The sequence below is a fragment of the Lactuca serriola genome, chromosome 5 (genome assembly GCF_051521515.1).
Source record: "Lactuca serriola cultivar US96UC23 chromosome 5, Lser_US96UC23_V15, whole genome shotgun sequence".
Lineage (NCBI taxonomy): Eukaryota > Viridiplantae > Streptophyta > Magnoliopsida > Asterales > Asteraceae > Lactuca > Lactuca serriola.
In genome coordinates, this window is record NC_136412.1 from 264801833 (window position 1) to 264873921 (window position 72089).

Genomic DNA, 72089 nt, shown 5'->3' on the forward strand with positions numbered 1-72089 from the left:
GTTGCTTTAAAGTTGGATAATAATGAATAAGGTATTGTGGAGAGCTTAATTCCTTAATTCATTAAGATTCTGAGAGAGAGAATGAAAGATAGAGTTTTAGCCCATTAAGTGGTTATCTTGATCTTAAGAGTAATTATGCTCTTAATAGGCTAAGACAAGTATTAAGATGCTTGTGAATATGTATGAATAGGCCAAAGAGTAAAAGATGGATCAAGATGCAGTCATTGACAAAAGGGGCTAAAATGGGACAGTTAGTGTTCACTAACTAATAAGGTGAGTTATTACTCTCATTCTTTCTTCATGATTGTTATATGTTTGATATTATATATATATATACACACATATATATATATATACATATATATATATACATATATATATATATATACACACACACACACACACACACATATATATGAAAAGTTTGAGGCATTAAGTGAATGCCCTCAAGTTTTGAGATGATGATAAAGCATGAAAATACATAGAAATCATACATCAGAGCATGTATATGTATAATTGGAGTGTATATATATATATATATATATATATATATATATATATATATATATATATATGAGATATTCATAGAGACATGTACCAGAGCATCTAATAAGTATTATTCCTTTAGGAACATTAGTATACTTCCTTCGAGAATGAGATTCACATTCCTTCGGGAACATAAGTATATTTCCTTCGGTAATGAGATTGATATTTATTCAGGAATATGAGTATATTTCCTTCGGGAACCTGAGTATATTTCCTTCAAGAATGAGATTGATATTCCTTCGGTAACATGAGTATAATTCATTTGGGAATGAGATTTACATTCCTTCAAGAACATAAATATATATCCTTTGGGAATGAGAATAAGATATGAGTATATATGCTTCGGGAATGAGATTGAGATGTGACTATATTTCCTTCAGGAATGAGAATAAGATATGAGTATGATACCTTCAGGAATAAGATATATATATATATATATATATATATATATATATATATATATATATATATATATATATATGAGTGTACTTCCTTTGGGAATGAGATTGAGATATGAGTATATTTCCTTCGGGAATGAGGTTCCGATATAAGGAGATGAGATTGAGTATGATATATATATATATATATATATATATATATATATATATATATATATATATACGGGACCTAATTGAGATGAGACATACATAATATATGATATTGAGTATAAGATGGTATATATGGAGTATACGAAAATGAGCAGGAGATGAGTTATATGGAGTATACGAGATTGAGAAAGAGATGCATAACATCCCAAAAATACTAAGTAAAATATTTTCTTTAAGTCAACCCAAAACTTCCATTAATTCACTCCAAAAACCCAATCAAAAGTATAGAATTTATAAAATAATTATCAAAGAACAAAACAGGTCATAGAATGTGGAACACTAGTTGTTGCTGTGCGATCATGTCGGGCGAATCCCTTTTGAATCGAAAGTAAATGAAAAGATTAAACTACAAAACTATTAGCATAAATCTTATTGATTTCCCCAAAATACAACATACCATACTAATAAGTGGGCCCATCCCAGAGGTATACTCCAATCCAACATACAACAATGGGCTCAACACTGGGGATTATTTCAACCTAATCAAGCAATAATGAGCCCATCCTTGGGGCGTGTTTCAACCCGAACATACATGCAAGAGTCACAAAGACAGCTAACATTCTACATAACACAATCCAATAGCACGACATTGGTACCTTTGACCTAGAAGTATAGTAAGAAGACTCTCCTCTCAGACGATAATCAACTGCAACTATTCTCACTGCCAAAAATACGGATTCTATATGCCACCTAAATAGTTATACAAAGTAAACCCCTAGCCCACATTCCAACACTAGGAGTTTGACCAAAAGTCACTCAAGTCAAAAAGTTAACGGTCAAAGTTGACTTCAGTCAACTGCCACATCGTGGCTATCCTTGACCATGTCGTGGCCCACATACAACAAAACATATGTTGATTCCCTAGTCGCCATTAATTACTCCAACTGAACTAGAGATTCAACAACCAACATCCCTAGTCGCCATTAAGTAAAAATGAGGATTATGACCAAAATCCCATGCATGGTTCAACAACCAACCATACTTCAGATTTAAACCATTAATTACTCCAACTGACCCAGAGATTCATAATGTTGCAACCTTTATGGGATCTCACCATACCAACTAACAAGAATAAGAAGAAAATGGGACAAAGCTAAAGATCTAGCAACCTAGCAACATAAAGGTGGAGTCTTGGACACTTACAAGGGTCCATAAACATGTTATAAAAAGAAATAGGAACTTGGTTGTTGATCCTTGGCTCACACCTTTCTTCTTCCTTTAAAATCTTCCAAAAGCACCAAAGTAAGATTCAAGAATGAAGGAAAATAAATTAGGGTCTCTTTAAAGCTAAGGAGGGTGGTGGAGGTGGAGGATGAGAAAACTCTATCCTCCTCATTCCTTTAAATAGGGTGAAAAACCCAGAAGGTTAGGGTTTAAGTCTACAGTAGCGGCCATGCCGTGGCCTCTACCTACCACGTCGTAGATGATCAAAAGAAGTTCGCTACAAAAAACACATCGCCACGTCGTGGTGATCATGTTGGACAAGGTGTCTAAGTCCATAACTATATTTCGTATGTACTTGACCTGACCCGGCATGGTCCATTTGGGTTGCACTTCACTGGAACAATTTGTATCGATACTCTTTTGAGAATAGTATATTTATGATTTATTAATATATTATAAGTTATAATATATTAATATGAAATCATATTGTTTAATTAGTACTGATCAAGAATTAATTTGAAATTAATTTAGTGATAAAAAAGAAACTAATTAAATATGGACTCTTATATATATATATATATATATATATAGAGAGAGAGAGAGAGAGAGAATGGACCAATGTTCATTTAGGATGGGCTAAGCTTGCATGGAAGTCCATGGAGCTTTTAACCCATGGATCCTATGGAAATTAAAGGACATGCGTATTAGGGTTTACATGGATGTAACCCTAATACACCATACTATATAAAGAGGTCTTTGGCACTTGAAATGGCACTAGTGTGTGAGATAACAAGGGTGGGCTGATTTTAAGAGTGCATTATATTCTCTCAAAGTCTTCCAAGTTGTTTTGGTGATTTGCGATTCCACTTGAGGCATTCACATTATTGGTGCTAGGCTCTTGAAGCTCTAAGCAATCAACCACAATAAAAGGTATGTCATCCTACTAGTTTTTTTTATATTACATGTACCTTATGATATGCTAGTTAGGATGAAAACCTTGGAAAATGAAATTTTGCATGTATAATAGAGAAAACATAGATCCAAGGTTTCTAGGGTTGCATGTACACCATAGGAGTGTTAGAATGCTCAAAACCCTTTAGTGGTATCAGAGCCAAAGCTTGTTTTCAATTATACTTGATGCAAATTGCTGAAAAAAGTTGAATTTCTACTCTCTATTCAGTGAACTCGCCGAGTCCATGTGAAAACTCATCCAACTCGTCGAGTTGGTTCATGCACTCGGCGAGTCGGAGGCCTTGAGTGCAGAATTTCGAGTTTTATTATTGGAATTGGACTAGGATCATTACCCTAAAATGTTTTTAGATTGTTAAACCTGTTTTTGATGTGGCAATGATTGTGCTTATCCAATTTCAATGAGAATTATCAAAGTTTCAAGTTTTATATTAAGTTCATATGATACTTGAAAATTGTTAATATGGATGTTTCTTGCTTATGAGTTTTTTTAGATCATAGGAATTATTTGCAAATTGTTTGTTATTTAATTGTTAATCTAAATGCTTCATAATGGACTCCATAACTTGTCCTCAAGTTATGGAATTCCAAAAGTCTCTTCCTTTAAAATCCTTTAAAACTCATAAGTTATAGAAATGAAAGGTTTTGAATAGTTTGAAAACTTGCCTTCAAGTTTTGGAATTTGTAAAGTCTCACACATAAATACTTTAATTCCAATCCCTAGAATTCTAAAAGTTTAAAATTCAACCCTTATACTTTATAGTATTATAAGTTAATAATATATATATATATATATATATATATATATATATATATATATATATACACACACACACACACACATAAGATCAAGTCAGTCTTACCGTTAATAGGCCTCATTCACGAAGTCGGTCTATAAGGGGGTATAAGGTTGTTGCCTATAAAATGGCAGCTTAATGGGTGTCCACTCTCAACCACCGCTTCCTTGACTGGTGGAGGGTAGTTACCCGAATGGGTAGGATAGGACACTAATTCTCATTTAGTATAATGATTATTATAAATTAACTAAATGTTTTTATAAATTCTCAGTCTTAGTTACTTTAGGAAAATGTGAATTTGGTGCTAACCCATGAAATTACACTTTGTACCTTACCAAGTCGTTAGTGGAGCGTGTGTGGTTAACCGACACACTAACATGGACTAGTAAGAGTGGTAAAGGGTAACTTAATGTTTATCATAGATTGGTGGAGCGCGTGTGGTTAACCGGCACATCGATTAGGTGATAAAATTAAGGGTACCAAGTTAATTTGCATGGTGATTCACACCTTGTTTTGTGATCCTCGCCATCCCAGTCATAAACTTGAAGGGCACAATCGAGATTTAAACATGCCATTGAAAACAATGAATCTCAAAAAAATATAGGAATTTCAATTCATTAAAACTTAATAATTTATTTCATTTTTCATGGTGGAAATTGGTGAATCATCATTCGCCTACCTTCAAATATTTTGTAGCTTGGATTACGGCATCCCTCTTCCAAGTTATAAAATATCGTGTCGGGTCCTAGCCTTAGTATTCCATTTTGGTATCTTATTAAGGACTCTTTATCTAATCTAAACTTGTCTTTTCTTCTTTTCAGATGTATTCCAACAATGCTTCTGGCTCAAAACCTACCGACTCCTTCTCTTTCATGAATCTTTGTGGGAGAGTCATCTTTGATGGTTCCAACTTTAATGTTTGCATCAGGAACATCAGGATGGTCACATGTTACGAGGACAAGGAATATGTCCTCGACAAGGAGTTGAAGGAAATTGATGAGTCTTTTGCTACTCTACAGGAGATCGCTGACTTTAGAACTCATGAGAGAGATGCCACCACGGTGGCATGTATCATGTTGGCCACAATGACAACTGAACTCCAAAAGTCCTATTAGGACTTTTACCCTTTTGAGATGCACATGGACCTGATAGATAGATACCATCAGAGTGCTCGTCAAGAGAGGTATGAAATCATCTCTTCCATGATAACAACCCGAATGAAGGATGGTGAACCCATCACGAGCCACATGCAGAAAATACAAAGGTTTGTGGACCGTTTATCGAAGTTGAATGTGATACAGTACCAAAAAGCTAACTATACTCCCACTAGCCTTGACATATACACAAGATTCATCTTCACTCCTCGAAAAGCCAAACTCTTTGACTTTCTCATTGAAACAAAGATTCCATCTGCGAGGTGCTTGTTTCAATCCATAAATGGATTTCTCAAGCTTACACACTCTATTAGGGTATTTTGTACTGACAAAACCCTCTGGCTGACACATGTAAACATCTTCAACCAAATGTCCATTAAGGAAGGCGGTTTTGACATCCATTTTCCATATTTCATAATCATGAAATGCAGCAATGGCTAACAGGATCCTAATAGAGTTAATCTTTGCTACTGGTAAAAAGGTCTCATCATAATCAACTCCCGGAGTTTGAGAAAAGCCCTTTGCAACCAGTCGCGCCTTATACGTGTGTATATGACCATCCGCGTTGGTCTTCTTCTTGAAGATCCATTTGCACCCAACTGTCTTACGACCTGGTACGTTGTCAACCAAGTTCCAAACTTGATTGTCATACATGGACTGTATCTCGTTGTCCATAGCCTCTTTCCATTTAGTAGACTTGGGGCCTGCCATGGCTTTCGCATAGTTGTTAGGTTCATCCAGACTTACCAGTGTCTCATCATTGATAAGTGTCTCACCTTCCGCAGTAATATGGAAACCATATTAGTGTTAAGGTGCATTCCTAACCCTTGTGTAACGCCTCTGAGGTATAGACTCGTCAATTGGATCAACAGGAGTTTCCTCCTCAGGTTTACTGCTAGGGTTTGAAGTTCCTTCACCACTTAACTCTTGAATTTCTTCGAGGTCAATTTTCCTCCCACTGTTTCCTTGGCTTATGAACTCTCTTTCTCGAAAGACATGCCTTCTTGCTACAAAGACCACATTCTCATTGGGTCTGTAGAAAAGGTAACCAAAGGATTTATGTGGGTAGCCGATGAAAATACACCTCTCACTTCGAGGTTTGAGTTTATTATGAGTCTCGCATCTTACGAACGCCTCGCAACCCCAAAACTTGATATGGGCTAGATTAGGAACTTTTCCAGTCCACATCTCGTGAGGTGTTTTGTCAACCTTCTTTGTTGGGACTAGATTAAGGATATGGGTGGCAGTCTCTAAGGCATACCCCCATAATGAGATTGGTAGCGAAGCTCGACTCATCATGGAACGAACCATATCCAACAACGTTCGATTACGCCTCTCAGCCACACCATTCAACTATGGTTTCCTGGGAGGTTTCAATTGTGAGACAATCCCACATTCCTTAAGATAGCCGAGGAACTCTGTACTAAGATACTCACCACCACGATCGGACCGAAGCATCTTAATGTTCTTGCCCAATTGATTCTCGACTTCTTGTTTAAACTCTTTAAACCTTTCAAAAGTCTCTAACTTATGCTTTATTAAGTAGACATATCCATATCTACTATAATCATCTGTAAAAGTCACATAATAACGATTAACATCCCTTGTGGCAGTTTTGAAGGGTCCACACACATTTGTGTGCACTAGATCCAACAAACCTTCACCCCTTGCACAAGAACCAGTAAAGGGTGACTTTGTCATTTTTCCAAGTAATCATGATTCACAACTATCATCTGACTTTACGTCAAATGACTCCAAGACTCCATCCTTTTGGAGTTGGCCTATGCGTTTCTTGCTTACATGTCCAAGACGACAATGCCATAATGATGATTTATCCAACTTATTATTATTAGAAGAATCAATACACAACACATTATTTCTTAGGTTATATACAACAGACACAACTTCATACACACCATCACAAGGTAACATTTTAAAATAAAGAACATTATTAAAGAAAGCATTTATTCCACCAACTTCATTATCAAAAGAGAAGGTAAACCCTTGTTTGTACAAAGCATGAAAGGAAATAATATTTCTTACCATTTCAGGTGAGTAATAACATTTATTCAAATCTAATGTAAACCCAATACTTAGAAACAAAGAATAAACTCCAATTTTGGTGACAGGTGAAGCTTTCCTATTCCCCATGATCAAGTTTAACCAGGTTTAACCTGTCTAGTTACATCTCCACCAAACAACCCATGTTTGCTCATTTCCATGCCATTCTCACTCATGTTCCCCATAATATGATGCCGCAAATTTGTTGTATCATCATATTGATCCAATGATTGGGATATAGTTACCTCTCCTCTCATCGTGTAACCTTCTAGAAAATAAATTCCATGTTTCAACTTAGCATTCACAACCAGAAGATCACCCGTTGAGAATCTTACCCAATTCTCCTTTCCAAAATACTTCAATCAATCATTTTCCAAAGTTCCAAGAGAGATCAAATTCTTTCGAAGATCCAGGACAAACCAACTATCCACTTTCTTAACCATACCATCGTGTATCTTGATCGACATTATGCCACTGCCCTTGATACTATGCATCCCATCATCACCCATCTTCATTGTCTCATTCCACTCAGTTGAATCAACTGTGATTCTAAGTCCTAGGATAAGATGTTCGTGAGTCCAAGATCCAAGCATTAGCAAAAGTAGTTGTACAAAAAGTCAAAACTTCACCATCATCCCCTTCATCAGAATTTTCTTGAACTGCAACAACATTGTTATTGTTGTTTGATTTAAGTCCATGATTTCCATTCTTCAATAATGTACAATCTCTTATAAAGTACCCATTTTCCTTGTAGTTAAAATATCTTATGTTGTCTTTAGATTCAAAACTTGATTTCCCTCTATTACCTCCACCTTTATATGATGTTCTTCCTCTGCCTGCGGACAAACCGAAACTGGAAAATTCTTCATCAACAAAAACCTTTCTTTTTAGTTCCAGGTACATCAAAGAATCCTTCAAATCATTGATAGTAATCATTTTCATACCATACATCATGTAATCAATGAAATTCTCATAGGAATTCGGCAGTGAACATAAGAGGATAAGTGTTTGATCATCATCTTCAATCTTTACATTCACACCTATAAATCCAATATGATCCGATTGAAGTTATCTACATGATCCTTCACTTCGGTACTTTCAAACATACTGATAGTATACAAATGTTTTCTGATACAACCCATTCGTCAGAGAATTGTTCTGTTATTTGTCACATAATTTCTCCCAATGCCCAACAATACTTGTTTGATCCATAACCACTCTCAGTACTTAATCTTTCAAACTCAATAGAATAACGATATGCGCTCTTCCCAAACTATCCACCTTCTTCTTAGTCACCATGTCTTTCAATAGTTTTTCTTTTATTTCCAATGTTGTCATGCATCCTTTTTGAATTAGAAGAGCCTTCATCGTTACTTTCCACAAAGTGAAATCATTTGAACCATTGAACTTTACCAATTCGAATTTAGGATATGCCATCTTCAATCAACAAAAAACCAATCGCATTTATAACACAACTTGTTAGGAAATATGATGAAAAGTGTCAAGAATCAGAACGGATATGATGCCACTTGCCAAACTCTGATAACCCTTGTTAGGGAGTAATATGGATAACACACGAAACCACAAGCACACAAATACATAGTATTTATGTGGTTCAGTCAAGGTGACCTATGTCCATGGGTAGGAGGAGAGTATTCTTATTCACAAAGTTATTAAATAGAGATTACAAGTACAACTAGCAGAGATTTGACCTACTCCCTAATGATACAAAAGACACAAACAAATGAATAGCATACATCCCTCTTTATAGACAAATGATCATACCTAAAACCCTAATGGGCCAAGCTCATCAATCCATAGGTCTATGAAAGGTGTCAACCAATCACAATCTTCCATGCATCCACTTTTAGAACCTTCAACCTTAAGATACATTGAATGAGCATCATATATAGAAATGATGGAGCATTCTGATCCAAGATGTCTCATCATGAATGTCATGGGACATCCTCCATCATGATGGTACACTCTCCACCAAAGTGGCACATCATGCCATTTAGGGTGTCCACCTTGAGCATCTTCAACTTTTGATCATCCTTGGACAATCTTGAGCATCTTAGTATGTCATACCCCAGGCAGGCAGTGGTAGCGTTGGGTTGTGGGACGTTTGATGGTGGTACATAATTATTCAATATATTGAATAATACATAGAAGATATAACACAATCATTACTTTAATTTATATATATATATATATATATATATATATATATATATATATATATATATATTGAATACATCATTGTTCGTGGTACAAACACACAACCATAACTTAACAAAGACTAAACAATAAGAAAGCAAATAAGATTTCTAGTCACTTCATTGATAACTTCTCCCTTCTCATTACCACTTCCATTGCTCATTTCCACTTGCATTGCTCATTTTCCTAAGAATACATGTGGTTTGAAAACGTCAAAATAATGTTGGTGAGTTCACAAGTTTTATAGTTTTATACTTAGAATAGGTTTATCTTTTAAATTTTTGACAAAACTTTATTCTTCTTAACTTTTTTTATGATATATCACCCCTTTCATACTGTCCTACAGCTTCTCTTTAAAGATTTTCTTTTTCACCCCTTTCACTTATTATTACATAATATTACTACTTCAAGGCGTTCCTCTTTAGCAAGTTTATTTTATTAAGGTTGGTTAAACATTTGTTTCAATGACTTCCTATAATCAAGCTTTCGACTAGATATTTTCCCCGCACGACGCTTCATCAGACGTTGTAAAATAGTTTAGAACGTTATGCCCACTATGGCTCGACCGTCAAGGTTATAGCTAGCAACCACAGGTCGGGGTATCAGCCTCATATAGATCTATACATATATTTCCTTCTCACTTAAGATTTAACAATTAGAAGTCATAGTTAGCTAAAAACTAATCAACTAAGCGATCAATAGTGTCATTCTCATTTAACAATTGTTTTGTTTTAACTTAGTATGCTTATCGCTCTTGTTATTCATATCTTTAGTTTTCCTTTAATATGATTCTCTTACATAATTTTACTGATATGTATGTGTGTGTGTGTGTGTATATATATATATATATATATATATCATAGTTTTTAATGTTCTTGGTAGGATATTAGGGCATCGTAACAATTAGGTACAATGCTTATCCTTAGGTTTTGGCCATCTTAACAACTAGCTACTATGTTGCTCTAGAGAATCTTGTTGGATTAGTGTCTAAGTCCATAACTATTTTGGTATGTACTTGACCTGATTGTGAGCATGGTCCTTTTGGGTTGCCTTCACCAAAGCAACTTGATAGGATGATTTGAGGAGAAAGAGATTAATTATGATTTATTAATATATTATACGAATAATATATTAAAAGAGAAATCATCTTTACTATTATATAAAACATATTCAACATTTCTTGAATCTTAAGAGGTACAAAGTAATAAACATCATGTACAATGGTGAAATACATAAGTTTCTTAAAGGAAATGGTTAAATGCATAAGTTTCTTAACATAAATGGATATTTATTTGAATTGAAAATTCCAAACATGAATTCCATAAATATATGTCTATTCATTTCCTCTATTCCCCTTGTTAAATACCATTAATTGTGGCAGTAAACGTTTTTGAATATGATTCAGTAAATAACCACTTCTCTCAAAATATTGTTTCCATATCAATGCCTCGATGATGTTTTTATTTAGGTTATTGGTGTTTGGTTTATATTTAGGAAAAAAGGAATCGAATCTTGTCCATCACTCCTCAATCGATCTGAATTGCAGTTGAAATATTCATCAGGAAGCAGAAATGCTTCTGTTGTTAATAAGGTTTCTCTTGATTCCCATTTTCTTTTTATTACTTATTTGCGTTTGTAATGAGATTGTTATTGAGATCATTTGTGGTAAAATTATAGATTTTGCATTCTACTTTCATGTGAATGTGATTATGTGTGCGTCTTTGTAATCCATTTTGCTTGTAAAACATGGTATTTTGCTTGCATCACTTATTGATTTGATTGCTATCTTCACCTTCTGTTCCTTCCGGAAAAAATAGCGATATGTGCAACGTTGAAAATACCTGAATACCCTATTCTGATTTTCCATCCATTCTCACTCCTCCACTCTGTTTCATCTATTTATTCAACATATGTTCTCTTATATAACCTTTTTATTTCATGATTGACTAATGTTGCAGGATCTTTGACTTTGATGGCTTCCATTTTGATCTTCAAGTCCAACCTAAGAACAAAAGATGACTTTGTGAGACTGTTGATTTTGAGAAATCGAAATTATTTACTTTTCATATCTATACGAAATCTCAACCTAATAACAAATGATGTATGGTGAACAAATAGAACAGATGATGAGTGTGTAATTAAGTGGCTTTTCAACTCTGTACTTTAGCCTTAAGCTTTTAGGTTGTTTTTGCAAAAATATCCTTCAAAACAGATTTTAATTATATTTCAAGGTTGCTATAAATAAATCCTCTATTTCACTTGATGTTGATTTAAAACCCTTTAGCCAAATTGTTTCTTTCTATTTTATGAATCTATTTTTTAACATGTAAATGATTTTGAAGTTTACTAGATGTTGACCTTTAGAAAGGAGCTCAAGCAACATAAGGCTTCAGAATGTACTAATGCTTGGATGGGCTATAATGGACTCATATGGAATCTAGCAGTTTTAGTGGTGTATACAAAGCACATGCGATGTCCAGGACTAAGTTAAAGTTGTAAAGGCTAGAGTTCTACTTTTCAAAATGGTGAGAAAGTTCAATTTTGAATTATAGAATCCTATTTTTTGTTTTGGTAAGGTTGTGGAGTTTAATGCATTCACCTTTAAGAAACTACTTATTACATTTATTATAAGATGCAAGCTTAGATCAAGATCAGTGATTCATACTTATGTGCCATGTGGTTTCTTGTGATTTTTCTTCAAAATATCAGTAACCTATCTCCAAAACAGGGAATATGCAAGAACCAATAGTAAAACTAAATTGACAATTTTGTGTTTTTTCTTGACAGCCAAAAGTAAAATTCTTTGGAACTCTTTGGGTATGAATATATGCATAAAGGAGAATTAGATATGCATCTTGTTGACTTGTTCATAGGTAAGTGTTCAAATTTACACAAACAAGTATGGAAGAATAATTAAATCTTTTGAATTTCTAAACAATATATATTTACTTTTTAAGTTAGATTTTTCACAAGGTGTAGTATGACTGTATGACCACTTCTATAGGACACAATGATTACAAATAGCCATGGGAGCATCTCAAGGCCTTTGTTTCTTACACACTACATAAATAATGTCATTTTCAGGAGTTGCAGGGATGTGGAATCCTTAAACATTTTGTTAGATGGGGCAATAGGAAAAGTACAATGAAATGAAATATAGACAAGTCCTTAATAAGTAAACAAGGGAATTGCTAATAAAGAACTTTTTTTTAATTTAGATTTTTTTTTTACTTTTTTTTTCTTATTAAAGCATTTTACTTTAAAAGTACAATGCTTTTGTTATGTTATCTTTTTAAAATTTTAATGTGTGTGTATGTAGATTGTAAGAGTAGTTAATGTTTACATAAGAACATGAGGGAAAAGGAATTGAATGTAGATGCAGAAAACTAATTTTTTTTTGTTATAAGTTAAATATTTGTCCCTTTTAGATGATATTTGACACCAAACACCACCACAACATCACTCCACAAGATGCCCAATACCATCACTTCAACAAGGGTATAGAGTTTCGGGCAAGAACATCCAATATATTACTAGAAAAAAGTATATGCTTCCAGTTATATCTCTATCCCCTTTAGGTAGTATTTGACACCAAACTCTACCATAATGAACCCATATTACACAAGTGGTGCATATACTTCCATCACCAACGTCAACTCTTATCAAATTTTGGAATTTTCATTACAACTTGAATATTTTGTGGCAAACATTTGGTTTTTTATAAGTTTTTATTTTTCAATCCTAATGGGTGTATTATGAATAAAAATGATGTTTTGGCTTTTTATCTAATAGTTTATATTTTTTATTTTTCTTTATTTTGTTATAGGTGTTGTGTGTTCCTTACACCTCCATTGGATCTACTACCATCCATGTATCCGCTTTTGGTTTTTCTAGATTTGCATCTTCTAAGGTACAATTAGATCTTCATGTCTTAACTTTGATTTGTGATAGAATTGTTGTGATAATTCTAATTGAATAACTGTATGTATGTATGGAGGCTTTACTTATATAGCACTCAAGGGCACAAGGATGGTGTTTAACCAGACTCAGGTGACACTCAAAGGCTCAAGGAGTCAAAGGTGGGGTCTCTGTACATAGCAAAACTTGGATATTATGAAGTCAAAAGTCTGAAAAGTTATCTGAGGTTATATGTGAGCAACATGTAGATAGGATTTGCACTATGAGTTTATTATGTTATTAGGTATTTAATAGGTTTGTATAGTTGTCCTTAGCATTTCGGTTCTTTGTGGGTGAGAAGGTGTATAAACTAAAAGCATTATTAAAAGAATAAAAAAAATCATTTCCCTATTCTTGATGCAAGAAAAAAATGAAACTACATTATGTTCCAGTTGCAAATTATAGTGTTGGAATACTTTAACTAGATCAAATATGAGTTTATAAAGTGTTAATGGAGTTTTGAGCTATATTTTTTTTTATAAATCACCCATGATCTCATTAGATTTGAGTAAATATTATTTTTAAGGTTTATTTGTGCTATTAAGTTAGGTATTATCATCATATTTTTAAGGTTTATATTAAAGACTATTATTTTGATTTTTGATTTGATTATGTTGATTATGAGTGTTTAAAATCGGATATCCGAAATTTCGGATATATAAAATTATTGGATAGTGGATATTGATATCCAAATTTGTATTCGAAATTTTAGATACAGATTCGGATATTAAATCGAATATCTAAAAGTTCTAAACTTAAAATAAATAAATAAATAAATAAAAATAATCCTCTTTTTATTAAGACATTATACACTATAAACCAATATTGTTTTCCATTTCATTTTATTGGTTAACCAATAATGTGAAATATATTAAGTTACCATAGAAAATGTTTTTAAATAACAAATATTTAAAATAAAAAAAACTGTATAAGTAAAGTCACTAAACTACATCTAACCTTCTAACTCTCACAATCTATTATATTTTGAAATAGAAAATATTTAAAAAAAATCGGATATAGGATATCGAAAATATCCATAAATATAGAAAAGTAATATTCATATTCGAATCCAAGAAATCAAATATCAGATTTTTGGATATCCGAAAGTTCTGATAATTTCAAACCAAATTTTTGGATTTTGGGATCAGAAATTTGGATATGTATAATTTTTAACACTAACGTTGATGATGTTGTAACAATGATAATACATTATTAAATTGACTTGTGTGTCTATTTAATTAAAGTCATTAAAATGGTAATTTAAGTGTTAGAATCAGATTAAGAATAGTATGATGTTGTTTTTAGGATTTTTTTTTCATGTTTTTGTATAGGTATGTGGATAATGCATGCCATTAAGTTTATGTGACACTAACTAAATCAATTAAGATTAACTAGGTGTGATAGTTTACATAATTATACATGTGTAGATGTTCATGAATCCTTCTTAAACTCTTAAGGTGAGTTCAATACCAATAAACATATGTACCTATTCTATTTTGAAGCTTTTAAAAGTTTTATGTTACTATATGCATAATCTATGTGGAATACTATATGTAATACATGTATTCATTAAGTGTTTTATAAAGATTTTTAAAATGGGAACATACTTTTTTTCACTTGAGATTTAACTATGATCATGTGCATCGGTATTAGGATGGACTAGTGACTAGTGTTGTCAGTTAAGATAACTTGGATATCCGAATTTTAGATGTTTGAGATGTATATGATGGCATTCTAGACGTTCTCACTTGCATGTGAGATTTTCAACATGTCGTGTGGTGTTTGTTATAGGATCTAGTGTACAAGAAATAAAAGATTTACTTTATTGCTAATTATACATGTGTTGGGGATTGATTGATTCAAAACAGTTTAAAGAAATAACATATCATAAGAAAATATGGTTTTAAAATTTTAATCCCCAAAAGTCACGTTCAATTAGAACTACCTATTACTAACAACTAGGCGTACCTCGCGCGTTGCGCAAAAATGTATTTAAGTGGTTAAGATAATTATGAGAAAAATACAAATATGTTGAAATTTACGTTTTTAGTCATGTTTTGGACATTAACCGAATTATCAAATAACATAAAAATTCATCAACTTATATTTTGATACTATCTGATATAGTCCATACATTATAAACTTTTCTTTTACTTTTATAATATCAAATATATATTATAAATTTGTGTATAACATTAATATAATCTACTGTTCTTATGTCCGATAATATTTTTTTGGATAAAATATGAAATAAGTTGTTTTGAATCAGTTATTAATAAACAATATTGAAATTATAACTTTGTATTACACTATTTATATTACACCAAAACATTCATGGTTTCATATATGAACTTTTAAATATTAAATATTGAAATTAAGAATGAAGTCGTACAAAATATATCATTATACATAAATGTAATCAAGAGTTTTAAAATAAGTCGATTAGTAAATATGATATTTAATTTTAATTAATCATTTTCAAGGCGTACATTTGACTTTATGTTGGTGCGCCGAGAATCTTCATCCTTAATTTGTTCCTAAAAATTTAGGTGAATATGAATATAAAATAGATATTACTAAACATTAATATAAATAATTAAAAAGGGTATGTGGATCTCCTACCACCGGTTAAAGACAACATACATCTCTAGTAGTATCGATTCCTATGTGAAATTGAAGTAGTCATTCTATGTACACCTTATTTTCTAATTACATAAACAAATATGAGTAGGAAAAATATTTTAGTTAACTAACAAATTATATAATATAAGTTTAAGAGTTAAGAGTTTCAAAACATTAACATTTTTATTAATCAATCAATTAAGTAACACCTGTTGAAAATTTTACAATCATTATTAAAAAACATTTGAAATATTAGATTTTAAATGAATTTTGGTTGAAGTGTTTTGACCTCTATTATAATATATATATATATATATATATATATATATATATATATATATATATATATATAGAGAGAGAGAGAGAGAGAGAGACAGAGAGAGACAGAGATGGAAAGTATAACATATGTATGAGTTTTAATTAATTATCTTTTTGAAACGGTACGATTACAAAACAAATGATCAATATATTAACGATTAAACCATAATATACAATGACTGTATTATAATAATCCAAAAACGAAGAAAATTTAAAAACGAATTAGTATAACAAACTTACAAATTAAAAACTCTAATATAATAGCATATCTCGAAAAGTGGTCATAAGACCTCAACCCAACTCAAAAACTTTTAAATTTGTTTTCTTTCTGAAATTTGGATATGATTTGTATACATGTCTTCCCAAAAAATTGATCATTTTTATAGTAAATTTTTCACTAATTACTAATTAAACATAATATAAGTTATAAAACTTTTAAGGGTTAAATTATCATAATTAAGAAAACTTTTGAGTTGCATTAGTTAAAAAGGAAGTTTTAAATTAGTATCCTTTGAAAAAGTTAAAAAAAAAAGGTTTCAAATACATAAAATTTAAAAGAAAAAAAATACTAGTTTTATAAATATATATGATAACAAGAATAACATAAAAAAATCATTATCTTAAATGTAGAGACGATTTGATGTTGAACATTAATTCGGGTTGGTTACCCTATTAGTGTGCATACAACACTGAAATAAGTTTTTCAATTTTTAATTACTTCGGTGATGACATATCGTTGATAAAAATAATTAGTTTTTAATTTTTTTTACTACATTGGCTACGGCATATCATCACTAAAGATGATTTGACAGGTTTTTTTTTTTTTTTTTTAATTTGATATCTTTTCGAAAAATGGCAATGTTTTATGCTATTGCGACGGCCATATTGTCGTGATGATTACTTTCAGTGATAAAACTATTGCAACCAAGTCTTTAGCGACGATTATTGTTGGTAACAAAATTTCTACCTTTAACGACTATAATAATGTATATTTACGAATCTTTCATATCCACGAGACAACTACCTCTGGATTTATCAAAATACAATCCAACACCTCAATGAAAGTGAATTATATATTGACACCAATATATCTTTTTTGTAGATCCTGTAATTCTATATAATTATAGATTTTTCATATTCACAAAACAACCAACTTTGTCTTTATAAAAATATAATTCGACAATGCAGTAGTAAGACTAATTTAAGCTAAATTTATCAAAACCGCAATTGCTAGCACTTGATGACATTGTTGCCCTTTTGCAAATTTCCATTCGTATACATCCCATTACTTTGATATTTGATATCCTATTAAGAGTCATTACGTATGGTATTCACTTGACCGGGTAATATACTCATTTAAGACTTCAACAAAGCATGTAAAAGAGTATTCATGGTGTCAAAAAGTGAACGGATCAGACTTCCCACTGTGAAAGTTGAGGGGATGAAAGTTAATGTTTTTCAGGTTTTAATGAATGTGTAATAATAGAACCTGTGGTCTATGCTTAGCCTTATTAACTTCATCAAAATTAAATAGAGCCTATTGGGTCTACATTTGCGTACAAAAAGAAAATACGAGTGCACCCACTTTGCACATACTAAATATATATTAAATGCATTTCTATTATATATTATCAGGATATCATGTTCATTGATCAATAGAGAGAGATAAAATCTATTAGATTTAAATATAATAAAAACTTTTAATAATTTTACCAATACTAAAAGTTGTTCATTCAAGGTTAGTTTTGTCGAACTCAAGTATTGGAGTATTTGGAAAATGAAAATCATTTAAATTATATACCAGGATTCACGTATATACTCGAAAGGTTGAACTAACTAATAAGAATAAATAAATCAGTTATAATTATCTTTATGTTTGTTATTATTGTCGTAAAGAAGTTAATGAAGTTATTAGTCGGAATATACCTCTAGTAGTTTTTATTATATTAGATAATGTGTAGGATAATTATTGAATAATTATGTTTTTTTTTTTTCAGTCTGTAGTTAAAATTTTCTTCGACTTTAATTTCAATTTATGTAATTATTTTCTTTATTTTTAGTTTTCACCTTCCTTCTTGTCCCTACCATCAATCATCCATTTTCGGTGTCATCGACATCCATCATCAAAAATACTTGTATGTATAACTCCTTATTCATCGTCATCAAGAAATTAATTAATTAATTAATACTATACACAAGAAAACTACATGATAGTAACATTATGCATGATCTTTTTGACTACATTGTGGAGCTCTACAACTTCTCATACTAGAAAATTAAAAATATCAAACGTAAATGGTATAAACACGTGTTAATTATTAATACATGTTTTCTCGTGTTTTGTCGGTATGTATTAAGCAATTTTTTAAACAACATAGCTCACAGTGAAACACTCACTCAACTGTACCAATAACCCATAGTGAAACTCTCACACAATTTTGCCAAGGAAACTCCTTATTGTAATATTTTTTATAATAACTTTTTTGGTACAAAGTAAATAAACTTAATCTGTCTTTTATTTAACAGAACTGTTTTAACAATCAGATAAATTAGCATCAATAAATTCATCTTGTCTTGAAATAAATTCTCACCACTTCTTGCATATAGTAGAACATAGAAACTTCTTCAATAATCAATCAAATGCTTAATTATAATTATTAATTAATAATTGCCAAATAAATATCAACGGTCCCATGTGATTGTGATGGACCCCAATTAACCCCGATTACTTTATGGGTCCGCTCGTAAAATTGTCTGCCACGTGGCAAACATCGGCCCCACATACTTGCATTTAAAAACTAGAACAAAGCATATCAAATATATTATTCTTTTCGTCTCAAACTACATTTTTTTCGTAACACATGTATATTAAGCTCTTAATAATGATTATAAGATTAAAACTATTTACATGCTTATTACCATTGTATAGTTTTATTAAGGGTTTCAGATATGTTTCAAAAATAATATTTAGTTATTTTTATTTAGATTTAGCCTATGTTGATTTTGATTTTGATTTCGATTTCCTGGGTATCTATTGTCTAGCAACAAATTAGCTATACTTGTGTTTGCAACTTTAAAACTTTGAAAGAATATAAAAGATTTGGTGAAAAACCATTGCCACATGAGGGAAAGAGCAACATTAGAGAGTTTTTATATAGAGAGTTTTTATCGACGTTTTTGATGGGTCATTGATCCAATGATATTAAAGTAGGTATTTCTATAATGTCTGATGTTTATGCTAGTTCACAAAAGAGTTGTGTGGATTCTTCAACTAATGTTACTATAAATCAAACAAATACATGCGGCAAACATGAAAATAGCATGAATTTAACTAATTTATTGAAACCAATACATAAATCAATAAATTAAAAAGTAAAAACAAATCCAATCAGTCCAAGCGTCGAAATAGAAAAATGAAAAAAGTAGGGTTTTTAGCCATTTATGTCTAAAAACAAATAATACAAAGTATGAATCAACAAACGTTTTTGTGTAATTAAATGATAAAAATACCGATTTATTGTGTATAAACATGTTCTTCAATGCTCCTTTGCTCCAAAACTTGTTTTCTTTTGTTAAGAGTTGAGATAATCAGAGATAATGACATAGGGGTATAGACTTGAAAAATGTGCATACCAAGAAAAGTGTTTGACTCGACTAAGTTTAGTTTGTCTTTGGTGTGACTCGGTCGAATCAAGTCTCCTGTGTCTTGAACTCGTGTTTTCTTACGGACTCGACATAGTCGAACCGAAGGCAAGGGGTGACTCGACCGTGTAATCCTATGTACTGGTCTAAATCTTCAAATTCGCAACTTCTTTGTTCTTCATCACATCTTCATATAATTTGAACAAATTCTAGCATCATCCTAAGAATGTTTCCTGCTTCCACCTGAAAAACCTATCAAAATGGTGTATGTGGAAATATGTCTTATGATATTGACAAGTTCTGCTTAGTTCAAAGGCTATTTTGTCTTTTCAACAATGCATGTCTAATTTGGTTGTTTTTGGTCTAAAAAGGACCCCAGGTCTAAAATGGGTGTTTTAGGTCTAAAAGGGGCGCCATAGTCTAAAATTGGTGTTTTCAGTTCTAAAAAGGCTTGTTCCTTAAATGCAAATATTCCATTCTTGACGGACCAAGTTTAGCCAAATTCGTCAAACCCTTTTCCCCTTTAATCTCAATGAAGGCAAATTTTTTTAAGATAGAGGGTTTTGATGACTTCTTGTAACAACCCACAAATCATAGAAATATAAACTTTTCAAAAAACAACCATTATCCATATTTATTTACAAGAAAAACCATTGTTTCAAAAGTAACATCATATCAGAGTGTCCCAAAAGTCAATATCATGAAAATAGGAAGATGTGCATGATCAAGCCTTCGCTTTCCCATGATCCTATTAAGTACCTGAAACAATGAACTGAAATTGTAAGCCAAAGCTTAGTGAGTTCCCCCAAAGTACCATCACACAACATAACAAACAAAAGCATGCAAATATGATCCTTCAGTCTCACTAGACTACTTCGCAGGGCCTACAACCTATCTGGATCGCTCTATGGGCCTTCGGTATGACTTGACCGCCTTGCAGGGCCTACGGCCTATCCGGACCGCCTCGGGTGTCTTGTCCTTTAGCACAAAGTAGGACCGCCTCATCCCAACCGTAATATGTCGACATATGTAACAGATAAACATAAACACAGAACCAACAAATACAAATAATCATACAGATCTACTAATCAGTCATATACTAGCATAGTATTATCCTATAACTAGGATACATAATCTAGTGGGTCGGAATTGGTGCCTTCAACCCACAAGTACAGTGACGAAAACTCACATCTCAGTCCGAAGAAGTAGTTGAATAAGTCTCTGCTCTAAATATCAGCTCTAACCATCACCTATTCATCAAATAGTGACCAATATCAAACACAACTCAAAATACCCAAAATAACCTTATGTCAAGCTATGTCAAAACAGGTCAAACTCCAAAAAGTCAAAAAGTCAAACTTGGTCAACAGTGTTGAGTACGCCTATCGTACTCAGCTTGTATGCTTAGCTTACACAGCTTGACAAAAAAAATGAGCCGGTTGACCTCGAACGCTAATCCTTAAGCTATTTCGTCCATAATCCAGATCCAATCCTAAAATAACGTCCTTAACAATAAAATTTTCAACTTTATGGTCTTGCATGGCCATTAAATGCTCAATACCAGAAACTCTAACTTCTTAACTCTTTAAGACATCCTAGCTCATGCACGGAAGGAAACTAAGGTCCAAGATTACATATTTATGGTTCCTAATAACTCCATAATGTATAAAGTTTCTAACTTTATCCATTAGAATGGTCCAACCAACCAATATCTAGTCTTTAAGTATCAAAGGGAACAAAAGTGCATCTTTTCCAACTTAATCCATTAAGTCCAAGTCTAAAGCCTTTAGATTTGAATCAATATGATGTTTAAATGGATAAAGTTTCCAAATTTATCCATAACAAGGTCACAAACTTTCAAGATCTAAACTTTATGCACTAAAGTGACCCAAAAGTCATAACACCCAAGACTAGCTAGATCTATCAAATGCATCATCAAGATTCAAACTTTATACGTTTAGAATAAAGATCAAGGTGAGAAAAGTCTTGATCTACAAGCTCCAATGCAACCAACATTCTCCAAAGAGTTCCTTCTTCTCCAATATGTACCAAGAACACTCCAAAGCACTCAAGCACACCTTCTTTTTCTCAAAAGGCTCAAACTAGGGTTAGGGTTTTCAAGGGAGGGTGTTGGAGAGGTGGAGGCTGAGAATGAAATGGTCTGGGGAAGTTAAGGAGCTTAAATAGGGCTCAAACAACGAAAATAGGGTTTAGGCATTAATTATGTACACCCAACATACTCATGGTACGCCCAGTGTACTAAAGGTTGTCCTAGTACGCCCAATGTACTTCCCCATACGCCCATCATACGCGGTTTAACCCAAAATCGTCCTAACTTCAAACAATCATAACTTCTTTGTTTCAACTCCGATTTCGACGATCTTTATATCCATGGAAATGTGTTGAGGGGCCCCATAATACTATCTAAATATCTTGGACTAAAAACTTCTCGAACAAAAATCCATATTTCATGGGCCTATGAATTTTCCCTTTTTACCCTTTGGCCCAAAACACAATTCAAGGGTTAAATCTCTTAACTATCTTTACCTCCTTCCTCAATGACTAAACTTTGCCTCTTTAAGACCCAAAGCCTTACACAATCGACTTCAGGCACATGGCCCAAAAATAGCAGGAAACATGATGTTACACTTCTTCTGCTTCTTTCTTCTTGAGCGACATTTTCTAGGGATTTTCCCTTTTATCACCAAATCATTATATCTCATTGTAATCTCTTTTATTAATCTCTATAAACACTGCAATATTTTAGTGGATTGGTTCTCAGCTTCCTCCGCCCGTGGTTTTTCTCGATTTGGGTTTTCCATGTAAATCTTTGTGTCTCTTTTTTATTTACTTTTGCTTGGGTTTTTTCATTGCATGTGATTGATTGTGGTTTGATATATTAGTCCTATTCCTTTTGAACTAATATTGTTCTCGTAATTCAGATTTATGGGTTGTTTGATGCATTTGGGCTTTTTCGTTTTTGTGCATCTTACCTTCTTTGTTTACTACAATTGGTATCAGAGCTTCCAATTTTTAATATTAGTTCATTGGGATCATTTTATCAAGTGATTGATCATGTCTTCGATGAAGTAAGATATCATGTTGTTGGATTGAAACACCATATTTCCCCTATGGCAAGTTAAGATGAAAGATGTTCTTATTTAGATGGATTTACACAAGGTGCTTCTGGGTTCTAAGAAGATGCCCGCTTTGTGGACGGAAGAAGAAAAGAGACGAAAGATTTAAAAGCTCAATCCCAGATTCGTTTGCATTTGTGAAATGATGTTTTGCAAGATGATTTGAAAGAAACTTCAGCGACTGCTTTATGGTTATAGTTGGAGCAATTGTTGATGACGAAGAGCCTACCAAACAAGTTGCATTTAAAGCAGCGGTTGTTCAATCTTAAAATGATTGAAGGAGGTTCTTTAGCTGAACATTTATCCACATTCAAAGAGTTAGTAAGTAACTTAGAGAATATGGATGTCCAGTATGAGGATGAAGATTTAGCTTTATTCTTGTTGTCGTCGTTGCCCGAATCCTACAACCATATTCCTGATACTATCATCTCTATCCGTGACAATCTTGTCTTAGATGAAGTTTTTACAGCTTTGGATTCAAAAGAGAAGATGAAGCATATGGTTGGTGGTGATTCAAGTGATGCGAAAGTCGAAGTTTTAAATTCCTAAGGAAGAACAACAAATATAGTTAAAAATTAGCAATCTTCGAACAGGACCAGATCTAAGTCTAACATCAAAGGAAAGTTTTGTAATTACTATTACAATAAGGGACATACGATTGATGAATGCTTCAAGTTGTAGAATAAAGAGAAAGCAACAACAAACGGTAAACAAGGTAGCACTTCGGGTGAAGACGATGTAGAAGAGGTCGGTTGTATTGGATAACTTCTCACAGTTTATTCAAATAAACTTGATTCCAGTGGTGAATGAATACTCGATTCTGGTTGTAATTTTCATATGTGTCACAACAGAAGTTGGTTTTACACATTTGAAAAGGTTAACCAAGGCTATGTTCTGATGGGTAACAATTCTACATGTCCAGTTGTTGGACATGGCTCAGTCAGAATCCGTATGTTTGACAGGGTTATCAGAACCATTATGGAAGTTAGATATGTTCCTGAACTCAAAAGAAACCGGTTATCTCTCATCTCCTTTGATTAAAAAAAGGATACGAGTTTGCCGGTAAAGGTGGAGTTCTCAGTGTATTCAAATATGGTTCTAACAAACTGATAGCCAAGCGTAAAACCTCAGATCTCTACTTTCTTGATGGAAAAACAATTTCAAATGATGTTGTTGTTGTTTCAAAGTCTCTTTTTGATCCATATCAGTCCCGTCTTTGGCACCTTCGACTTGGCCATATGAGTTTTCAAGGTATGTCTGAATTGAGTCGAAGAGGATTACTTGGTGAATAAAATATTGTTGATTTAGAGTTTTGTGAAGATTATGTATATGGAAAGGCAAAGCAAGTGAGATTTATGAGCAGTATTCATACAAAGAAAGGACCAATTGACTATGTACATTCATATTTATGGGGACCAACTCGATTTTCTTCGAAAGGTGGAGTTATTTATATGCTCACAATCATTGATGATTTCTCCAGGAAGGTGTGATCTTTCTTCTTGAAACATCAGGGAGACGTTTTTTCTACCTTCAAAAATTGGAAAGTACAAGTTGAAAAGAAATTAGGATTGGTGGTAAAGTGTCTTCGCACAGATAATGGACTTGAGTTTTGCTCAGGAGAGTTTAATGCCTATTGCCGAAAGGAAGGCATCACTCGACATTGTACTGTAGTCCATACACCTCAAAAAATGGTGTAGCCGAAAGGATGAATCACACCATTATGGAGAAGGTCTGGTGTATGCTTTTTAATTCCAAATTGCCAAAGTCCTTTTGGGCGGAGGCTGCCTTGACTGCTTGTTATCTCATCAACCAATCACCATCACAAGCAATAGAGAAGAAAACTCTATTTGAGTTATGGTCTGGGAAACCCATCGATTATGCAAATTTAAAACCTTTTGGATGTCCAGCTTATGCACGAGTTGACAATAGCAAGTTAGAACCAAGAGCACTTAAATGTGTTTTTCTTGGGTACAATCAGGGTGTTAAAGGGTACAAGTTGTGGTGATATGATCTAAAGAAATTCATTATCTCAAGAGATATTACTTTTGATGAGTTTGGTATGATTCAACCAGTTTTAGACTCTTCAAATGGTACAGGTGCATCAGACGCATCATTTGAAGCAAGTAAAGAGAAAGCTCAAATGGAGGTGGATCTTCCTAATTCACCTTCCACTTCTGTTCCAAGTTCAGTAGAAAATCAAGAGTCTTCCTCGTATGATGAGCCCATTATTGTTGAAGAGTCAATATCTTCACCACCACGAGCTACTAGTCCATGCATTGCAAGGGATAGACCAAGAAGAGTAGTTATACCTCCAAATATGTATATTGAAGTTGATCTTATTGCTTATGCCTTTATTTTTGCTAATGATATTGAGTCTGGAATGGAGCCTGCGAATTATGATGAGGTTGTTAAGTCTAAAGACTCAAGTGAATGGAGGATTTCATTGCAATGTGAGATAGAGTCCTTGCAAAGAAATGGTACTTGGTATTTAGATCCTATTATGAAAGGCAAAGGACCAATTCAATGCAAGTGGGTCTACAAGCGCAAGGAACATGTCAACCCCGGATGATAAACCAAGGTATAAAGCTCAGTTAGTAGCTAAAGGATATAGTCAGATTCCTGGTATTGATTACACTGACATTTATTCTCCACTTGTTAAACATACTTCTATCTATGTATTGTTGGGATTAATTGCTTCTAATGATTATGAATTAGAGCAACTTGATGTTACTACAACTTTCTTAAATGGTGTTCTTGAGGAAGAGACTTTTATGCAACGACCTGAGGGTTTTGTAGTTCCAGGAAAGAAGGACTATGTGTGTAAATTGAATAAATATCTTTATGGCCTCAAGTAGCCTCCTAGACAATGGTATAAGAGGTTTGATTAGTTCATGACCAGTCACGAATTCAAGAGGTGCACCCGTGATAGTTGCGTGTATTACAAACAGTGACAATGATTCAATGATCTACTTACTTCTATACGTGGATGGCATGTTGATCGCAGCGAAAGATATAAAGGAGATTCAGAAATTGAAAGACCAGTTGAAAGCTGATTTTGAAATGAAGGACTTAGGAGCTGCTAAAAAGATTTTTGGTATGGAAGTTGTCCGTGATAGGAAGTCTAGGGTCTTGCATCTTTCTTAGAAAAATTACATTGAGAAAGTTCTAAGACACTTCATTATGCATGAAGAAAAACTTGTCAACACACCTTTTTGTAGCTTATTTCAAGTTATCCTCCTGTTTGAGTCCTACTACTGAGACTGATGTGGCTTAAATGGTACACGTACCATACTCTAGTGTTGTCGGATCCTTGATGTATGCTATGATTTGCATGTGCCTTGATTTGGCTTATGTTGTTAGCATGGTTAGTAGATGTATGGCGAATCCGGGAAAAGAACATTGGAAAGTAGCGTTGTGGATCTTCTGTTATCTACGTGATATGTCTTCTATGTGTCTACACTTTGGTAAATCTAACATTGGGGTGCTGGAATATGTTGATCCAGATTATGGCAAAGACTTGGTTAAAAGAATATCGATTACAGGGTATGTGTTTAACTTGCATGGTTGTGTAATTAATGGGAAAGAACAGTTGCATTCTACAATTGCTTTGTCATCTACAGAGGCAGAGTATATGGCAATTACAGAAGCAATTAAGGAAGACATCTGGTTGAGGGGTTTATTTAGTGAACTCGATGATAGATTAAAGGTTACCATGGTATTATGTGACAATCAAAGTGATATTTTCTTGAGTAAAGGTCAAATGTTTCATGACCGAACAAAGCACATTGATATTCGTTTCCATTTTGTGCGAAATATCATTGAAAAAGGTGATTGTGTCGTGGACAAGATTCATATAAATTATAATCCTACTAATATGTTCACTAAGAGTCTTCCTATAGCCAAGTTCAAATTATGTTTGGACTTGGTGGGTGTTTCTGATCGAAACTGAGCCTGAATGGCTCGCTGGTGGAGGAAGTATTTTATCTTTTGGAATCAATTTTCCTCTAAATGGTGATTTCAGGTTCTTATGGAGTTTGATGAGTTGTTAGCGTTTAGTGTTCTTGGGTGATTGATGGGAAAATTGTAGTTTTCATTGTCTATTTTGAAGTCAAGGTGGACATTGTGGAAATATGTCTTCCAAAATTGACAAATTCTGCTTAGTTCAATGGCTATTTTGTATTCACCAATCCATGCCTAATTTGCTTGTTTTGGATCTAAAAATGGCACCAAGTCTAAAATGGGTGTTTATGGTCTAAAAGGGGTGCCATAGTTTAAAATAGGTGTTTTCAGGTCTAAAATTTGTTTGTTCCTGAAATGCAAATATTTCGTTCTTGAATGATCAAATTTAGCCAAATTGGCCAAACCTTCTTCCCCTTTAATCTCAATGAACTCAGATTTCTTTTAAGAGATAGGGTTTTGAAGACTTCTTCTGCTTCTTTTTTCTTGAGCGACATTTTCTGGGGCTTTTTCCTTTTATCACCAAATCATTATAGCTCATTGTAATCTCTTTGATCAAGCTCTGTAAACACTGCAATATTTTAGTAGATTGGTTCTTGGCTTCCTCCGCCTGTGGGTTTTCCCGATTTGAGTTTTCACGTAAATCTCTATGTCTCTTATTGATTTACTTTTGCTTGGTATTTTTCATTGCATGTGATTGATTGTGGTTTGATATCTTAGTCCTATTCTGCTTGAACTAATATTGTTCATGTGATTCGGATTTCTGGGTTGTTTGATGCATTAGGGCTTTTTCATTTTAGTGCATCTTACCTTCTTTTGTTTACTACTGTGTAAATAGAGAAGTGCTACAAACCGACATAAAAATCTATAACAGCCCAAATTTCTAATAATTTTTTTTTTTCATTTTAAATAACCAAAACATTTCCAAAAAATATAAAATTCCAAACACATTTGTTTTCAAAATCCATAACATCAGATAAATTATTCATAAAATCAGAGTGTCCCAAATGAAACGCCAGAGAGTGCATGTCGCACCACCAAGCCAGGCCATTTCCTTTAGATCCTGAAGTACCTGAAACAACCAACAAACTATAAGCTAATGCTTAGTGAGTTCCCCAGAGCATACCCCCCACATACACAGATAAACCATATTAGCCATAATAGTTACATAAACCACATAAGCCATGCATACAAACATATAAGGATGTCATGGAAACCCTCCAAGGTCTTACACCAAGTGCCACTCGAACCCCCACGTGGTCTTAATCCACTACTGCCATCGGAACCCCCACATGGTCTTAACTACCTGCCATGGGAACCCTCACATGGTCTTCACTAACTGCCATGGGAACCCCCACATGGTATTAGCTAACCAAAGAAATATCATGCAAGCTAAACATACAAACATACTAGGATGCCATGGAAACTCTCCAAGGTCTTACACCAAATGTCATGGCAACCCCATATGGTCTTAATCTACTGCCACGGGAACCCCCCAGGGTCTTCCATGCAAATATCCTACTAACATAACACATAATCAACTAACAATCCACATATCACATGATGGGCCGACCCTTGGTGCCTTCGACCCATTGGTATGGTGAGAAGACTCACCTCTCAAGAAATGTTGAACCGGTAAAAATCAAATCCCAAATCACAGCTCCGAACTCAATTGCGTAAATCAAATCCCAACTCACAGCTCTGAACTCAACTGTGTACAACCACCATGTGACTAACTTCATCAAAATCCCGAAATACCAAAGATACCCTTAAAGTCAAACTTAGTTAACCATGGTCAAAGTCAAGGTCAACACTCCATGTTGACCCAACACGTCGAGTACACTTGTTAACTCATTGAGTTCCTTTAGTTCTTAGAAAACCGGGAAACGCCTAGGGCTGTTCACTATTTGGATAAAACCGAATTGTCCAATTGGACAGTTTGGATTGGACTATTTGGTTCGGATATTCGGATTTTTGGATTGGTTTTCAACAAAACCGAATTATTATTTTGGATTTCAGATTGGTTTTGGTTTATAAAATAAGAACCGAATAGTCCAAAAAAACCGAATAAATATTTATTATTTATTTATTTATAATATATATCTATAGTGATTTATTAATTTTGTAATTTATTTTTTCAAATAGGTTCAAAACGTTTTACGCGATAAAAAAACATTAATATGCATTTTCTCTAAAAAAAATTCTATCTATAAAATATTTAACTATAATATATCTTTTTAGTAGTTGTTTATAAATTTCAAATCACAACTAAATAATTTGTTTTCGTTTCTTGTGTAAATTTGGATAATATTATAATTATATTTCGTTTTAAAATGTTTTGGTTTTTGAAAACCGAATTATAAAAACCAATCCAACCGAATTGTAATTGGATCGGATCGAATCGGATTTGAATTTAGTTTGTACTATTCAGATCCATGTTTTGAAAACCGAAATAAATTTGGATTCACTTGATTGGATCGAATCAAATCGATCCATCAAAACAAACACCCCTAGAAACGCCCTAGTCAACTCGATGAGTTATCCCAGTAACTCGTCGAGTTAAAACAATGTCCAGAAGATAGGGGAAACCTCGGGCCAACTTGTTGAGTTGGAAAGGCAACTCGTCGAGTTTGCACAGTCTTAAATCATTTAGCCACTTTCTAAGCGAGTCTAACACTCCAAACCATAGATCTGATCCCTTAGGACTGAGATACCACATAAAGTTGTTGAATTTACATCCATTCATGGTATTAAGGGGCTAAAACACTCAATCCTATCTTATTATGGGATTTAGGGCATGAAGGAGGGCCAAGACTAGATAAAGATGGCTACTTTAAGTCAAAATAGGCCATGAGATGTCCAGATCTGAAGTCATAGCTTCATGACATGCTCAAATCCAAGAATGACCCCAAGATAAGCTAAAAATGACCATATACTTTCATAGGAGAAGATCTAAGCAATAAAAGGCCAAGGTATCGACTTTATACCTTAAAATGGTTGCCACAACAGAGTTAACACCTGATCTACAACCTCTCCCTTCAGCTATGCACCAACCACTTCAAGCTTCTTCACATAAACACCAAAAAGGCACTCCTTAAGCTCTCACACACTCAAAATGGTAGGAAAAACATGAAATAGGGTTTCTCTGGACAAAAAGGGCAATAAGGGAGGCTAATAATGAGGCTTAAGGCCTTTAAATAAGGTGCAAACCCTGAAAATTAGGGTTTTCGTTTCCAACATCTACTCGTCGAGTTGAGTCCTTAAACCCGCGTCTAAATGAATCTCTACACGACGAGTTAGAGCCCTCAGTTCGTCGAGTTCCAACCCAAAACCCTAAAATATTGAGAAATAAATAATACTTGGACCAAGCGTTACAAATCACCTCCACTTGAACTAGACTTCATCCTCGAAGTCTTATGAGGGAAAAAGGTACGGATAATACTTCCTCGTCTCATCCTCTGGGTCCCAGGTCCATTTGGAGCCTCTTCGGTGCTGCCATTGCACCTTAACTAACCTCACTTCCTTGTTCCTTAAGGCTTTCATTTTCCGGTCTAAAATCGCTATTGTCTTCTCCACATAATTCAGGCTCTCATCAACTTGAATATCATCCAAAGAAATGATTGTGTCCTCATCAGTGACACACTTCCTAAGTTGAGACACGTGGAAGGTGTTATGGATCTGGCTAAGATCGACCGGTAGATCCAATCGATAGGCCACCTTGCCAACCCGGGTAGTAATCCTGAATGAGTCAATGAACCGGGGCCCTAACTTGCCCCTCTTCTGAAACTTGATGACTCCCCTCCATGGCGACACTTTCAGCAAAACAAAGTCCTCCACCTAAAACTCAAGATCCGATCGACACCGGTCATCATAGTTTTTCTGACGGCTTTGCGCGACCCGCAACCTGTTGCGCACTTGCTGAATCAACTTGGTAGTCTTGAACACCACCTCAGTGCTCCCCATGAATCGATTCCCTACCTTTCCCCCAACAAACATGAGTCCTACACCTCCGACCATACAACATCTCAAACAGGAGTCGGTCGATACTAGCATGATAACTATTGTTTTATGAAAACTCTGCTGGGGGATGTACATATCCCAACTCACTCCGAAATCCAATATGCATGTTTGTAGCATATCCTCAAACGTCTAGATTGTCCGCTCACTCTGGCCATCTGTGTGGGGGTGGTACATAGTGTTGAAATGTAACTGAGTTCCCAACTCTTTGTGTAACTTCCTCCAAAACCTAGATGTAAAACGGACATCCCGGTCAGAGACCACTGACACTGGCACCGTGTGCCTGACCACCACCTCTCGCACATAAATATATGCTAATTTCTTAGCAGAGATGCTCTCAGAGATCGGAATAAAATGAGCACTCTTCGTAAACCTTTCCACAATGACCCACATGGAATCCACACCCCTCGTCGTCCTCAGTAACTTCGTGATGAAGTCCATGGTGATCTCTTCCCACTTCCACATAGGAATGGGTAGCGGCTGAACCTTGTCGTGAGGTCTATGATGTTCGGCCTTGACCTTCCTGCAGGTCAAGCACCGCTCCACAAACCACGCGGCCTCCCGCTTCATGCAGGGCCACCAATAACTCAACCTCAGATCCCTATACATCTTTGTGTCCCCCAGATGAATAGAGAACTTGGACTTGTGAGCCTTTTCCAAGCTCTTCTGCCTCACACCCCCTGATGCCGACACCCACACCCGACCACATCGTGTCAAAAGTCCCCGACTATCCCGAACTAACAAGGGAATCTGACCCCGAATCTGCTCTATCTTCCAGCTCTCTTTCCTCAATCCCTCCACCTGAGCCTCCTTGATCATATCCAACAAAGGGGAAATCACTGTCATCCTCAAACAAATATCACTAATCGGAGTACTTTCCACCTTGCGGCTCAAGGCATCGGCCACCACATTGGCCTCCCTAGGTGGTACAAAATCTGGCAATTGTAATCCTTCAGTACATCCAACCACCTCCTTTGCCGCATGTGAAGGATCTGCCGATTCATCAAATAACTCAAACTTTTGTGGTTAGTAAAGATGGTGCACCAGACTCTATACAAGTAATGCCTCCAGATTTTGAGGGCAAACACAACCGTCCCCAATTCCATGTTGTGAATGGGGTAGTTTGCCTCATGTGGTTTCAGCTACCTCGAGGCGTACACGATCACATGCCCCCTCTTTATCAAAACTGACCCTAACCCCGAGATATACGCATCACAATACACCACCAAATCACTCAATCCCTCGGGTAGCGCTAAAATCGAGGCCTCACATAATCTCTGTCTCAATGTCTCGAAATCCAAGTGTTGGTCCGAGCCTCACCGAAAGGTCACATTCTTATTTTTCAAGTGAGTCAAAGGTACGACGATCTTGGAGAAATCCTGAATAAATCTTTGATAGTACCCCACAAGACCCAAGAAACTACGGATCTCAGATGCAATCTTCGGTATTTCCCACCGCATCACTGCCTTAATTTGGGCTGGATTAACAAAAATACCCTCTTGGTTGATGATGTGTCCCAAAAACTACACCTCACGCAACCACAAATCGCACTTTGAGAACTTGGCATAAAGCCTTTCCACCCTTAATGTCTCCAATACCTCCCTCAAATGCTGCCCGTGCTGCTCCTTGGTCTTAGAATAGACCAAGATATCACTGATAAAAACGATCATAGATCGATCCAACATCATCCTACACATCCTGTTCATGAGGTCCATGAACGCCGCTGGGGCATTGGTGAGCCCGAATGGCATCACCACAAACTCATAGTGACTGTACCGAGTCCTGAAAGATGTCTTCGGTATATCCTCATCCATAATCCTCATCTGATGGTACCCCGACCAAAGATCAATCTTGGAAAACCAAGATGCTCCCTGCAGCTGATCGAACAAGTCATCGATCCTCGGAAGAGGATAACGGTTTTTCATTGTTAGCTTGTTCAGCTCCCGATAATCGATGCACATCTTGTGTGACTCGTCCTTCTTCTTCACGAACAGGATCAGTGCTCCCCACAGGGAACTGCTCGGATGAATAAACCCTCGGTCTAGCAGCTCCTGAAGTTGTGTAGACAACTCCTGCATCTCGGGCGGAGCTAGCCTATATGGTGCCTTTGATGGGTTTTATCCATAAGAACATCCTATGTGCTCATGCAAACCTTAATGCTTGGATCTAGGTTTCTCTATTGTACATGCAATTTATCCAAGACTTTAAACCCTAGTTCTAGCATTCAATTAATCATATTAACATGAGAAAGGGTTTTTTAGATCTTACGTTGATTGTTATGTAGCAGTAACAATCTCAAATCCTCCTTGTAATGACTTTAGAAAGCTTAGAGTCACAATTGTCACTCCTCTAATGGTTCACAAACACCAAGAGAAAGAGGATGAAGAATAAGGAGAGAGGAGACACCCAAAAACGGCTGGAAACCCTAATCAATTAGTTCACCACGTTTTTGAGTCTCCCGGGTCCTTTAAATAGTGAAGCTATTAGGGTTATCAAACAAGGAAACCCTAATTTGACTGCTTAGGCCCTAAGCAACCCATGGACTCCTTCCTTAAAGGCCTAGGACGATTTCTAATGTGTTTCCCCATAGAATTCGTCCACCCCTCTAATATGGAGTCCATTAGCTCAATATTCAACTATCATACAATTGACAGTTCTAGTCCCTTAAGTTTAATTAATGTCTTTTAGCCACAAAATTAATTCCTAATTAACTATTGACTAATATTAATTAAACAATATGATTTCTCCTTTATTATATTATTCTCATAATATATTAATAAATCATAATTAATCCTTTATCTCCATAATTCATCCTATCAAGTTGCTTTGGTGAAGGCAACCCAAAAGGACCATGCACCATCGCGTCAAGTACATACCAAAATAGTTATGGACTTAGAAACTAATCCAACAGCCTTAACTATCAGAGCGACACCCGACATCAAATCAATGCGAAAATCTACTTGCCTCTCCAGAGACACCCCACGCAACTCTTCAGGAAAGACATCTTGAAAATCCCGTACAACCGGTACACTGTCCAAATCTATCGTGGTCTCAATCCTCGTATCCGAGATATATGCCAAAAATCCCGAACAAACCAGATAGAGCAGTCTCCTCGCCCTCGCAGCCGAACAGAGGGTTTCCCCATGCGAGACCCTCTCCTCATGAATAACCATTTCTCCCTCACTTGGGGTTCGAAGTCTCACCGGCTGGCGCTCACGGTCTATCATGGCCCCATTGGCCCCCAACCAGTCCATTCCAACGATCACCTTCATCCCTTGCAACGATATCGGAACTAGATCGACATGAAACCTCTCCTCAAAAACGTTCATGACACATTCCCGAAATACCCTTGCAGCACTCACGGTGCAGTCATCCATAATATCAACCTCAAGCGGGGAATCTAAAGTCCCCAGAGCATCCCGAAACTTCTTGATAAGCACAAGAGATACGAATGATTGGGTAGCTTCCGAATTGAAAAGAACATGAGTCGACATACCATTGACCAAGAAGGTCCCTATATAAGAGCACATACATACAAAAGCATAATAAATTAATATCGAGCGGGAAAATAAATTATGTACTATCCACGATGTATGGAGCTACTCGAGCCTCCTCTATGATCAACTGAAATGCGCGACTCTTCACCGCAGGAGCATCTGCCTTGGCAGGGCGGCCATTAGTGATCCTCATTGTGGAGGGCACAGGCGCCGCCACCGCTCCTATCCCTCCCTGCAACCTCGGACAATTAGCCTTTTAATGGTCGGTCTGGTTGCAGTGGAAACAAATCAAGCCCTTCTTGGGCAGTCCCAACTCACGTGGCGTGGCTGACCACCGGTATAACATACCGGGCCCGTCACCCGACAAACTCCACTGTGCGATCTCCCACATTTGGCACACCGGCCACGACCCTGCTGACCCCTACCAGAAGAATCGGAGGTCTTAGGCTTTTTAGCCTGACCTACAACTGTCTGAACCTGCTCTGGCTTCCGCTTAGTGCGGAACTCTAGCTCCATCTCCTGCTCCCGGGCCATCTCCACCATCTCATTCAGGGTTTTGCACCCTGAAAAGCTCACGAACTCATGGATATCATCCCTCAGCATGGAATGATACCTTATCCTCCTCATATCCTCATATGCAGCATACTGCGGAATCAATAGTGCTCGTTCCCGGAACTTGACAGTGATCTCCACCACAGTCTCGGTAGTCTATTGTAGCTCCTGAAACTCCCTCACTAACCGTTGCACCTCAATGGATGGTGCAAACTCCAAGTAAAAACGCTCGACAAACTCCTCCAATGACATCTCAACCACTCCATCTGATCCCAGCTGGTGGGTCACCTCCTCCTACCAATCCCTGGCTCGGTCCCTCAACATGCACAAAGAAAACCCTACTTTTTCCGCCTCGAGGCAAGAGCTCGTATGCTGGTCATTCTCCTGGAACGAGGGAGTTCGGGCCCCGACCTGACCCGCAGCAATCTCGGCTTAGAAAGACTTGAGCCGCTCCTCCATGATCTCCATCATCCCTTCCTTGACGGTCCCGAAAATCACTGGGGTAGCGTCAAGAATGCCCATCGTAACCTCGGCTGCGATAAGCTCGCACAACCTCTCGTCAATGGGCTCTGTAACATAGCCCGACCCAGATCCTGATCCACATGCTCCATGACGTGTCCCACCATTATGATCTGAAATACCATAAGATAGAATGATCAAGATATCAAAAAGGGGATCCTTACACATCGGTTCTCCTTAGAACTTCCACATCTAACATTAGCTCGGGGACAGGTCCTGCGTTTTCAATAGTACGGGCTCAATACTACCTTCGACACCTACCTATACCTTCCCCAAGGCTCTACCTGATAACTCTAATTCCTCCCAGAACAAAACATATCTCACAAACTACCGCATAACTCAAATCCTAGGCTATCCTAAGATTTGCTCCATCCCCATCAAACCAAAACTCAAATCAATCATAATAGGTTGCCTTATGCATGCAAATTATACACAAAACATGATCAAATAGACGTTCGAATATCAGACTCAATCCTAGGACCACAACTAGACAAGGAAAATGAAATAAGGACAAATAAATCATTCTAAGGCTATAAGATCCTAACCGTATACAATTTTTAAAGCACACACATAGCAAAATCCATCCGACTATCATATTCCAAATATCTGTATAGCATGGCTAACATATTAAGGAACCACTTACTTGAGCTCAGCCGATTACGCACATTACACTCTCCCTTTTTCAGTTTTAGGAAGTTTTAACTTTGATTTTTGAAAACAATTTTACCATTTCCTTAGTTTGAGTCCTGCACACCCGAGAGTGTGCCCGAATCCCTCAAACCAAGGCTCTTATACCAACTTGAAACAACCCTAATTTCCAATAATTTTTTTTAAATAACCAAAACATTTCCAAAAAATATAAAATTACAAACACATTTGTTTTCAAAATCCATAACATCAGATAAATTATTCATAAAATCAGAGTGTCCTAATTGAAATGCCAGAGAGTGCATGTCGCGACATCAAGCCGTGCCCTTGCCCTTAGATCCTGAAGTACTTGAAACAACCAACAAACTGTAAGCTAATGCTTAGTGAGTTCCCCGGAGCTTACCCCACATAATCCACTTACTCACATAAACCATATCAGCCATAATAGCTACATAAACCACATAAGCCATGCATACAAACATATAAGGATGCCATGGAAACCCTCCAAGGTCTTACATCGGGTGCCACTGAAACCCCCACGTGGTCTTAACCTACTGTCATGGGAACCCCCACATGTTCTTAACTACCTGCCATGGGAACCATCATATGGTCTTCACTAACTTCCATGGGAACCCCCACATGGTCTTAGCTAACCAAATAAATATCATGCAAGCTAAACATACATACTAGGATGTCATGGAAACTCTCCAAGGTCTTATACCAAATGTCATGGGAACCCCCATATGGTCTTAATCTACTGCCACGGAAACCCCCCAGGGTCTTCCATGAAAATGTCATACTAACATAACACATAATCAATTAAAAATCCACATATCACATGATGGGCCGGCCTTGGTGCCTTCGACCCATTGGTATGGTGAGAAGACTCACCTCTCAAGAAATGTTGAACCGATAAAAATCAAATCTCATCTCACAACTCTGAACTAGCTGCGTACAACCACCATGTGACTAACTTCATCAAAATCCCGAAATACCAATGATACCCTTAAAGTCAAACTTGGTCAACCATGGTCAAAGTCATGGTCAACAGTTCATGTTGACCCAAATCATCGAGTTCTTTCAGTTCTCAGAAAACCGAGAAAAGCCCTAGTCAACTCGTCGAGTTATCCCAGTAACTCGCCGAGTTTAAACATTATCTAGAAGATCGGGGAAACCCCGAGCTAACTCACTAATTTAGAAAGGCAACTCATCGAGTTTGCACAATCTTAACTCATTCATCCACTTTCTAGGCGAGTCTAACGCTCCAAACCATATATCTGATCCCATAGGGCTGATATTCCACGTAAAGTTGCTGACTTTATGATACCACTTGTCACGGGATGACTCTTTTAGACTAGTGAATACCGTGTGTCACTTAGTGCTTCTCCGACTAAGTCAGGCTAACTTCGACGATCTAGATGTGCTAAGGAACTTAGGAAGCAAGAGTTACGACAAGGGACACTTCAAGAAAGCTTCTATTATATAACTCAACTTCTTTACAAGGCAACTTCTCCATGGATCCTAAAAATGAGACATCCTTCCTATTTATAGGTACCTTACACCTCCTCAAATGGAAGTTTCTAGGTCCCGATTATTCTTGACTAATCTAGACTCATCCTATTATATACATGGTCTTTACAAGACTCTAGAATATGGTATACTTTTCTACGATGCTCTAGAAATCTCTAGGTCGCCCAGACATTATCGAAATCGCTCTTGTATGATCTAGCATGTTTTAGATCGTTCCAAAGTCTTCTGGGTCGTTCTATCTTCGTCTAGTGCCTTCTTGATTATTCCGGATCGTTCTCCTTTGTTCCACGGACATCTCTAATATTTTTAGCATCTTCCATGAGATGTCCAGATATGAAGTCATAGCTTCATGACATGCTCAAATTCAAGAATGAATCCAAGATAAGCTAAGAGTGACCATATACTTGCATAGGAGAAGATCTCAGGAATAAAAGGCCAAGGTATCGACTTTATACCTTAAATGGTTGCCACAACAGAGTAAACACCGGATCTACAGCCTCTCCCTTCAGCTATGCACCAACCACTTCAAGCTTCTTCACATAAACACCAAAAAGACACTCCTTAAGCTCTCACACACTCAAAATGGTAGGAAAAACACGAATTAGGGTTTCTATGGACAAAGGGGGCGATAACAATGAGACTTAAGGCCTTTAAATAGGGTGCAAACCCTGAAAATTAGGGTTTTCCTTTCTAGCGTCTACTCGTCGAGTTGGGGCTCCCCAACTCGTTGAGTTGAGTCCTTAAACCCGCGTCCAAATGAATCTCTACACGACGAGTTGGAGCTCCCTAATTCGTCGAGTTCCAGCCTAAAATCCTAAAATATTGAGAAATAAATAATACCTGGACCAAGCGTTACAAAATCTTAAAATAGTTAAAAATGCAAGAATTTTATTGCCTAATGTATGCAAATACACTAAATAAACCACCTAAAAGATGCATAAAATCTATCTATTAGCCACAAAATTTTGAGTTGCAATCACTAAAGTTTTAAAAAAATGGTTTATATATCTGGAAAAAAATTTATTTAACAAAATATTTGATTTTTTAAAAATAAAATCAGCTTAATTAGATACATATGGGGTTTTTCCGATTGTATTGATTATATGACAAATCATGTTGGTATGGGTGATCATAAAAACTTTTTATACATGGTTAAAGTTGTTTTTTTAATTATTTTTTTTATTAAATCATACAAATAAAAAATAAAAAACTATTTTAGGCTGTTAAAACGAAAAAATTAAATGAATAAAATAAAATATAGTTGAATTAAACAAATATTATTCAGGTTGTTAAAACAAAAAGATCAGAAAGTACAAAAAATCTCTTACACTTCTTCATCTTGTATCTTATTCTTTCTCCATTTTGGTAAGAAAATTTTGATTGTGAAAGTAAAAGTAAAATTAACTAAATCTGATTTTTATCTTATTTCATCAAATCACTATAAAAAAAAACCTTTTAATTATATTTTAAATCAGGCATAGGATTTATATTGTTAACAAATATATTTATTTTGCGTCCATATAATTCACCAACAATAATGCTTTAATGAATTTTAAAATAATTCAAATAATGTTGTAAAATAAAACCCAATCTGCCATCGGCACGTGACGGAGTTATTTGCCTAATTTTTATATACAAAATAAAACTATTATTCTAAACCCAGTATCTCAATCAATTATCGCCATAATTAATATCTGCATGAAAGTCGATCATGATTTTTTATTTTTTTATTTTTTTGCTTCAGTCGTTAATTATTACGATTCTCAGGTGTTTAGATTCATATCTCAAGCATGTTATAATATTAAAGTTCTTATTTTACTTTGGAATTTTGGATTATAATAATTTATTTAATGGACTATGTATTTATATATGACTTAAAATGTGATAAGGTTAAAAACAACTGAGTTGTAATTTTATTCTTACTAACAAAATTAAATAAATAAAGACAAAATTATTTCTTTTTTCTGGAGGATTGTGAAAAGGTTAAAAACCCTTAATTTTTTATATTTTTCCAGAAAAAACTTAAATTTAATAATTTTTTTGGAAAAATAAACTGCTAAAAAGACTAAATCTGAAAAATGAAAAAAAAAAAGTCAATGCTCTTTTAAAAAAATTATATTTAATCCGAAAAAAGTACAACATATAAAGTTTTTTTTGTTTTATTTTGTTTTTTTGTAATATTAACCAAAATGATTTTGATAAAACGAACGGTTCACCCACAATCACTCTCTTTTTATAAATCGTAAAGTTTTACAAATAATAATAATATAAGGATTAATTCCCTTGATTTATTATTGATAATATACATGTACATATATAGATACAAGATACAACAACTAGCCCTCTAATAAAAGAATTTAAAAATACAAGATTATATATTGCTAATCTTATTACTAATACCCCCGTCAAGCTGAGCGGTGGTGGTCCAACTTGTAGCTTGGTGCGAAAATGTTCAAACGTTGGTCTTGGAAGACTTTTAGTGAATATGTCGGTTAGTTGTAGATGAGTAGGAATGAACTTGGTGTGAAGTTGGCCGGAAGCAACAAGTTTACGCACAAAATGATAGTTGATGACAATGTGTGTTGCTCGTTTATGAGAGATCAAATTTTGACTTAGAAAAAAAAGCACTTTTATTGTCACATACGATAGTAGGAACCATGGGTGGCAATGCATGCAATTCTCGCAACATATGTGTGACCCAGAAAATTTCAAAAGCAGTGTTTGCTATGGCTCTATACTCGGATTCACAACTAGAGCGTGACTGGTTGGTTGCTTTTTGGCACTCCAAGAAACTAGGTTGCCCCCAAGAAAAATGGAATAACCATAGGTAAATCGTCTTGTTTCGATGCATCTTGCCCAAACGACATTAGAGTAACCAAGAATAGATGATGATGGAGGACGAGTGAAGTGTACCCTATAGGAAATGGTACCTTTAACATATCAAAGAATACACTTCACTGCTTGAAAGTGATCATTTGTTGGACAGTGCAGGAACTGACTAACTTGATTGACTACAAAGGAAAGGCCAGGTCATGTAATGGTAAGATACTGAAGTGCTTCAACAAGTGAATGATATAGTGTGGGATTCGAGAATGACGTTCCGGTGGTGACTAAGTAATTTGTATTAGAAAGAGGAGTAGAGATAGGCTTGGCATCCAATAATCCGGCTCGAGTGAGGATGTCGTGAGCATACTTGCCTTGTGTGAGAAACAAACCATCACTTATATAGGTAAGTTCAAGACCAAGGAAATAATTCAACTTCCTAAGATCCATAGTAGCAAATTCCTTATTTAAACGAGTAATGAAGGAGATAATAAGGTTTGGATGGTTACCTGTAAGTATAATGTCATCAACATATACTAGAAGGTATAATAAAGTGGTGTCTCAATGGAAAACAAATAAGAATGTATCAGCTCTGCTACAAACAAAACCGAGGCTGACGAGAAAGGTGCTAAGGCGTTGAAACCATGCACATGGAGCTTGCTTGAAACCGTATATGGATTTTTTTTACGGCAAACATGTAATGTGAATTGTTCATCAATGAAACCAGAGGGTTGCTCCATGAAGACCGTATCAGAAAGTTCACCATTTAAGAAGGCATTTTTAACATCAAGTTGGTGAAGTGGACATTGTTGTATAACGGCAAGAGATAGAACAATCCAAACAATGGAAGCTTTAACAACCAGACTAAAAGTATGAGAGTAATCGATGCCCGATATTTGGGTGAAGCCTTGAGCTACAAGATGTGCTTTGTAATGATCAATCGTGTCATTAGAATGGAATTTAGTGAGAAAATCTAGTTGGAACCAACCACATTTGTATTTTTGGGACAAGGGACAAGTTCCGAAGTGTCATTAGCACACAAAGCAACCATTTCTTCTTCCATTTCCATCAACCATTAGGGAGGTTTGACAGCAGACTTGAAGCCTTTAGAAGTCATGGTGGTGAGAAAGGCATGGAAGAGTTTTGAGGTACCCAAGAGATGTGAAAACTGCCCCATGCTTTGGCTTAAAGATTCTTGCACGAGCTTGAGTGACCATAGGGTGAGTAGAGGTGACTGGAGGGGGAGTTTGTCGAGGCGGTGATGGATGCGAAAGTGGTGGTGATGGAGGTGCATCGTCAACAATTGAGGTGACAGTGGACTGATCGATGACGTGTTGTTGTTAGTCCAATGCAGAGATGGCAGATCCGAAAATGGTATAGACACGACATGTGTCAATTGTTGAGTGAGGTTGGATGTCGGAGGAGATGGAGAATTTTTCTACCACATGTTGAGAAGGTTTTGATGGAGTGACAACTTCATTGAAAGAGGCAATGTCAAGAGTGGCAAGATCAGATCCATTATTGGAACCAGCGAAAAGAAATAGAGTCTCGCCAAATTGGGCATGTCGTGTGGTGTAGATATGTTTGGTGGAAGGATCAAGACATATATATCCTTTATAGATGGTGATTTATCCGATGAATATGCATGGTGTACTTTGAGGTGCTAGTTTGTGAGGAGCATAATCTCATAAATACGGAAAAACCCGACATGAAAATACCCAAAAAAGGTCATAGTTTGGTACCGTGGAATATAAAAGCTCAAACGGACTCTTGTACTGCAGAACTTTGGAGGGCAACCGATTTATAATAAAAACAACAAAAACAAAGGCATCCACCCATGGTGAGGTCGGGGCTTGAGCATTGAAAAGCATAGCAAGGCTAGTTTCGATGATGTGGTGATGTTTTCTTTCAACCCGACCATTTTGTTGCAGGGTATAAGAGTAAGAGACTCGATGATGTGTACCATTTGCAAGGAGAAAATAAGGAAAATGATGATTAATAAATGCAGTACCCCCATCACTTTGAAAGATCTTAACTTTTCAAGAGAATTAAGTCTGCAAAAAGATGAGAAAGTTGCTAAGGATTTGAGGGAAATCTAATTTGTTCTTCATTAGATATAACCAAGTGAACCTGGAGAAATCATCAACAAATGTTGCGTAGTAAAGGAAACCATTTGTAGATGGGATGAGAGATGGTCCCCATAAGTCACTATGAACAAGATCAAGCACATGTAAAAATCGTTTCATGTTATCATATAAAAGGTAAGCGTTTGCTTTCTGAAAGTTGACAAGAAGAACAAATGCCTGGATTGGGTAAAACACAAGTAAGAGATAAAGACCCCAATTTTTGCAATAAAGTAATAATATCAAATGAAACATGCCCTAATCTACTATTCCAAACTTCAAATTAAGCACTATTCTTTTTATTTCTTAATGCAACTAAAAAGGCTTGATTTCCTTACTCAATAATGCAAAGTCCCTATTTACATCTACCTATAACAATGATTTCCTTTTTGCAATTGATGCAAGGAGTCACAAAGGGACTGAAATCGTTCCATGGGGTCGTGGCAATAGGTTTTCTCCAGTAACAAGATCAATACAAGATTATCTATTGTTAATCTTATTGTTAATACCCCCGTCAAGCTGAGCGGTGGTGGTCTAACCTGTAGATTTGTGAGAAAATGTTCAAACGTTGGTCTTGGAAGACTTTTAGTGAATATGTCGTCTAGTTGTAAATGAGTAGGAATGAACTTGGTGTGAAGTTGGCCGGAAGCAACAAGTTCACGAACAAAATGATAGTTGATGTCCATGTGTGTTTGTAGCATCTGAATCCTTGAGGTACTTAAATTATTGAATTCTTGCATTTTGGGAGGAGTTCTCATGACGTGAGCCATGGTAGTCACGATGTGAGTGACCATTGACCATTTGACCCACATTCTTGAACCTCACGACGTGAGTATGAGGCCTCACGACGTGAGCAAGTCCTGGTGACTCAAAACCCTAATTTTCAAGTATTTAATGGAATAAGAGAGCTAGGGTTACCTATCCTCAACCTCTCTCACTTCTAGCCTCCTGAAAACCCTAGATTCAACCTCCTTGGGACCCTTGGCCATTGTTGGTGACCTTGAAGAGCTTATTTGGTGGTTTTTGGTCCATTGAAGTGCAAGAGGACTCTTATGGTGCTTCATTTTGGCAATCTAGCTTCTACATCTTGGTCTTGTTGAGCGTTTGGACCTCTGTAAGTCATAAAGCTCTTACCTTTTTGCCTCTTGCATGCTAGATCCAGATGTTGGGAGCTTTCCTTGCATGGTTAGGTGGTGTAGCATGCATGTGATCCATAAAGTTGGCAACTTTACGAATCACTGAGACATCTTTTGTATATGAGGCTTTGGATTTGAGTTTTAGTGTTGGTTTTAGACTCCAATCATGAGTCTTGATCCTATTACCATTCTTTTGAACGAGATAGTATCTAAGTCATGCATTGGACATGCATGACGGAAAATCTACGATTTTTATAGTCCTTAGGGTCGAGGAAAGTCCTCTAGAAGGTCCCACTGAATGTCTTAGAGGATTAAGAGCTTAATGCTCAAAGTTGGTCAGAACAGATCTCACGACGTGAGAAATAGGAATCTCGCGACGTGAGAGATGAGGTTGTCCTGATCTGAGGAATCTGGTTGGATGAGTTGTGACTGAGTTGACTTATTGAGTGGGGTCGGGTCAAGTCCATTCTCAGTATGTGACCAGAGAACAGGTCGCGACGTGAGGGTGAACTAATGGGAATGTGGATCGTTGACCTTAGGCGTTGACTTTTGATCAGAGTTGACATTGTTAGATAAGGTGTCTAAGTCCATAACTATTTCTGGTATGTACTTGACCCGACACGGCATGGTCCATTTGGGTTGCATGGCACCATGCATTGGATAAACTAAATGAGAGAAATAACACTTATGGTTTATTAATATATTATAAGTTCTAATATATTAATAATATTATTTAATTAGTTTGATCAAGAATTAATCTAGAATTAATTAAGTGATCAAAAGATAAGTAATTAAATATATGGGTTGATTATGTAAATCATCCATAACTTATATAGTGGGCTAAGAGGCTCCATGTATTATCAAGTTAGGTTCCACCCATAGGATGCTCCATGGAGTTAATCCATGGATCATGGAAATGAAGAGTCATGTTATATTAGGGTTTACCTAATGCAACACACTATATAAAGCTCATGTTTCTCCCAAAATTGGCTATACATGGATTCTTGAGGGATAGAGCCGATTTTAGTGTGTTCTAGATTCTCTCCAAGTTTACTCCATAACATTTGGTGTTGTGTGAAGCATTTGAGGCATCACACTTGGGGTGCTAGGCTCACAAGGTTTCAAGGAATCAAAACAACAACAAGGTATGTTATTCTATCTTTCATTTAAAGTTAAAATGTTCCCCATGTACGCTAGATAGGATCATGAACCTTGGAAATCAATTTTGCATGAATCTTAGACAAACATAGATCCAAGGTTTATTAGGGTTGCATGTACACTTAGGAAGTGTTAGAATGCTCAAAACCCATCAGACATTTTGTCAACTCTTGGTTTTGAAGGGTAGACTAAAGGTTTTCCTTGTACGATTATCTTGGTATGGTGTAGCACCGGTGTAGCTGACCGTGAGAGTAGCAGTAGTTGATTATCGATCGATAGGTGAGTTTCTTTCTCTGTACTCATGGGTCAAAGGCACCAATGTCGTCCCACTAGATTATGTTTGTAGGATGATGATTGTCTTCGTGACAATTACCTGTTATTCCTATATATGCTTTATGTCTCTGTGACTCTTATTGTTATGATTATATGCTAGCTGTGGGGGGTGAAATAGACCCGATACCAGTTGAAAGAGACCGCAGGGGTTGAAATATACCCAATATTGGTTGAAAGAAAATGAAGGGGTCGAAATATACCCAGTACCAGTTGAAAGACACCAAACGGGTTGAAATATACCCAATACTGGTTGAAAAAGACTGAAGGGGTTGAAATAGACCCAATACCTATTGAAAGAGACCGAAGGGAATGAAATAGACCCAGTTATGCTTGATTGTTATATATATATATATATATATATATATATATATATATATATATATATATATATGGTATGAGGTATTTTGGGGTAGCTCACAAAGTTGTGTGCTTATAGTTTTCAGCTTAAGTTTCAGGTACTGCAAGCTCGAAAGGTAAGGGCCCGACTTGATTGCATTGCATCCGCCCATGTTTTCCGCATTAAGTGATTTTGGGATTTATACTATGATATTATTTCACTATAATACATTTTTGGTTGTTATGACTTGATTACTAAATGCTCTAAAATGAATCAAAAATGAAATTTTTGCTTGGAATTTTGGGGATGTTACAAGTTGGTATCAAAGCCTTGGTTTGAGGGATTCGGGCATACTCTTGGGTGTGCCTGGACTCAAATTGAAGGTTTGGTAGATTTTTCAATAAAAAGAAATATTTTAATTAAGGGATTTTAATAAAATAAAGAGGTGCGATGCGTGTAATCAGTCGATCAAGTAAGTCTTCCCAAAATACTCATACATGTTATATGTTTTATGTTATGATATGAGAATTACATCTAGATTAGGTCTAAGGATCTGCTCAAGATTGCATGATAGAATGCTAGGAGAGATGCCTTTATGTGCCTATTGTATGAACTTATAGATTTGCATGCTAGTATGAGATCAATTATATGATAGGATGGTCTGTTTAGGTTGTGTTCTGATTTTAATTGCTTGATGCTCGAATGTTGCATGCTTTGTGCTTTTAGGAATTTTATTAGTACCACCTGACTAGTTGACAAATGTGTTTAGTTACATATTATTGAGATTAGATAATCTTAGAAGGATAGGTTTAACTCTATTACGCAGCTCTTGTTTGAGTCCAACCATTGTAGTATGGGACTCTTCATTCAAAGAATTATCTAGTATCGATAATATGTAATTGTATTCGTATGGTAGTTAGATGGTATTAGTGAGAGTTCCTTCTACAACTAATAGCATAAGTGGTGAGGAAAGGAACCCTAGGAAGTTCCTGGAATATGTATTGGCGAGTAGGATGCCTTATAGTATGAGGAGAGTATTAGATATGAATGAGTGACTTGGAAGAGTCGGGGTAGTCCTTGAGAAGGGTATAGATAGGTGTGGAAGGTAGTATTGGGCCCGTACTATTACACCCCCAAACCAGAACGGCGGAAACGTTCGGGAGGGGGGGGGAGGACGTCATGTACAGTATCATATCAATGGATAATAGTAAATAAGCAACAACATCATCCAATGCATTAATAATATAATTTAATACAAGTGTGTTATGTGTATAGTTTGATAGACACCAAAATATTAATCAAAATAAAAGACGAGTCTTGTGTCTGCTCTGTCTTCTCAAAACCTAGTCCAGTGAACCTATCTACTGGTGACCTGAAAATACAAGTTATTTTGATAGAGTAGATCAACATTTAAGCTGGTGGGTTCATAAGTATTTTAGTGTCAGTTGTTTTATATGTTTAATGATAGTGTTTGTTTGTAAATGTTTGTATCTCCTAGAAAATCCTATATTTTTTACTTTAACCGAAATATAGTCTTCTACCAAGACACGACTGTTCTGTATGTTTGTTCTTTCGTAAAAGTGAGTGTTTTCCCAAAGACAGACAATCATTTACCAAAAATATGTTGGATTAATGTCTAAGTCCATAACTATAATTGGTAAGACTTGACCCGACCCGGCATGGTCCATTTGGGTTGCATACCATCATGCACTTGGATAGACTATAATGAGAGAAATAAGACACTTATGGTTATTAATATATTATAAGTTCTAGTATATTAATAATAAGAATAATAAGATTATTTAATTAGTATTGATCAAGAATTAATCTAGGATTAATTAAGTGATCAAAAGAAGACTAATTAAATATATGGGTTGATTGTGTAAATCATCCATACTTGTATAGTGGGCTAATGCTCCATGGATAATCAAGTTGGGCTAAAACCCATAGGATGGTCCATGGATGCTCCATGGTGTATTTGTACCCATGGATCATGGAAATGAAAGGCCATGTCAATTAGGGTTTACATGGTGTAACCCTAACTATATAAGCATCTTATTCTTGACCAAAATCGGCACTAGAGTATGAAGTGAAAGGGCTAGCCGATTTCATGAGTTGTAGAATTCTCTCAAGTTATTCTAAGTGTTTTGGTGATTGTGATTCCATTTGAGGTGTCACACTTGGGGCACTAGGCACTCAAGCTTCATGAAGACTTTCTACATCAAGAGGTAAGTATTCTATCTTGTTACACTCATTGTTTTGTATGCTAGATTAGGATAATACCTTGGAAGTTATTATTTGCATGTATAATAGAGAAAACATAGATCCAAGGTATTTAGGGTTGCATGTACACTTAGGAGTGTTAGAATGCTCAAAACCCAACAGTGGTATCAAAGCCTAGGCTTGCTTTCTCTTATACTTGATGCAAATTGCTGAAAAATGCTGAAAAACTCGATTTTCTGGCTTTCTGGGCACTGGACTCGCCGAGTCCACTGATGAACTCGCCGAGTCCATGAGTAAAATCATCCTACTCGCCGAGTAGGTTCATGCACTCGCCGAGCAGGAGCCCCAGACAGCATATATTCGACGTTTTTGGCTAGAAATGGACTAGGAACATTACCCTAAGTTGTTTTTGAACTTATAAACAAGTTTTTGATGTGGTAATGTTCATGCTAATCCATTTTCAAAGATAATTGTCAATAGATTCATGTTTTGTATTAGTTTAAGGTTTAGACTAATTACATGAAAAAGTTTGATTTGAATTATCTTGTTCTTATGAGTTGCTTAGATTAATAGAAAAGTTAATTGAAATAGTTGTTTTCAATCCATTTTAATCTAAGAGTTGAGTATAAAATGTGTTTGTGTAACTTGCCCTCAAGTTACATGAAGAGTCACATTAAAGACTCATAAAATTCATTAAAGTTGGCAATGGTTACAAAATGAAGAGTCTTGTGTCATTGAATAATTTTTTATGACTCCATAACTTGTCCTCAAGTTATGGAAGTTCAAGAGTCACTTCATTAAAGAATAAATATGTAACCATAATTAAATCCATAAGTTATAAAATAAAGAAAAGTTAGTTCTTTTATTAGTTTAAAGTCTTCCATAACTTGTCCTCAAGTTATGGAACTTGAAGAGTTTTTGGATTAAAACTACTTTAAACACTTAAGTTATGGAATTAATTATTTTTGAATAGTTTCAAAAACTTGCCCTCAAGTTTTGGAATTTGAAAAGTTTTCACTTATGAATACTTTAATTCCAAGTTAGCCCTTAGAATTTTAAAATTTAAAATTCAACCCTTATACTTTATAATATTATAAGTTAATAATATATATATATATATATATATATATATATATATATATATATATATATGTATAAGAGTAAAGTCAGTCTTACCGCTAGTACGCCTCATTCACGAAGCTGGTCTATAAGGTGGGTATAAGGTTGTTGCCTATAAAATGGCAACTTAATGGGTGTCCACTCTCACCCACCGCTTGCTTGACCGGTGGAGGGTCGTTAGCCGAACGGGTTTGACAGGACAATAATTCTCCCTTCATTAAAAGTATTAATGATAATACTAAGTAACTAAACTCTTAATAATACCCAATCTTAGTTACTTAGGAAAAATGTGAATAAGGTGCTAACCCATGAAATTACACTTTACACTTTGTTTAAGTCGTTAGTGGAGCGTGTGTGGTTAACCGGCACACTAACTTGGACTTAACAAGGTAGGTAAAGGGTGACTTAATATTTATCATAGTATCGATGGAGCGTGTGTGGTTAACCGGCACATCGATTGAGGGGTAATTTATTAAGGGTACCAAGTGATTTGCATGGTTACTTCACACCTTGTTTTGTGATCCTCGGCATCCCAGTCACAAAACCTGAAGGGCACACTCGAGATTGAAACATGCCTTTGAAAAGTTCAATGAATCTCAAAGATCTAGGAGTTTCAAAACCAATTAAAACCTAATAATACATTTCGTTTATCTTGGTGGAAATTGGTGAATCGTCATTCACCTACCTTCAAATATTTTATAGCTTGGATTACGACATACCTCTTCTAAGTTATAAAATAGTTTGTTGGGTCCTAGCCTTAATATTTCATATTGGGTGTCATATTAAGGACTTTAAATCAACTATCTTGAATATCTCCCAAAAGATGTCTGTAATAGACACCAATGATCTTCCCAAATCTCTTGAAACAAGGTTTCCTAATGAAGATGATGTCCCATGGATATCATACTTCATTCACCTCCTCCAATTATTCTCCCTAACCCACAAGTTCTTGAAAAAGTTTAAGGTCACTCAGGCCCTATTGGCAAGGCAAGGTCTAGGTGTGGTCACGTCTTGGAGATGTAGTCACATATTGACAAGCCGGGAGAGTTGGGTGTCAAAGTCTTGAGAAAGTTGGTGGTTCAATCACTTTCTAAGTCTCATAGTGAGTTCTTTCTGAGCACCTATGAAACAGACTATGACAAGACCCTTAATGATCCTATCTATTTGCTAAGATCAACTTCCTAAAACTTTATGGACAATTACAATGATAACATTGGATATCTAGTAAAGCTCTCTCTTCCCAGTGGAAAGGGATCGGCCATAGTCAACTCGGTTGACCAAATGGTAAAGAGAAAAGCTAAGTCTGTGATAGTCCCGTGTACCATTATCAAAGGGTCCATATGTTTATATTGCCAAAGGAAGGGGCATTGGTTGCGAAGCTGCCAAATTTACCTAAGGATGTTAAAGTCAATAAGCTTGACTCTACTTTAGGTAAAGTCCACTATCTAACTCTGTTAAGTTTCTATTCTGAGATTCTTGATACATGATGTGACTGGGTCACATGGTGATGTTTTAAGAATCAAAGAAAAGTGAAGAAACTTAAAGAAAGAATATGCTGAATCTGATCGCATAGATGGATTTCTATCGCATAGTTTGAAGATCGGATTCCTGAGCTACTTCTTAGGAGTTATGAGATATTGCCTAGGAATAGATAACAACAAGTTTTCATTTGGATTGTAAGGATAAGTTTTTCCGCAAAGTTTTAAAATAAAAGAAAATTTTTGATTTTATTTATTTTAAAATATCCTTACAATGGCATTTGAGGAAAATTGTTGCTTATATGATTCCATTAATAGCAAGAGTGGAAATATGAAATTGATTCTTTCATTTGTGGTAATGTCAAAATTTACCAAATAAGGAAAGATTCTCATCACCCAAGTTTCAATTGGACCGGAACTTGGAATCATGCAAGTTGTATAGCATGATGAATGAGAACTTTCAAGTATTGGAAAATTAAGACTAATTACTTGTTCACATGGATGTGTGAGTCAAGTGAAGGTCTAAGGGATCGAGTACACATTCTTGTGCACTGGTCAAGTCCACCACAAAAGATTGGTAAAACTATTCGTCATAGTTTACTAAAGCTCAGTAAATATGATTATACTTACAAGCTTAAGTGTAACTCTGAGACATTGGAAAAAGGTTCCAATGTATGACAGAGGGAATAAGAAGAATCAAATTAGGCAGAAGGATAAAAGTTTCTCAAATCTGAAAAGATGGGAGAGTACTTTAGTATCAGTTTTGTGATCATCTTAATGATTAAGGAACCATATCAAAATTAGTTCTCTAAGGAAATCTTAGTGCATTCTTATGACTAAGAAGAGGGATCTTGAATTGTTGAAATGGTTAAATCAAGAAGATGAGTCATACTTCGTTCCAATACAAGTCTTAGAGTCATACTCCAAGATTGTAACTTGAGTGACATGTCTCAAAAGAAGGGTTAAAACACTTGTCAAATGTAAGAGTAAAAGTTTTCTACTCTTGTACATTTGAAATTGGTAAGTTGTGATGTTTTGGATAAAACAAAGACCAACTTAGGCCAATTGTGTGAAGTGTTTGTCTTGATTAGAATCCACACTATCTCTTGGATATTTGACAAGGGAGTCTTACAGGTCAAGAGGACAGTGGGAGTCTTAAAGGTCTTGAAAGTCTCAAGAACTAATCAAGAACAAAACCTGAAGGTCTTCCCTAGCACACGACTTGAGGTTTATAACCTATCGTGTTGACATATTTTGTGCCCATTCCAGTTAAAGTTGGCTTTGCATATGAGTTCTTAGAGTTCTCAGTTTGTTGCATAACAACTTGGAAGCAATGGCAGGCCCTTGAGCTGCCAGGTGGCAAGAAGTTAAGATTGAGTTCAATCCATATGGTTTTGGATTTGTCATTATCTTTATCTTGTGATTATGGTTTGACAAATTCATATGGGTAGGAACTCATACACCATCAAATCTAAGTGTCATAAGGTTTCTCTCCGATTCATGAAAATGATGGTGAGGAAACACTTTCACTAAGTAGATTTTATCTAGATAGAAATTGTATTATTTGCATTCTCAAAGTCGTTAGTGGAGCGCGTGTGGTTAACCGGCACACTAATATGGACTTGTGAGAAGTGGCAAAAAGGTCTAACCATTATGATTACGGCATACCTCTTCATAATTGTTTAGACACACAAGTGTGATATCTAAGGGAAGGTGTATGATTTTGATAAAGTTTTATCAAAACAATCTAGTATCAGAAATCTGAACTTTGGTAAGAAAGTCAATGAAGTATTGATTTCTAGAAGTCCAGCTGATTTCTGGGTACATGTCAAAGCTAGTGGGAGCATAAGTGTTATGATAATAATCATCATGTTAGTGGGAGCATGATAATTATGATAAGTATTGCAAGTTAGCAATGTTAATTATAGAAAATAAAAGTTTCAATTGGGAAAGAGTTGTTTTGCTATAATTAAGGGAGAGGAAATTATACTTCATCTCAAATCTATAAGCTTAGATCGTGAGGGTTTAATCATTTAGTCAAGGATATATATGAATTTCATGTTGGAATGGCTCAACATAAGGAAATTCTGTATACGGGTCCATTATTTGCGTTCTAAAATTCGATTATGATTACGACATCCCTTTTCATAATCTGAATTATGAGAACTTGGCAAATTGAAATGGAAATGTTATAGCAAAAGACTGGTTTAGTCTTTATGTGAGACATCATGAATCGTGTCCCATATGCTTCGGATATAGGATCGATTACATGTGCTATATTCATCCTTTCTAAAATTTTCCAAATGCCTAGGGCATTAAGAAGGGAAAAGGTTTAGAACTGGATATGACTAAAAGGATTAAACAATTGTCGAGAACAATCTAAGGTGTACCAAAGATTGGTTGCTCAAGGACAGTTGGGAGTATAGTGATAATTCTGGAAGGACCATATTGACATAATCTGTAAGGAGGCAACTCTTGTTCAGAAGTGATAGTCAAAATGGAATCTGGAAATGTTTCAAAGTTAGAATTTTCAATCTGTTTAAGATTAGGAAACTTAATGCAAGAAGGATGTTTCCAAGGAGCTGATCTCCTTTGGAATACTCTGTAATGATTGTTGTCAAGTCTTTCCGACTTTGTGCATAATCATTACAAGAGGATCAATGCATATAAGTTTAGAATCTAACAGATTTCAGTAAATGGCATGGATTTGGAATTCTTGCATTTGCAGTAAGGATTTGGGAGTGTGAAAAGAGAATCATTGAAGTAATGTTCAATTGATCTAGTTCACAAAGTAAAGATCATAGACAAACATAGTATGCATACTTGGTGTATGGCATGACTAGTGTTTAAGAAAACATAGTGTACATGCTTGGAGCATTGGACAACTATTGTTTTAAATTCAAGAATAAAGTTGATAGCTGAAACAGTATACAATGAATAATGTGTAATCATGTAACGCCTGTGTTTCTGGGCTTGCCATTTTTAGCAATGTAATAGTCTAGGTTAAACTTTGTAACCCATTTTGAAGTAATAAGATTGTATTATTTGAGTATTGTGTGTTTTGTGCTTAATTGCTTAATTATGTGGTTTGAATAATTAAGAATAAAAATAAGCGTCAAAATTTAAGTGTAAAATAAACTTACTATCTTTGAATAATGTTGTAGTAGTTGAAACAAGGTTTCCGAATATATATAGAACGCCCAAATCTGACTTCGTATGAGGGAGTTATGATTTATCGAAGTTTCGGCTTAGCGGTGTGCAGCCTGTTTTACTCGATTTGAGATCGAGGGGTTTTTAGCCGAAGCAGTCTAAATGAGAATCGAAGATCTCATTGTTGGTATCGAAGCGATAAAAAGTTAGGCGAGAACGGACGTCAAACGAAGAAGTTATGAATTTATAACGAAAGTTTCTGTCCCGGCCTATTAAAAATAATTAATAAAAATAAAGTCAAAATTAGCCGACGGAGTCTAAACGAAAGTCGTAGAGCATGGTATCACCTTTCCGTGGATATAAAGAACGTCGAAAACGGAGTTCGTATGAAGAAGTTATGAATTTCCGAAGTTTATAAATCATTTTGTATTTAAATTTAAATCAAAATTCGGAAGCATTATCCGAAGGAGTCACCGATCTGATCCGAGGTACGCCCCGCGTACTCGAGTACGCCCCGCGTACTCCGAGGGATGTCGACACTCGCACTCGAGCACTTCGGATACGTAAGCAATGACGTTTTGGGCAGTACGCCTCGCGTAACGCAGTACGCCCCGCGTACTCCGAGGCTCCAGCCTCCTATAAATAGGAACCGAAGGCAGCCGACCCAATTGCCAATTTCTTCTCTTCTCTCTCCCGTTTTGCATCGTTTTGCGTGCCATAAATACCCCGAAGCCCCGGTATCATACTCTAGTCCCGAAGCAAGTCCCGAGATCCCGAAGATCCCGAGAAGTGCGGTTCCCGAGTCGAAGCTCTGCCCGCGAGAAGTTCGATTTTTGTGAAGATCTTCCAGATCTGCTGTGGATTACTACTTCTATAAGCCGTAGTGCTGTCCGATCATCTTCTGATCAAGTGAGTGTATACTACCTTTCATAAACACAATAATAATACGAGTTTGGTTCGAGTGTATTAAGAGTATTGTTGTTTATAAGTGTGAGTGTGTAGTTATTTTCTTTCCAAATACAATAATACGAAGTATTATATATAAAATACGTGCTATGTGTATATACTTGGTTGTGTTATGTGTGAATGAGTATTCACTCTCTTCTATCTTATAGATCTGCTTATTTCTTTATGAGATATGTGTTATGTGTGTGTGTGCCTCATCTGTTATGTGATATAGGTGTTGATTAAAGCATGCTATACAGGTTTTCTTTAAACTATGTATACAAATGTATATTTTTATCTACTAATATGTTGGGTAGAACATGGGTAGACAGTTGGTGTGTAATAAACTGATGAGAGGCCTCGTTGTTGTTTGATTGAGTCATCTAGCGGAGTTTAGATGACGACCACTGGCTATTCTAGACAGTCTTGTGGAAACATTAGCAGGTTCGCCACCTGTAGGTGTTAATGAACTTGGGTGTTCATTCGCTGTACTCCATCCCCCTCATGGTTGCCTTATTTGACTTATATTGCTGAGGTACCCCCGAAGCATGTGTTGTCACCCCGATGAAATATTCTTAGACTAGGTCCCTTATGTTAGTTGTTTTAGGGACATTAAAGTGAGAATAACGGGAATGGGTAATTGGGTTATTGTTGGTTGGTGAAAATTAAATATGATATTTATTGTGGGTTGAAAACCCCATATGCTCACCAGGCTCCCAAGCCTGACCCACTCAGTTTTAAATTGTATTACAGGTAGTGGCGGAAGGGCATGAGATGGATGAACCATCAAGTTGTTTTGTTTACAAGTCTGCATATGTTTATATTTGTCATATGACTTGTAATGTATTCGTTTATGCTTATTGGTCTGTATCGGAACATGACACCCCGAGTTTTGATTATAATGAAAATACATTTCTTTTATGAAATGCTTCGGTAAACAATGTTTTATCATGTTTTGTTTTTGGGAACAAATTCCGCAACTCTTTCAAATCAAAAGGATTTACTCTGAAAATATTTAAAAGCATAAATGAAAATCGGTCTTTTCTGGCCGAGATTTTAGGGGATGTCACAAATCATATGGTGATAAATAAAAGGTGTTTTATTTATGTTCAAAGGGTTGATACCATATTGGATTCAATTATTATTGTGTTTCATTTTGCATGTTTTGACTTCCTGAATAAACTAGGTTATTCTTCCGGAATTACTAAGTTATTCAAACCATCCACAGTCGGTCATATGTTGGAAGTAGATATGAATTAAGACTGTCATGATGGGTTGTAGAGGTCTAAGGTGTTGGACAAGGCTACAACAATCATGAGTGCTCATAAATTCTGAGTATTGGATTCAACCCGCGCTCATTGGAATCACTTCATGGATTTTATCACGAGTGATCATGAGACGATAATATTTTATATTCTTCAAACCTAGAGATATGAGTTGTTACTATGAGTTGATAGTACATTGATTGCACGAAAATGCATTTGGTAACTCGGTGCTATAAAACGTGCCTTTGTGTATGATTCAACAAGTAGTAGAACAAGCCATATGAGTCGAAGTTTATCCGTTCCTTTTACCTTCGGGATAAAAGCGATATCTGTGGGCCCCTCGATGATTTGATGATGACAAATGGAAGTGCTCGGCCGGGCCAGGACTGATTTGATTTGTTCAATTAGTCAGTCGTCATAAATCGAAAATCGGGAAACAACAAATGGACAGAGAGAATGATTATAATCCATGTCTCAGTCCATATGATATCTAGAATGGAGGAATATATGATCCCTTATCTAATGGACAAGTCACTGACAAAGGTCAGAGTTCATCTACAAGGTCAAAGTTCGACAGAAGCTTTTGAGAGCTACGATTGCCAGTTGGTTCCTGAAGTCATACGCAATAATAGTTTTAGACTTATCCAAGTGGGAGACTGTTGGATTAATGTCTAAGTCCATAACTATAATTGGTAAGACTTGACCCGACCCGGCATGGTCCATTTGGGTTGCATACCATCATGCACTTGGATAGACTATAATGAGAGAAATAAGACACTTATGGTTATTAATATATTATAAGTTCTAGTATATTAATAATAAGAATAATAAGATTATTTAATTAGTATTGATCAAGAATTAATCTAGGATTAATTAAGTGATCAAAAGAAGACTAATTAAATATATGGGTTGATTGTGTAAATCATCCATACTTGTATAGTGGGCTAATGCTCCATGGATAATCAAGTTGGGCTAAAACCCATAGGATGGTCCATGGATGCTCCATGGTGTATTTGTACCCATGGATCATGGAAATGAAAGGCCATGTCAATTAGGGTTTACATGGTGTAACCCTAACTATATAAGCATCTTATTCTTGACCAAAATCGGCACTAGAGTATGAAGTGAAAGGGCTAGCCGATTTCATGAGTTGTAGAATTCTCTCAAGTTATTCTAAGTGTTTTGGTGATTGTGATTCCATTTGAGGTGTCACACTTGGGGCACTAGGCACTCAAGCTTCATGAAGACTTTCTACATCAAGAGGTAAGTATTCTATCTTGTTACACTCATTGTTTTGTATGCTAGATTAGGATAATACCTTGGAAGTTCTTATTTGCATGTATAATAGAGAAAACATAGATCCAAGGTATTTAGGGTTGCATGTACACTTAGGAGTGTTAGAATGCTCAAAACCCAACAAAATATAGTTTACATTTCCGTTTATGTGAGAAGATCACAATTTGATTGTAATGGGTAAATAATAAAGATGTACTTGTAGTATTGTATATAGTAACTACCGTGGTACTAAGTACCTTAAATCAATTGATTAATTAAGGTAAAATGTGATATAGTTGTAACCACGATTGATCGACTAGTTAAAAAACGATGTTCAAAGACATCGAAATGGTATGACATTCATCACCCGTAGACTTGCAGGTCTCACTGTAGCTAGCAACAAGGTGTAGGATAGTCAGTCCCATATAGATCTTGTGACATCCCCAAAATCACTACCTCTAAAATATGACTGACACTCATCTCACAATCTTCACTTAACATTCTAAGTTTAAGTCTAGAAATCCTACAAATTCCTAGTTCGCTTAAACTAATGCTCTGATACCAACTGTGACATCCCCAAAATCATGGCCAGAAAAGACCGATTTAATTTATGCTTTTAAAATAGTTTTAGAGTAATTCTTTGATTTAAAAGAGTTGCGGAATTTGTTCCCAAAACACAATATGATAAAATAAGGTTTATCAAAGCATTTCTTAAAGAAATGTATTTTCATATATAATCAAAACTCGGTATGTCATGTTCCGATACAGACCAAAAGCCTAAATGGCAGATTATAGGCCTTAAAACAGATATATACAACTACTGGCCTATAAACAAAGTATCTTGATGATTCATCCAACTTATGCTCTTGCGCCACTACCTGTACCAACTTCCACCAACTCAACACGCCATATTTTAATAGAGGGATCGCAAGATCGGTCTTCTGTATGTTTCTGCATTCGTAACTCTCGAACATTGTCTCCATTTCGGAGATCCAGTTTATAACTTGTACTGGCGTTGGGCTTCCGGATAGACATGGTGGCTTGGATGCCATGAAATCCTTGTACTTACACCCTCATCCATCATTTCCTCCACTGGTTGATTTGCCTAACAATCGGTGGGTTGGCTTGACCAAGAGTCCCACTGAAGTTTCCTCCTTCCGAATTCCCTTCATTCAACTCGGGTTGTTCGATCGGCATCGAAAGCTCTTCATGATTCTGCCGAACCAGACGTCTCTTTTCTTCCATCTGACGATCCAACATCATTTGAATCATCAATTGTGCCCCAACCATTGTTATTGGCTCAGGTGTTGCTGCTACAACAGCCACTCTCTCAATCACAGGTGGTTGATTCCTGTTTTCATCTGTGTTTCCAAAGCCACTTTTGGTTCTTACCATTTTGATCTATACAACGAATAAGGTGAAATTAGATCCTTAATCATTATTGATAACTAAATCATCCTTATCACTCCGAAAACGTTTACATGCTAGTTCTAATATTGTAATCCTACACTTAGAATCCTAAACACATGCAGTTTCCAGATCTGGTTGGCAACAAACCATAGATCCGAACAAATAAAATCATATATGGCAAACATATAACATTTAGCACATAAAAGCATTTTAGGCAACTTTCCTAAAATAAACTAGTGCTCGTGTCTAAAATATGACAGACACTCATCTCACAATCTTCATTTAACATTCTAAGTTTAAGTATAGAAATCCTACAAATTCCTAGTTCGCTTAAACTAATGCTCTGATACCAACTGTGACATCCCCAAAATCACGGCCAGAAAAGACCTATTTAATTTATGCTTTTAAAATAATTTCAGAGTAATTCTTTGATTTAAAAGAGTTGCAGAATTTGTTCCCAAAACACAATATGATAAAATAAGGTTTATCAAAGCATTTCTTAAAGAAATGTATTTTCATATATAATCAAAACTTGGGATGTCATGTTCCGATACAGACCAAAAGCCTAAACGGCACATTATAGGCCTTACAACAGATATATACAACTACTAGCCTATAAACAAAATATCTTGATGATTCATCCAACTTATGCTCTCGCGCCACTACCTGTAATACAAATAAAACTAAGTGGGTCAGGCTTGGGAGCCTGGTGAGCATATAGGGTTTTCAACCCACAATAAATAATTATATTTAATTTCACCAACCAACAATAACCAGATTACCCATTCCCGTTATCCTCACTTTACGTCCCTAAACAACAACTATCACAAGGGACCTAGTCTAGGATTTTTCATCGGGATGGACATTATTGCAAAGGGGTTTCCTCAACAATAGATGTCCTAAAGGCAACCATAAGGGGGGATAGATACACCAGTGAACACATCATTCACAACACGTACAGGTTATCAACCTGCCAACGTTCCACTGGACTGTATAGAAAGAGTCCGTGGTCGCCATCCATACTCCGCTAGATGACTAGATTAACAACAACATGAGGCCTCTCATCATTTTATTTCATCACACATCCACTATCTACCTGTGTTCTACCAAACATCTTTGTACATATATATATATATATATATATATATATATATATATATATATATATATATACAAAATAAAACATGTATAAAACATTCAATCAACACTCATTTCAAATAACACATAACATATAAACACATAGCACATATTTTATAGAGAATACTTCGTATTTATCTGCTAGAAGAAAGTAACTACACACTCACCTGATCAGAAGATGATCGGACAACACTACGGCTCTAAGAGTAGTATTCTTCGGTGAAACTGTGTTCTCTTCACAAACCAGGCTTCTCGCGGGCAGAGCTTCGGCTCGGAAACTCTTTTCTTTTCGGGATCTTCGGAGTTTCGAGACTCACTTTGGGTCTCGAGATGATACCAGGGCTTTGGGGGTATAATTTGCACGTAAATCGATGTAATACGGGGTAGAGAGAAGAGATTTGGAAACCAAGCAGTGCTTAGGAGCAGGGTTCCAATCCTATCCCTTATCCGTTGAGTTAGCATCAATGTTGCCAATCTCGAGCCAAGCACCGAACGCGGGGCGTTCCCTCATTAGGATGCGTTCCTCGAACTTCAAAAAATCATAACTCTCGTATACGATCTCTGTTTTCGACGTTCTTTATATCCACGTATAGGTGAGATTATGCTCTACAGCTCTCATTTAGACTCCGTCGGCTAATTTTGAATTTATTTTTATTATATTATTTTTAGTAGGACGGGAAAGGAAAACTCCGTTAGAAATTCATAACTTCTTCATATGACGTCCGTTTTCGTCTGTCTTTTCATCGTTGGACTACTATCGACGAGATCTTCAATTCTCGTTTAGATTGTTTCAGCTAGAAATCCCTCGATCTCAAATCTGAACTTCGGGTTGCATACCGCTAAGTCGAAACTTAGAAAAATTATAACTTTCTCATACGAAGTCAGATTTAGACGCTCTTTTTATGTACGCTCTCGGTTTAACGTATTCTACAACTTTCATTTAGATAACTAAGGCTAAATATCATTCTATCGTAAATTCACTATTTACGTCACGCAATGTCGTACCGGTTTTGTCGCGAAATTTCGAAAGGTCATAACTTCTTCGTTATAACTCGGATTTCGGCATTCTTTTTATATCCGGAACCCTTGTCACGACCACTACAACTTCCTTCATAGATATTGGGCTTATATAATATTTTATTATTACGCTTATTTTTATTCTTAATTCATTTACGCCACACAATTAAACATAAAACACATAATACTCAAATAATACATTCTTATTATTTCAAAATGAGTTACAAAGGTTAACCTAGACTATTACATCATCATTAATGCCTAGCCCAGAAATACGGGCGTTACAGATCTATACACAAATTCACGCTCTCCCTCCAGGAGACCCTGGTTGCAAAACGTGACACAACAGTATGTTACCATGCCATGAAGTAGTGACTCACATTAATGTTATAGTGTTCTTGTATTTGTATAGTGTGTTCTCTAGTGTATCGTATGTTCTCTTTGTATAGTGTAGTGTATGTTCTCTTTGTTTCTCATTATAGTATGTTCTCTTTGTTTCTCATTATAGTATGTTTGAACTGACTCATGTATGAACTGACTCTTTTATGTTTCAGTGTACTAGAAATAGTGAGTAGTAATCCTCTAAACTATACCTATTATAATTTAGTAGTAATGTTGTTTGAGTGACTGAGTATGTTTGTACACCTTTGCTACCCAAAGGTGTTGAATTGATGTAAGAACTTTTATATCTATACACATATACATAATATATAACTAAGAATCAAACGACACTCCGACAAACAACCAGACACCCTAAGTCCACATCAAAACAAGGAACAAGAAATAAAGTGAGTTATCAGTTCTAAGCCCTTTCAACCTTATTTCTATAACTATATATATATATATATATATATATATATATATATATATACACATGATTTTGACAATATATAAGTTTAAAAGAGTTTTAATAAAGAGTTTAGCATGTAAAAGAGTTTTTAAGATAAAAGTAATTTTAACCATTTGAATGGTTACAGATGACTTGATGTCAGTTTATAAAAGGGTTTTGAAATCGTTTTTTTGATAACACAATTTTGTAGTATAAGAAAACCACTTGTTAGTAATTATTAATCACATATGATTAATATAATAACTATAATGTTTCTACTTGTATCCCCCCCACCCCGCCCCTAATAAAAGCATTTAAAATCATTTAAAATATAAGTTAAGGGGTATGAAATCACCTGTAGTGAGTGATACGAATGTAAGTTCGATATAGGATGTTAAGCGTCAAGTGAAGCCTCGAGCACAAACGGATCCTATTAAGCATATAATGACACATATATGTATATAATTAGTGTATATACATCTATTCATGCAAGGAAACCACCTTAGGGACTAGGAAACACTTATATTGAAGTGTTACAATCACATATGATTGCATCAAAGGGGTTTAAGGCCACACTAGAGCGTGTACGACCAAGGTGTGTACGACCATTATGTGTACGGCCACATGGGTGTATGGTCATGCAGTGTACGACCGTACACTCATGGAAAAATTATGAGAAAAGGGTGTTTTATGGCCCTAACTAGCATAAAATAAGTGTACAAGATCCTAAGTTGGGACATGAGGTGAGTTTAAGGCCAAAACATGCACTTAACAAGGGTTTACGACCATATGAGGTGTGTACGACCGTACACCCTTGAAGTTATTGCATTATATGATGATTTAAGGCTAGAAATCAAGTGATTCACAAGCCTGACTAGAAGATAGAAGAGAAACTCACACTTTTGAAGGCTCCTAAGGAGTTCACGACCCAAGAACAAGTAGGTGTTTTTGGTGTTCTTGGTGAAAGTGTTGAATACTTAAAGATCTAACTAAAAGAGGAAATTTCATGGATGAAAACATGGGTCTTCACTAGTCAAAGCCATGTATCAACTAATCAATGGAAGGGATGCTTACAGATTTGAAGATCAAGGTGAAATGCTTGATGATACTTGAGAGAGAATTGACTTTTATTGACTTGGAAGTGTAAGAAATGAATAAAAGTGAAGGCATAACTCATATATGGGCATGAGTTTACGGCCACCGTGGGTGTACGGTCGTACACTCCTCTTGAAGGAGTGTTTGGCCCGAATGCAATACTTTGAACTTAAGTGACTCATTCCTAAACCCAAACCTTTAATGTACAAGGATTAGAACACTGAAACAGACCCTAAACAATGCTAAAAGATAGCAGAAACGAGTCTGACTTTGATTGAATTGAATGACTGTACAAGATAGAAATTCCGGGTTGTCACACATAGTACTAGAAACACATGATTTATACCCGAGACCAGGAAGACCATGATGAATCTATGAAGCTTGAGAGTGTGAACCTCTTCGTGTGTTTACTGATTGTTTACATGGTTATGTTTCAGCATGGTGGTGACACGCAATGGAGTAGGGGGTTCATGATATGGATCTGGTTTGGGCATGGTTACCAAACCAATTAACGATGGATTGCATGATTTTATTGCATCAGAGGTTACTAGAGGAATCCTTGATGTGACCCCGCTGATGTTTGGGTCGATCAAGGAAGGTATCATAGTTGATGGAGGATCGCCTTCAGATCTTCAAAGCCGATCTAGCCGCTAGCCACTCTGGGTCCTGCACACTCTCGTTCAAGGATTTCAGGGAATGTGGGGCACTATAATTCTTTAGGGGTGAAGGACCATATTGCCACTAGGCATTGGATAGCAGATATTTAGTGTGTCCAGATGATGAGCTTGTGTTGTTGGATTAATGTCTAAGTCCATAACTATAATTTGTAAGACTTGACCCGACCCAACATGGTCCATTCGGGTTGCATGACATCATGCATTTGGATAGACTATAATGAGAGAAATAACACTTAGGGTTTATTAATATATTATAAGTTCTAATATATTAATAAGGTTATTTAATTAGTATTGATCAAGAATTAATTTGGAATTAATTAAGTGATCCAAAGGAGACTAATTAAATATATCGGTTGATTGTGTAATTCATTCATTCTTATATATGTGGGCTTGTGATCTAAGATTCCTTATGTTGGACTAAGTCCATGGGGTGACACATGGATACTCCATGGAGGTTAAAATCCATGGAGCATAAGGAATGGGTAAAGTTATGTGTTACATGGTGTAACCCTAATAGCCACCATATAAAAGAATCCCATGGCTCAAGAAATCGTGCACTAGTGTGTGAATATGAGGGCTAGACGATTTCAAGAAGTGTTTCTTTTTCTCTCAAGTCATTCCATGTGAATTTGGTGTTGTGTGAACCATTTGAGGTGTCACACTTGGGGCACTAGGCACTCAAGCTTCATGAAGACAAGCTACATCAAACAAAGGTATGTATTTTATCCATTTGATTACCCAAGTATCAAGTATTGTATGCTAGATAGGGTAATACCTTGGAAAGTTCATATTTGCATGTATAATAGAGAAAACATAGATCCAAGGTATTTAGGGTTTCATATACACTTAGGAGTGTTATAATGCTCAAAACCCAACAGTGGTATCAGAGCCTAGGCTTGTTTTCTTGTTATACTTGCAAAAACTGCTTAAAAATTGAAGTTTTGTGCTGTCTGGACAACGGACTCGACGAGTTCATCAGGGGACTCGACGAGTCCATTCCTTAAAAGTGGTCAAAACGATCCAACTTGTCGATTTGGCTCATGCACTTGACGAGTTGGACCCCCAGACAGCATATTTTCGACTTTTTGGCTGGAATTGGACTAGGAACATTACCCTAAGATGTTTTTGGAATTATAAACTTGTTTTTGATGTGGTAATGTTCATACTAATCCAATTTCAAAGATAATTGTAAAAAGATTCATGTTTTGTATTAGTTTAAGGTTTAGACTAATTACATGAAAAAGTTTGATTTGAATTATCTTGTTCTTATGAGTTGCTTAGATTATTAGAAAAGTTAATTGATTATGTTTTTTCAATCCATTTTAATCGAAGAGTTGATTCTAAAGTGTGTTTTTGTAACTTGTCCTCAATTTATATGAAAAGTCACATTTAAGTTTCATAAAACTCATAAAAATTGGCAATGGTTACAAAAAATGAAGAGTCTGGTCCACAAGTTATGGAGGTTCAAGAGTCACTTCATTAAGTAATAAAATGTGTAACCTTAATTAATTCCATAAGTTACAAAATAAAGAAAAGTTACATTCTTTTATTAGTTTAAAGTCTTCCATAACTTGTCCTCAAGTTATGGAACTTGAAGAGTTTTTAATTAAAACTACTTTAAACTCATAAGTTATGGAATTAATTAGTTTTGAATAGTTTCAAAACTTGCCCTCAAGTTTTGGAATTTGAAAAAGTTTTCAATTATGAATACTTTAATTCCAAGTTAGCCCTTAGAATTTTAAAAGTTAAAATTCAACCCTTATAGTTTATAATATTATAAGTTAATAATATTTATATATATGTATAAGAGTAAAGTCAGTCTTACCGTTAGTAGGCCTCATTCACGAAGCCGGTCTATAAGGGGGGTATAAGGTTACTACCTATAAAATGGTAGTTTAATGGGTGTCCACTCTCACCCACCGCTTCCTTGACCGGCGGAGGGTCGTTAGTCGAACGAGTAGGACAAGGACTAGAATTCTCCCTTCATTAAAAGTATTAATGATAAATACTAAGTAACTAAACTCTTCTTAATACTCAATCTTAGTTACTTAGGAAAATGTGAATTTGGTGTTAACCCATGAAATTACACTTTGCACTTTGCTTAAGTCGTTAGTGGAGCGTGTGTGGTTAACTGGCACACTAACCTGGACTTAACAAGGTAGGCAAAGGGTAACTTAATATTTATCATAGTATCGGTGGAGCGTGTGTGGTTAACCGGCACATCGATTAAGGGGTAAATATTGAGGGTACCAAGTATATTTGCATGGTTACTTCACACCTTGTTTTGTGATCCTCGGCATCCCAGTCACAAAACCTGAAGGGCACACTCGAGATTGAAACATGCCATTGAACAGTTCAATGAATCTCAAAAAGAATCTAGGAGTTTCAAAACCAATTAAAACCTAATAATACATTTCGTTTATCTTGGTGGAAATTAGTGAATCGTCATTCACCTACCTTCAAATATTTTATAGTTTGGATTACAGCATCCCTCTTCCGAGTTATAAAATATTTTGTAGGGTCCTAGCCTTAATATTTCATATTGGGTGTTATATTAAGGACTTTTAATCAACTATCTTGAATATCTCCCAAAATATGTCTAGTTCAGACATCTATGATCCTCCCAAATCTCTTGGAACTTCACTTCCTCCACCTCTTCCAATTATTCTCCCTAACCCACAAAGTTCAAGGTCACTCAATCCCTATTGGCAAGGCAAGGTCTAGGTGTGATCACATCTTGGAGATGAAGTCACATATTGACAAGCCGGGAGAGTTGATGTCAAAGTCTTGAGAAAGTTGGTGGTTCAATCACTTTCTAAGTCACATAGTGAGTTCCTTTGGGACTCCTATGAAACAGACTATGACAAGACCCTTAATGATCTTATCTATTTGCTAAGATCAACTTCCTAAAACTTTATGGACATTCACAATGAAGACAATGGATATCCAGTAAAGCTCTCTCTTCCCAATGGAAAGCAATCGACCATAGTTAACTCGGTTGACCAAATGGTAAAGAGAAAAGCTAAGTCTATGATAGTCCTGCATACCATTACCAAAGGGTCCATATGTTTACATTGCCAAAGGAAGGGGCATTAGATGCGAAGCTGTCAAATTTTACCTAAGGATGTTAAAGTCAATAAGTTTGACTCTACTTCAGGTAAGGTCCACTATCTAACTCTGCTAAGTTTCTATTATGAGATTCTTGATACATGATGTGACTGCGTCACATGTTGATGTTTTAAGAATCAAATAAAAGTGAAGAAACTTAAAGAAAGAATATGTTGAATTTGATTGTGTAGATGGATTTCTATCGCATAGTTTGAAGATCAGATTCTTGAGCTACTTCTTAGGAATTATGAGATATTGCTTAGGAATAGATAACAACAAAGTTTTCATGTGCTTTTGCACTGTAAGGATAGTTTTCCGCAAATTTTTAAAATAAAAGGAAACTTTTGACTTTATTTATTTTAAAAATATCCTTACAATGGCAGTTGTGGAAAAATATTTGTTGCTTATACGATTCCATTAATAGCAAGAGTGGAAATATGAAATTGATTCTTTCATTTGTGGTAATGTCTAAATTTACCAAATAAGGAAAGATCCTCATCACCCAAGTTTCAATTGGACTGAAACTTGGAATCATGCAAGTTGTATAGCATGATGAATGAGAATTTTTTTATCTTTGGAAAATTAAGACTAGTTCCTTATTCACATGTATATGTGAGTCAAGTGAAGGACTAAGGGATCGAGTAAACATTCTTGTGCATGGGTTAAGTCCACCACAAAAGATCGATAAGACTATTCGTCATAATTTACTAAAGCTCAGTAAATATGGTTATACTTACAAGCTTAACTGTAATTCTGAGACATTGGAAAAGGTTCCAATGTATGGAAGAGCGAATAAGAAGAAGCAAATTAGGCGGAAGGATAAAAGTTTCTCAAATCTGAAAAGATGGGAGAGTACTTTAGTATCATGTCATATGATCATCTTAACGATTAAGAGACCTTATCGCAATTGATCCTCTAAGTGCATTCTGATAGCTAAGAAGAGGAGCTATGAATTGTTGAAGTGGTTAAATAAAAAAGACGAGTCATATTTCATTCCAAAACAATTCTTGAAGTCATACTCCAAGATTGTAACTTGAGTGACATGTCTTAAAGAAGGTTTAAAAACACTTGTCAAATGTAAGAGTAAAAATTTCCTACTCTTGTACATTTGAAATTGGTAAGTTGTGATGTTTTGGATAAAACAAAGACCAACTCAGGCCAATTGTGTAAAGTGTTTGTCTTGATAAAGAATCCAAACTATCTCTTGAATATTTGGCAAGTGAGTCTTATGTGTCAAGAGGATGGTGGGAGTCTTAAAGATCCTGAAAGGATAATCAAGAATAAAAACTTGTAAGTTTATCACCAGCACACGACTTGAGGTTTATAACCTATCGTGTTGACATATTATATGCTCATTCCAGTTAAAGTTGGCTTTGCATATGAGTTCTTAGAGTTCTCAGTTGGTTGCATAACAACTTGGAAGCAATGGAAAGCCCTTGAGCTACCATATGGCAAGAAATTAAGATTGAATTTAGTCCATATGAGTTTGGATTTGTCCTTATCCTTGTATTGTGACTATGGTTTTGACAATTCACATGGATAGGAATACATACACCATTAAATCTAAGTGTCACAAGGTTTCTCTCCGATTCATGAAAATGATGGTAGGAAACACTTTCACTAAGTAGATTTTAACTAGATAGCAATTGTGATATTTGCATTCTCAAATTCGTTAGTGGAGCGTGTGTGGTTAACCGACACACTAACCTGGACTTGTGAGAAGTTGCAAAGGTCTAAACAATTGAGACTATAATTACGACATCCCTTTTCATAGTTCTTAAATTGCTTAGACACACCTGTGAGCTATCTAATGAAAGGTGTATGATTTTGATAAAGTCTTATCAAAGCAATCTAGTATCAGAAATCTGAACTTTGGTAAGAAAGTCAATAAAGTATTGATTTCTAGAAGTCCAACTGATTTCTGAGTACATGTTAAAGCTAGTGGGAGTGTAAGTGTTATGCTAATAAGTATCGCAAGTTAGCAATGTTAATTATAGAAAAACAAATGTTTCAATTCGTGAGGCTGCAGGGGTTGAAAAAGTTGTTTTGCTATAATTAAGGGAGAGGAAATTATACTTCATTTCAATTCTAAAAGCTTAGATTGAGATTTTAATCAAATTTAGTCAAGGATATATATATATATATATATATATATATATATATATATATATATATATATGAATTTCATGTTGGAATGGTTCAACATAAGGAAATGCTATATATGGGTTCATTATTTGCGTTCTAAAATTCGATTATGATTACGACATCCCTTTTCATAATCTGAATTATGAGAACTTGGCAAATAGAAATAAAAATATTATAGCAAAAGACTGGTTTAGTCTTTATGTGAGACATCATGAATCGTGTCCCATATGCTTCGGATATAGGATCGATTACATGTGCTATATTCATCCTTTCTAAAATTTTCCAAATGCCTGGGGCATTAAGAAGGGAAAAGGTCTAGAACTGGATATGACTAAAACAATTAAGCAATTGTTGAGGAAAATCTAAGGTTTACCAAAGATTGGTTGCTCGGGGACAGTTGGAAGTATATTGTTAATTGTTGGAAGGACCATATTGACATATTCTGCAAAGAGGAAACTCTTTTTCAGAAGTGATAGTCAAAAAGGGAATGTGGAAATGATCCCATTGGTGGAAGTTGTTCAATAAATCTGTGTAAGATTAGGAAACTTAATGCAAGAAGGATGTTTCCTAGGAGTTGATATCCTTTGGAATGCTCTATAGTGTTTGTTGTCAAGTCTTTGTGACTTTATGCATAATCATTACACGAGAATCATTGCATATAAGTTGAGAATCTAACATATTTCAGTAAAATGGCATGAATTTGTAATTCCTGTATTTTCCATAAGAATTCGGGAGTGTGAAATTAGAATCATTGAAAGTTTGGTCAGTTGGTTTATTTCAAAAAGTAAGGATCATAGACAAACATAGAGTGCATACTTTGTGTATGGCAAAGCTATTGTTTAGAAAAACATAGTGTACATGCTCGGAGCATGGGACAACTATTTTTTTAATTCAAGAATAAAGTTGATAGCTGAAACAGTATACAATGAATAATGTGTAATCATATGGTGATAAATAAAAGGTGTTTTATTTATGTTCATAGGTTTTGATACCATATTTGATTCAATTATTCTTGTGTTTCATTTTGCATGTTTTGACTTCCAGAATAAACTAGGTTATTCTTCTGGAATGACTAAGTTATTCAAACCATCCACAATCGATCATATGTTGGAAGTAGATATGAATCAAGACTGTCGTGGGTTGGCTTGTAGAGGCCCAAGTGTTGGATAAGGTGTCTAAGTCCATAACTATTTCTGGTATGTACTTGACCCGACCCGACATGGTCTATTTGGGTTGCATGGCATCATGCAATTGAATAAACTAAATGAGAGAAATAACACTTATGGTTTATTAATATATTATAAGTTCTAATATATTAATAATATTATTTAATTAGTTTTGATCAAGAATTAATTTAGAATTAATTAAGTGATCAAAAGATAACTAATTAGATATATGGGTAGATTATGTAAATCTTCCATATCTTATATAGTGGGCTAAGAGGCTCCATGGATTGTGAAGTTGGGTTCCACCGATAGGATGCTCCATGGATGCTCCATGGAGTTAACCCATTGATCAAGAAATGAAGAGTCATGTTACATTAGGGTTTACCTAATGCAACACACTATATAAGAAATGTGTTTCTCCCCAAAATCGGCTACACTAACTAGAAAAAGAGGGCTTGGCCGATTTTACAAGTGTTAGAGTGTTCTCTCAAGTTTGTTCATTGCATTTGGTGTTGTGCGAAGCATTTGAGGCATCACACTTGAGGTGCTAGGCTCACAAAGTTTTAAGGAACACTTTCAACAGCAAGGTATGTAGTTCTATCTTTCATTTAAAGAAAAATTGTTCCCCATGTATGCTAGATAGGAACATAACATTGGAAATCAACTTTGCATGGTAATTAGACAAACATAGATCCAAGGTTATTAGGGTTGCATATACACTTAGGAAGTGTTAGAATGCTCAAAACCCATCACCAAGTTGGTGGACAAAGTTGTGCTACAACACTCATGAGTGCTCATAAGTTCTGAGTATTCGATTCAACTCATTCGAATCACTTCATGGATTTTATCAAGAGTGATCATGAGACGATAATATCTTATATTCTTCAAATCTAGAGATATGAGTTGTTACTATGAGTTGGATGTACATTGATTGCACGAAAACGCATTCGGTAGCTCGATGTTATAAAACGTGCCTTTGTGTATGATTCAACAAGTAGTAGAACAAGTCATATGAGTCGATGTTTATCCATTCCTTTTACCTTCGGGATAAAAGCGATATTTGTGGACCCTCGATGATTTAATGATGATACATGTGAGTGTTTGGCCAAGCCAGGACTGATTTGATTTGTTCAATCAGTCAGTCATCATGAATCGGAAATCGGGAAACAACAAATGGACAGAGAGAATGATTTTAATCCATGTCTCAGTCCATATGATATCTAGAATGGAGGAATATATGATCCCTTATCTAATGGACAAGTCATTGACAAAGATCAGAGTTCATCGACAAGGTCAGAGTTCGACATAAGCTTTTGAGAGCTACGACTGCTGATCGGTTCCTAAAGTCATACGCAATAATAGTTTTAGACTTATCCAAGTGGGAGACTGTTGGATTAATGTCTAAGTCCATAACTATAATTGGTAAGACTTGACCCGACCCGGCATGGTCCATTTGGGTTGCATGGCATCATGCATTTGGATAGACTATAATGAGAGAAATAACACTTAAGGTTTGTTAATATATTATAAGTTCTAATATATTAATAAGGTTATTTAATTAGTATTGATCAAGAATTAATTTGGAATTAATTAAGTGATCAAAAGGAGACTAATTAAATATATGGGTTGATTGTGTAATTCATTCATTCTTATATATGTGGGTTTGTGATCTAAGATTCCTTATGTTGGACTAAGTCCATGGGGTGACACATGGATACTCCATGGAGGTTAAAATCCATGGAGCATAAGGAATGGGTAAAGTTATGTGTTACGTGGTGTAACCCTAATAGCCACCATATAAAAGAATCCCATGGATCAAGAAATCGTGCACTAGTGTGTGAATATGAGGGCTAGACGATTTCAAGAAGTGTTTCTTTTTCTCTCAAGTCATTCCATGTGCATTTGGTGTTGTGTGAACCATTTGAGGTGTCACACTTGGGGCACTAGGCACTTAAGCTTCATGAAGACAAGCTACATCAAACAAAGGTATGTATTTTATCCATTTGATTACCCAAGTATCAAGTATTGTATGCTAGATAGGGTAATACCTTGGAAAGTTCATATTTGCATGTATAATAGAGAAAACATAGATCCAAGGTATTTACGGTTGCATGTACACTTAGGAGTGTTAGAATGCTCAAAACCCAACATGTGCCCCAAGGGATCGAAGGTGAGGTTCGTTGTAGGATATCTGAGGGAGCGAACCTCACCTAAATCTTATGAGCTAA